The following is a 72,089-nucleotide window of genomic DNA, read 5'->3' on the forward strand; positions in this document are numbered from 1 at the left end:
CTACGCATTGAGGCAGAAGGGATTATTAGACTTAACCAAGTTTAAGGGAACACTGGTTTTGTTCCAAATCACTTAACAAGGAAAGGGTCATCTGCCTGTAATACATCCGTTCTGCTGTGTGTGTTTATCATCGGGTATTTCATGTAGCATTATCATTTGGATTCAGTTACCACAGCTGAATTTGCAATACGTTTCTACACCTTTATTTCACACTTGAAGTGAGCACTCCATTATTATTCTGGGATATAACATATACAGCATTTACCAGTTAGCACATTTCCTCGTGTTATAACAAGTTGTAGTTGTAAAACAGTAAGCGCTTGTGAGATTGCATCGATTGCAATAGTGGTCTGATACTTGATTACAGATGTATTTTTCTGCTTTTGCTAGGACCTGTGGCTACCGTACTTCAACATTACAACAGATATCACAGCTTCCTCCATGAGAGTTCACACTGACGGTCTGTGCAACTTTGGACTTTTTGATTTATTTCTTCTTCTTCTTTTTAAAAAACATCCAGCTACTTTTTTTTTATGATGGCAAAAAATGTAATACGTTTACATTTTTGGAATCCCCTCTGAAACCTTTATTTATGATAAAAAAAAACTTGTTACTGAAATAAATTAGTTAAATGTTTACCCGAGTGGTGGAGAATAATGGGCAGCAAAGCAAATGTACATGTAAAGTAAATTATCCAAAACTTGAACAAACACTCCTGTGGTCTCTCTATGACTTGTAAAGCATGTTCTAATAGTACTTCATGTCTTTACACCACTCAGTCTTTGCTCTCGTTTTGTAAACCTGTTAACCATCCACTTCTCTCTCCTTCTCTAGGTTCGTTGTGGCGGTACGTCCGAGCCAGTATGTCGCTGTCTGGTTACCTGCCGCCTCTTTGTGATCCCAAAGATGGACATTTACTCATGGACGGAGGGTACGTCAACAACCTGCCTGGTGAGAGACGATAACATGGACCTAACTGCAGGGAATTATATATTCCATAACCAAATATAGAAATAGCACCTTTTGTCTTTCAGCAATTTGTTTATTGGTTTTCACTTACTGACGACAAAAGTAAAATATATAAAGTAAAATAAATCAAAGTGTAAAGCAGAAAGAGGTAACATTGCTAAATGACTGCTTCTGATCTCTTGGTATTTAACAAAGGTTTTTGTTGGAATGTTGTTTCTTCTCAAATGACACAAGGGCTCGATCATTAAAGACATCTTGGAATTTTGTGAGACCTCGGTCTGCCCATAGTCGGAAGCCTCCGTCGGCTCTACCGGGCACAAAGTCCTCATTACCCCACATCGGACTAAAGCAAGAAGAAACTGACATTCACCCAGATCTTTTTTTCACAGCATGCCGGAAATCAATCATATTCAAATACCTGTAGAGCACATGTACAAGTGGAGGGTAGACTAAAGGACTCTGCATCTGTCTCAAGCCAAGATGGAGAATGTTTTAGATGAGAAATAAAACTGGTGCCCAGTAACACCACGGGACATTAGGGCAGCGTAGCCCCTCTCTATCGTACGGTAGGTACAAGAGAGAGAGACATCATGTGGGACATTCTTTATTCCATATCAAGGCCATGAATAACTTTTTCAGTTTTGGAAATAGATGCGGAGGTGGTGGTCGGGGAATATTCTGAAATAAATGTAAAAGTTTAGAAATAATATTCATTTTCAGCATGATAATCCTGCCAATAAGTGAGATTGGTAGAGAGCTCCATCGCTCTAATGAATTAGTGATCTAGTCTCCAGCAGAATCATAATTTGATTGAATTATGTCATCTATATTAGTTTGCCTAGATATGTGCAGCGGTCTGTGAAATAAAAATGTGTGCATGCCTCCTGACCAGGACTACTTCTCTCCTCTCCATTTATTAGCGTATTTGTAAGATTTCGAATTTTTGATTTCATAACCCGATGTTTTGCGTTGGGTTTAGCAATGCAGGGATAAAGTTTCCCAAGTGACTAAAAAAAATGATCACCTCATCGGCAGGCAGAATAATCTGGTGCTCAAAGTGCTCAACCAGTACAGCAGTAGTGCTGCTCTATATAATAGACTTACCCGGTACCCACAGAGTGTCAAAGGCGAAGACTCAACAATAACAGAGATGTAAGACAGAGGCTGCCATTCATGTCCTTTCTTCCTTGACCGATACCTTCATAACTCCTACATGTTAAAAACTAAATATGAATCTGTCTTGTGAAATTACCAAATCATTTTGTGATCATGCCAAACAGCATTGCTCACAATAAGAAGCTGATTGAGAGAATATGTTTTCTGGGCCTCTAAAACCTTGTTTCTCTCATTTTGGGGATCTAGCTGATGTGGCCCGTTCTATGGGGGCCAAGGTTGTGATCGCAATCGATGTTGGAAGTCGGGATGAAACCAACCTAACCAACTACGGTGACTCCCTGAACGGCTGGTGGCTGCTGTGGAAACGCTTCAACCCTCTGGCTGAGAAAGTTAAGGTACTCTTTCATGAAAGATGTCCTCTGTAGTTATTCTCATTTCCATTTTCCAAAAATAATTCAAACATGTCAAGTGGGAAAATGTCAAAGCTGAAGCTGCTGAACTTATTTTAGAAAAATGGTTGAGAGTCTATATGAGAATGGTGAAATCTAAGTACACTGAATATACCAGTGCCAGCCTTCACAGCCCTGTTAGACTCAGCTCATTTTACCTTCCAGGTCCTGAACATGGCAGAGATCCAAACCCGGCTTGCTTACGTGTGTTGTGTGCAGCAGCTGGAACTGGTAAAAGACAGTGAATACTGCGAGTACATTCGGCCGCCCATCGACCACTACGGCACACTAGAGTTCGGCAAGTTTGACGAGATCGCTGTGAGTTCCCCCTCTGTTTCTCACGTTATCTATGTCTCTTCCACCCGATGGCTAAGAATCTCCCACTAATCCTTTTTCACTGTGTCTGCAGGAGGTGGGATACCAGCACGGAAAGACATTATTTGATGTGTGGCAGCGCAGCGGCGTGGTGGACAGCATGCTTAAGGACAGACATCAGGAGGAGTTCCACAAGACCAAAACTGGCCATGTGAGTACAAACTACAGACACTAGTCCAGACGACTAGATTTTAAAGCCATGATCATGTTGTTTTGTTTCTTCATGTTTCAGACCAGTATGGACTCTGTGTTGATACAATTCAGAATATGTGGAAATGCCCTAAATCAATAATTCTGCCAGGAGGTCTGGGAAATATTTTCAGATGAATTCATTTAAAACTATTATTATATTACTATTATTATTATTATTTATAAAAGGCTTCATAATCCAATAAATAGTTTTTACATTCTGAAACCGAATACCTTCTAATTAACAAATCTATAACTCTTAGAATATGCAAATATGTTATACACATCTATAATATCTTTGAGATGCATTTCTCTTGTGTTCTTCTTTCACATAACTAATACTATAGAAGTGTAAAAAATATGCTAAACCAAATTATTCCAAGGAACATACATGAGGGGTTTCTCTGTACGTGATCTTATCTTGTAAGGGGTCCTTCCTTGGCTGAAAAAAAATGGGGATGCCCATTGTTTTGGTGAAGAAGTGTCTACTGTGCCTGAGGTTATTCCCTCAGAGACACCTGCAGGCCACTGTGCTGGTCACCAGGAGCTGTGTGGACCGCTCAAGGGGGTGGAAGTCCCCAGGCAATATTTTAAAGGGGAGTATGCTTGGTCCAGTGCTGCGTCGCCAGGTGGTCTCTGCAGTTGCATCCCTGGTGTTATGGGGCGCAATCCACAAGGGCAGGGGCACCAGTGGGGGCTTGATTGTCCCTTGGAAGGGCCAGCATATCAACGTCCTAGAGCTCAGGGCAATTTACCATTTTGCCAAGCTGAACACAGCAGACCACTGAACTGGCCTCACACAACATGGTTCTCAGGGGTGAATTGAACCGCCGTCCGATCAGGGGCCTCGTCCCTCTTGATGATGTGTGTCTTAAAGAAATATCCACATCAACTGCTCCACTGGGGTTAGTCCCTGCACATATGGAATATGTAACTATTTGGAGAGATAGTCTCTTCACTCAGAGAACCAAGGTTACAATGTAACCAAGTGTTCTAAATCATCAGTTTCTTCAAAAACAGTGGGATTAAACTGAATTGAAGCTGATTTAAAGTCATCTTTGTAATGATGCGGCTTGTTTCTTTCAGGTGGTTACCTGTCCGAATGCCTCCTTCACAGACCTGGCAGAGATAGTGTCGAGAATCGAACCTGTAAAGAATGCCTCAATCAATGGTTAGTCATCATTAAAATACTGAAATCCCAAACTAATGTATCAAAAATGTTATATATACATTGAAACAATCTTAATATCAAAGCCTACTTTGACTTTGGGTGTAGCTCTGAGTAGTATAAATAAAAATGGGTGCTCATGTTGTCTCATTCAGAGGAACTGTCTGATGAATACCAGACAGACTATGATGAGGAGGCGGTGGAAAGCGCCCTATCTGACTTTGAGGCGTTCACTGCTGGCAGTGAACACACAGAAGGAGAGGAGACGGCAGACACTGCTGAAACTGTATGTATAAAACCAACATCATGTATTCCTTGTAAATCAATGCCGAGCCATCACCCCTTATCTCATTGGCACAGATACAATCATCCTTAAGTAAATGGAAGACAGTGATGACTTTTCATCTGCTCCACAGGACGAGGAAATTCAAGTCCGAGTTCGACGCCGGCCGAATGCCCAGCAGAGTCCGGAGCCATGACACCCATCAAAGCCATGACTGCCTGTCAGAGTTGCTAAAAATGGTCCACGACAAGCACATTTCAATTCAGTATTTCTGGAAACCTTTGACAGATTCACTGAGTTTGCATTACAAACATGTGGCCTGTACTCTCATCCAATGAGCAGCCAGGTAGCATGCTAGCATCCAGGTAGCATGCTAGCATCCAGGAAACAAAACACTTGATGGACACAGTGACTTGTTGTTAGGCTCAAGGGAGATAGTTTTGACAAAAGAGCCTCAATGTTTCCTGTACCGTCTAGATTTCAGTGGTTTAAACCGTTAAGTGCATAGAAATAAAATAGGAATAGAATGGACATTCCCATTCAACTCAACATAGCTGGATGGTCGAATCTGCGGCCATTTTCATGTATACCTTTGTGATTGTGACTGCTGCAGCAGGCTAACATCCCTATAAACTAAACTGACTTATGGTAAGTCGCAGACTTGGTGAGGTGAGGTTTTGCATAAATGGCTAAAACAAGCGGTGACATAGTAACTGGCGAGCTGCTTGTTCTACTCCTATTCTATTTCTATGTGTTAGTGACAACCAGGGTGCTCCTAAAACATCACGGAGATTCCAAAAAGAGAAATATGTGACTTCTGTCTCTTCTCTTCTTCTTCTTCTTCTTTGGAGTCTGGAACATCAAAGAATTTTACAAATTGGTTAATTAATAATAATAACTTTATTAATATAGCACCTTTAAAACCAGAGTTTACAAAGTGCTTTGACAGACAAAGCAGCAAAAGCAAGACAATAATAACAACAAAAGAAAGTCCATATGATAAAAATAAACTAAGAAATAAAAAATGGTAAAACAATTTTGTAAAATCAACAATTACAAATAAAACTGAAAAACGATGACATCACATAAAAGGTAAGACTAAGTGCAGCGTCCTTGATGCTAATCCAGGTTTTCAGATTAAAATGTCATGGTCTATTGTGTCAAAGGCTGCACTTAGCTCTACAATAATTAAAATCGTGCTCTCCCCTCCGTCGGCTGCTAAAAGGAGATCATTAGATACCTTGAGGGCGGTTTCTGTGTAAAGCTCTAAAACCTGACGTTATTAAGACACTTAAAAGCTAAAAGCTGGGTTGAAACCACTTCCTCTAAATCTGAAGTTTAGAAATGGATCTAAAATGGCTAAGAACAGAGGGATCAAGGTGTTCTTTAAAAGATGTTGGAACACAGCATGTTTAAGAGTCGATGGAACAGTTCCTGTTGCTAATGAGCTATTAATAAAATACTGGGACCAACTGTATTAGAAAGAAATGTAGTTGGTATAAAATCAAGACTGCACAAGGTTGATTTCATACGGGAATTTGTTGCCTGATGTCCTCGATTCTATTTGTAAAAAAGTTTAAAAACTGCTCACACATCCCTTGTGAAGCATCAGTAAAATGGCAGGGGGAGGGGTTGACCACCAAGTCGATTATCTTAAATAGAATTCTCGGATTCGAGTGGTTTGCTAAAATTAAGCTGGAGAAGAAGGAAGTTCTTGTTTCTTTAACTGCCGTTTGATAAGTCTTCATTGCATCTTTCCAACTCTCAAAAGAAATACATGTGAACCTGTTTTTTTCCATTTACGTTCCTTTCTCCTACAGTCTCTCTTTAAATCCTGGGTGGATTCATTAAGCCAGGGCTGGGGTGTTATATTTGTCCTTTTGTCTTTAAGGGGGTCAACAGAGTCCAGGACAGTCTGACAGGTGTGATTAAAAAGAGAGACCAGCTCCTCGAAGTTAAAATGAGGATTAAAGGCAGTTAAAATGCTCAGAAAACATGCTCGCAGACATAGAGTTAAAAACCCGGCGGCGGTCAGGTGAAGTGTGAATAACTGGTAGAGGATGGAATAAAACCCCATTGAATAAAACCGCTTTGTGATCCCAGATATCCTTCATCTTAAAGTTCTCAGGGCTGAGACCACTAACTAGATCGAGGGTGTGACCCTTTGAGTGTGGGCTCCTGTATAGGCTGAGCGAGGTTAAAAGATTCCACGGTATCCATAAAATCAGTGACAAAAGTCTGTGAAGGGCAGCAGACGTATGTTAAAATCACCTAAAATAACAATTCTGTCATACTTTGAAGTAAAATGGGATAGTGCCTCTGCAAAGTCCTCGATAAAAACACTGTCTGGCGTGGGTGGTGTAAAAACTGGAGTACATAGCAGCATATATATATATATATATATATATATAAAAATGCTTTCTTTGGAGAGTACTTTAAAAGTACACTATTGTCCCACAATGCAATGCACAAAACAGGGAAATAAGGTAACCAGCAAAATGTGATGTTTATATACATATACACACACATACATATATATACATATACATACATACACTGTCGTTCAAAAGTTTGGGGTCACTTAGAAATTCCCTTGTTTTTGAAAGATAAACACGTTTTGTCCATTAAAATAACATCAAATTGATCATAAATATTGTGTAGACATTGTTAATGTTGTAAATGACGACTGTAGCTGTAAACAGCTGATTGCTAATGAAACATCTACAGAGGCCCACTCTCAGCAACCATTAGTCCCGTCTTCCAATAACAAGCTGTGTTTGCTGACGCAAGTTGATCATTTCAACAGAATAGCCGATCATCAGAAAACCCTTAAAACTGTTGTGCAGATTAAAGAAGCAATACATCTGGACTTCTTTGGACTAGTTGAGTATTTGGAGCAGCAGCAGTTGTGGGTTCCATTAAAGGCTCAAAATGGCCAGAAACAAAGAATGTTCTTCTGAAGCTCGTCAGTCTATTCTTGTTCTGCGAAATGAAGGATATTCCATGCGAGTAATTGACTGAAGATCTCGTACAATGCTGTGTACTACTCCCTTCACAGAGCAGCGCAAACTGTCTCTACCAGAATAGAAGGAGGAGTGGGAGGCCCCGGGGCACAACTACACAGGAGGACAAATACATTAGTGTGTAGTTTGAGAAACAGACGCCTCACAGGTCCTCAACTGGCAGCTTCATTGAATAGTACCAGCAAAACACAACACATTGACCGCTAGAATGCCACAGATCTGCAAGGCTGTAATTGCTGCAAATGGATTTTTTGATGAAAGCAAAGTTTGGGTATTATTTCAATTAAAAATCATTTCTAACTTTGTCAATGACATTTCTTCCTCTTTAAACTCATTTCATGTATGTTTTCAGGGAACACAACGACATTTCTAAGTGACCCCAAACTTTTGATTGACAGTGTGTATATATGTATGTGTATATGTATATATGTACACAGTATATGTACCAGATAACTGTTAAAGGCATGACTTACAGTAGGTGATACATGCACACCTCGTGCCTGGAGTTTTTTATGTCAAACTGTTTGATAGAATGAGATTCATAGAACGTGATTGCTACTGTAAATGTGATTCTGATGCAGAACCAGAACTATCTAACGTTGGTACTCCACAGTACCTGACTCAGTGAGTCATTGAGGTACGTTTTTATGACTGGAAGGCACGAAAGGAAAAGTGTTAAGAATATTGTCTTGGATCATGATCAAACACCATGTGTGCTTATGTTAATGATTTCATGTTGCCTTCTGAATTCCTTATATTCAACTTGTTATTATTTGTTAAATAGTTAGACAGAATAATGTAGAATCATTTAGAATACTTCATTATGTAGTGAATACACTGCTGGGTGATAGTAACGTATCCACTGATGTCCAGAATTATGGACAAACTGAACGGAAAAGTCTATAAATTAATGATTCTGTGTTTGTTCATTATCAAATAAAATATCAGACTATCAGATGTTGAATTTGATCTACTATACATATATGATCAGAGAACTATGTGACTTGACACGTTGATCAATGCTTTTTCAACTTTTACAGATGCATTATGATTATGTATGTATGGATGGATGGATGGTAGGTACACTGTAACTGTCTTCAGTTTCCCACATCCTGGTTATTAGGTTTAACTCCACAAAGGGTCAAGTGGAAGAATTAGAACAGATATATTCCTCTGAAATGCTGTTTGTTTATCTGACGGTTGGCCAACAACTTTCCAGACTGAAATATCAACAACGTTTAAGATGAAGTGTCGTGACGTCCTCCTCCTCTACCACCACGATGAGATTAACTGGTTTTGCATTTGGTAGACATTCATGATTAATTGTATGCACTGTGTGATTCCTTCACATTCCATCTGACCATTCTTTTTTTCAGTACTTTTGGATTATGACAAAATACCAAGGTCTATCTTCTGTGGACACGCAGTGGTTAACAGTTCGGAGTCATGTAGTGAAGTGGGTAGTACCTGCATACCTACAAACCGTTTTTTGGCATTTTGGCCTTCGCCATCCTGGTTTTAGGCCATCGTTTTTTTGCAACCTGGAGTGACATGAGAAGGTGGAGTGAAGTACAAACGAACACTGATTAAGACATTTGTAGGACATTTTGTAGGTGACACACGTAACACATGTTTTGTAAGACGAAAATGCGGGGACACCAAGAACAGTCAAGCTGTGGTGGAGACCTGTCAATCACCTTGTAGCCCCGCCCTAAAGCATCCCCTGCTTTATGGTCTGTTTGACTCTAAATGGACCTATGGCGCTGTCATCAGGGTGTGAATGGGTGAATGATGACATGTAGTCAGAGATGGGCAGTATTTCTATTACTTGTATTTGAAATACGTATTTCAATTACTTTTGAGTATTTTGTAATTTGTATTTGATAGGGCCGATTCAAAATCTAACGTAATTTGAAACAAAATACTTTAGAGTGGAGTAATTTTGTATTTAAAATACTCAAAATACTTTCTCCACGAATCAAAAAACAGTTCACGAGTTCAGTCTTCAGATCTTCAAGTTCAACGGATTATCTGTCAAGTTAAATATTGTATCTGAGTGTGACAGATGTCAACTAGCTTGATGTAAAACGTATGTCTGGGTCTGGCTACATAGCCTATTGTATAAACATGGTGATGGTTATAATATCAAGCTAGCGATCGATGCTAACATGCTAATGATGCTAGCATGCTGTCTAGGCTAGTGCATAGCCAGTGTTTAGCAAGTTAGCTTATCAGTCGAGTAGCTAGCTATAGGAAGAGGGAGATTGGGAGCTTGTATGTCATATGTGATGAATATTTTGTTGATACAAAGCCAAAGTTTATGGGCTGTTAAGTCCCATTAATAAAAATATATATATACATAATCAAGTTGTTGTCTTTCAATAGCTTTGCTTAGTTACACTGACATTCTGTGACTGTTCTTCCTTTTTGTAGGGTTCACCAGAGCTTTGTGTACATTATATAAACCTGAATGCTCTGCTATACCACATTGTGAGAAAACAGAAAATCTAGAAAAAAGTATTGCCTATATTTTAAATACAAAATACATGTATTTTGTTACATTTTCTGGCACCAGTATTTTGTATTTTGTTGGAATACATTTATTTGGGTCAATTGTTGTGACAGCAACTATAACTACAGGATTTTCCAACCAGCGGTTATAACATTAATGACATGGAGGCAGAAGTCCCGTCTGTCCTGACCTGTAGACTTGTAGGCCTACTATACTGAAGGCCTGTCCTTTACACTGGTGACTCTTTACAGCCATCTGCAGTTATGTTTGATCAAGTTTATGAGAATTGACATGTAAACGTAGTATTACATTAATTTTTTTTGACACTTCAATCCACATTCCATCTGCTGTGTCTAACTGGAGTGGTGTGGCTCACTGCCATACCACAATTACGCGAGGCAGATCGGCTGGTTAAAGTGTGTGCAACCAGCATCAGACTGTCCTAAACACTACAGAACCCCTCCGGGTTTATGTACACATCAGGATTAGGACGACCTCTGCAGGCATCTTGAATTGGCCGTCTGAGAAGCAGCCAAGCAGGAAAAGCACTACGCTCCCCTGCGGAAGAGGAAGGCCGATATCTGCTCGCTGAATAAGCACGGCCGACATTGAGTTTGTGTGAAGACCCCAATCCTGATCTCCACATTCAAGGACTCAGACTTTGAGGCGCGTTCCGGTAAAAGTCCGTGAGGGTTTAGGGCTGTCCCACTGTCAAATCATTGAGCGTTTGAGGGCTCTCTCGCAGACATTTTGAAACTTTTATGAAGACTTTCCTGAAGTACACATCCCAAGGGAATTACCCACAATTCATAGCAATGTGACATTAAACCCGGGGTTACAAGAAGGTGAACAGAGGATGGCACATTGGTGTTTGGCATACATTGAATCAGAAACATTAAGGATAAAGATGGTTGCTCGATTGCTCGTCCACTCTGGGCAGTTTGACATGGTGTCCAACCAGCCCCCACCTTCTAGTCTTTACCACAACAACTTTAAATCCCATCTGCATCTTTGTGACGTCAAACCTGTAACAACATCCCTGATTTAAATGAAGTGTAGTGGACTTCATAAATTGATATTAATCCAGAGCAGTCAGGCGGAATAATTGGAACAGAAAACTGTTGTATATTGTGACATTTATTATCAGCACGAAAATAAGTGTACGGTCCATGATTAACAAATGAGGAAAAAATAACAAAGTATGACTTCTTTAGTATTTAGAGAAGGAGGTAATATGGTAATCAGATGCCAAAAATGAAGAAAAAATGTTCAGCCTTATTGTTCATAAAAGGGAAATGATTTAGACATCGCTGAGAAGAGTGAATTTTTTTTTCTCAGCCAAAATATCTTTTCTGAACAGGTGGAGGATCTGTCCCCTTCAAGGGCCGCTTCAAGCGACCAAATGTCAACACACCGCGTGTTAAAAAGAGGAACGGTTAGTGTGTCTGTGTGAGCCAAAGAGACACAACAAATCGGCAAGGGAAAACTGTCTGGGAAACACAAAGAGAGAATTTTGTACCAAAAAGACTGTCATTTTGGAAGATACCCACCTGATTTGTTGAAATTTCATAATTGGCTATAGAAGTCATTTTTACAAGAGCAAAAACTGTGGATTTTGTCCACCGTCGCCAACATTGTAATTGCTCTAGTAACTGAAAACATTAGACGATCATTTATATCAGTATTTTAAGATTTATATATGTATATATATATATATATATATATATATACACATATATATACATATATATATATATGGTTACATATAGTTTAATTTCTTTGCCATATTTTAAGGATCATCAGAAATCATTACATTCATAAATTCAAAGATAAACATTCAATCTGGTATCCATAGTAACGATGCCATGAAGGACTCCATGGACAGAACGGTGTCATGATGACATCACGGATTCTCTGCCTTTAATGTTGTCTTTGTGACGTCATTAAGCCCCTCCCACTGGTATTCAGCCCCTACCCACTACTTCAAGTCTCACACATTTCACAGCAGGCAGTAGGTTGGTAAGTTGGTGCAGTAGGTTGGTAAGTTGGTTCTGAGACACATTTGACGATTCATATAGTTAGCATATAGACAGATATATATACATACACATATACACCATAGTTAGCTCACATAGATTATTTCATAGATACATATAGACAGATATATATACATACACATATACAAGCAAATTGGTTCAGAGACACATTTGGCAATCGCAATGGAAAGCTCACTGAACAAAAAAACACGACAGGTGCTGAAGGGTCAGCAAGAGGAGATGGAATTCAATTCCAAAGAGGTCGAACCTCCAATGAATTTTTATTTAAGTTCACTGGAGGAACAAGTGAGATGTGAACTGTTGGACAACGAGGCGAGGCTCACCCCTACAAGATCTGAGGGGAGAGTCCTCCTAGAAGTTGATGAAGACTGTCTGCAACATTTTCTAGATGTTCTCCACGAAAACAAAACCACGAAATCCACCGAGTGGGAGATGGAGATATCTAAGAACGTCTGTCAGGAGAAAGCCCCTTCTAAGGCTTTCTGTCAAGTCCAGATGGACGAACAGAAAGCGGAGACAAACAAGATTGCAGCAGCTCTGAAAGAAACACAGGAGCTGCTGGAGTCTGAGCGTATCAAGCTGAAAAATGGATATCAACAATGGCACGAGGAGAAGTCTTCCCTCGTAGACCAGAATAAAACAGCTCGTGAACTTTATCAAAAACAGGGGAAGATCATAGCTGATTTTGATAGAATACAGAAGGAGGCTAAGCAAACGCTGCAGAGATTCCAGGCCGCACATGAAGGCCAGTTGGAGGAGCAGAGGGCGGAGACCAACAAGATCGCAGCAGCTCTGAAAGAAACACAGGAGCTGCTGGAGCACGAGCGTCACGTTCAGCCTAAAACCACCACCAAGGCCGAGATGGAGTTATTTAAGAACCTCTGTCACGCTAGAATTGTTGAACTGGTAGATGTCAACAGTAAGCTCAAGGCAGCTCTTCTTAGAGCTGACCAGGAGCTGAAAAATGGACATCGACAATGGGAAGTTGAGAAGTCTTCCCTTGTAGACCAGAATAAAAAAGCTCGTGAACTTTATCATACACAGGTGAAGATCATAGCTGATTTTGGAAGAACACAGAGGGATGATAAGCAAACGCTGCAGAGATTCCTCGCAGCACATAAAGGCCAGCTGGAGGAGCAGAGAGCAGAGACCAGCAAGATCATGGCAGTTCTGAAAGATACTGAAGATCTGTTAGCAGCAGAGCGTCTCCGTTTCCAGGAACAGTCATCCATCACAGAACACCTGGAAAAAACCTGCACGGACCTCGAAAATGCCCAGCTGAAGAACGTAGCTACTCATCGAACATTGGAGGAGAAAGCTACGCAGATGATCATAAAAGACCAGAGGTCTCAAGCCAAGTTGGAGAAGCAGCGAGCAGAGATCGGCAACATCTTGGCAGTTCTGAAAAAGACTGAAGATCTGTTAGAAGCCGAACATCTCCGTTTCCAGGAACAGTCATCCCTCACGGAACACCTGGAAAGCACCTGCAGGGACCTCGAACATGCCCAGCTGAAGAACGTAGCTACTCATCAAACATTGGAGGAGAAAGCTACGCAGATGTTCAAAAGAGACCAGGAGTCCCAAGCCCAGCTGGAGGAGCAGAGACTGGAGACAAACAGGATCAAAGCAGCCCGGAAGAAGACCGAAGATCTGTTAGAAACCGAGCGTCTCCTTTGGCAGCAGGAGAAGTCTTCCCTCCTTCAGGCCATTGAAAAAGATCTTCAGAACCAGAACACCGACAAGGAGAAGAAGAAAAAACGGTTCAAACTCTTCAAAAAGAGTTAATTAATGAACACAAAACCCTAAGAAAAAACAAAGAAAAGACGAAGAAAAAACAGTTTAAACTCTTGAAAAAGAGTTAACTAATGAACACAAAACCCTAAGAAAAAACAAAGAAAAGATGAAGAAAAAACAGTTTAAACTCTTAAAAAAGAGTTAACTAATGAACACAAAACCCTAAGAAAAAACAAAGAAAAGACGAAGAAAAAACAGTTTAAAATCTTCAAAAAGAGTTAACTAATGAACACAAAACCCTAATATGAAGGCAAATCACTGTCAAAATCCATAAATGAGATCCGTGCGTGCGTGTGTTCCCAAACTCAAATAACTTACAAGTAATTAGTGGATGAAACATTTTTCAGATCCTTCACTACAGTAAAAGCAATTTTGCTTGTGTGAGCACAGATCTCGCGCACAGATCTCATTTGCGCTCTCGGATTTTGACAGTGATTTGCCCTCAATAATGCCCACTCAACACACCCATCAACTCTGTTCATTCTGTACACATGACATCTATTGCACTTCTGTCCATCCTGGGAGAGGGATCCCTCCTCTGTTGCTTTCCCACAGGTTTCTTCCTCGCTTCTCCCTGTTAAAGGGGTTTTTGGGGGAGTTTTTCCTGTTTCGATGCGAGGGTTCTGGGACAGAGGATGTCGTATGTGTACAGATTGTAAAGCCCTCTGAGGCAAATTTTAATTTGTGATTTAAATTAAAAAAAAAAAAAAAATGTAATTGAATGTGTTTGTTTGAATTATTTCATGCTTGTAAATCGTTGTTGAAAATTCTAAGTTGTACTGCTGTCATGTTTAATATTTGAATGTGTAAAAATACATTTTGATGTATAAATTCAGGGACAATCACTGATGACTTCTCATTTGCACCCAACAGCCTGGAAATATACAGTAGGTTAGCTCAACTGATTTGACATGTTGGTCCAAATATAGTGTCTTTAGTCTGTTGGTCATCTAAAAAGAATAATTCAATTAAAAACACCTCAACATTACTTTCTGCAACATTTAGATGGATTAGTACGAGTCTAGTAGCTTGAGAACTTAAGGCAATAAGGTTCATTTAATGTCACAGCGCCTTTCAAACACAGCTGCAATTCAAGGTTTTATGGCAAGGAAATGCATTAGAAAGGTTAATATATCCAGCATCCAGCAGCAGACGTGAGCAGAGGGCTGTAAAGACCCGCTGACGACATCATCAACTGTCTGCAGAGACCTGAGGCCCCGCCCACGCTAATGCGCAGAGCGCCAAGGTTTGTATAGTAGTAATTATCGTTAATATTTATTCATTCAGATGGAGCGATACCGAAACATATTTCTGATATCAGTCCAAAACTGACTCAAATAGCTGAATCAGCTATCGGTGACGACATGCAGATCCGGTATTGGATACCAATATTTAAATAAATAACAATTCAGTACATTTTTATCTATGTATTTATTTGTCTAATTTTGTTTTTCAAAGTTAGAAAAGCAATGTTTAAGTCAAGCCTGATTTTGCCTAAGACATAAAATAGTGATCATAGGAACTTCCACACAGTGAGGCATACAGCGTATTAATCTAACACTGGTATCAGATTTCATGTATTTATTTATTACTGTGTTTATTTATACATTCATGTGTTTACATACATACATTTAAAAACGTAGGTATCATATACTGTAAATATATATACATAAAAGTGTGTATCAATTAGTATAGTGGTTGATCTGCTGTTCAGAGGCAGTTTATAGAATAAGAGCGGCAGTGAATTACAATCACCAGCAGTCAGAAGTGAGATTTGAACCCATGCCTCCATACAAACAAACGCATACTAACTTTACACAGGTTCAGGTGGTTATATGTGCATGACTACTAATCCTCAGATGAGGTGAGTGAAGGTAGGTGACTTTGGGCCTACCTGACTTCACAAAGCTGGTCATCTCGTGGTCTTCAAACTGTGCTCCCTTTTAAAACCAGGTCCCACCATCATTTGTCTTCGGATCGCTGGATCCACGATATAGGTAATGCCAATTTACGTCAACGTTCTGAAAGAGTTTTTACAAACAGTTTATCTTGCATTGGTTTTGTGCAAATGTTACACACTGAATGATGATGATGATGTTGATTCAGTTTTCCAGGTGAATTTATTGCGCTGTGAATACAACAAGACAGTCTCAGATGAATATCTGCTCCTGCGATCTCGACTGTCCTTTCTGGTCCAGCGCGCTTATCTTAGCCTCTTTACCCCTAGCCCTAATTTTAGGCCTCTGCTCAAAAATTGCATACCCATACTCAAAAGAGTGTATCTCTCTAACTACAAGGTCTATTTGAATAATGTTGATGTTATAATAACAGAAACACTTGTGAGATTTGATCAGATGTGGAAATATCAGTGTATATGTTCCTGGTTAATACTAAATGAAGATGGCACACAGCTCAAATTGAAAAAAAGCACTTTAATTGTGTGTGTGTGTGTGTGGGGGGGGGGCTCTCGGGGTAAAGAGGCTGTTAGACAAGAATTACATAAATTGTGAACACACAACCTGAAATATACAGCCTAACAAACTACTGCTTATATCTGTCACAGGACACACCATGTATCTGTATATAACCTTACATGGGAACAATACAACTATCAGGCCAGGTTACTGATGTTACAATGGCGCTGAACCGCTAGCGCGCGAATGGCCTCGTTTAGCTAATTATGCTAGCCTCAGTTAGCCGCCCTACGTTTCAGTATTAAACACTTTATAAACGTCATAACATGGCACTACAAAAGCGAGCAAATTTAATATAAATGTATATGTCGCTTGTGGACTTCTCTCACCTGTGAATACAACAACAAGACAGTCTCAGATGAATATCTGCTTCTGTGATCTCGACTGTCCATTCTTAAGGCTGGTCTAGCTCGCTGATCTTAGACAAGAATTACTGCGCCAGTCATACCAAAACCCGCTACTGCCACCTATTGGCGAAGATGAGTATCGCCCTGCAGCTACTTTAGGTGAAAGTAGTTGAGTTTAAAAGTCACACAAAGCGTTTTAAATTATAATAACCAGAAAATAATAGTGAGGGGGGGGGAAGGTAATGACACAAACTAATACAATAACAATTTTGCAAATAATTGTAGCCATTAAAATGTCCAGGGTGCTACACAAACACATTATGCACACTGGTTGTGACTGACTACTCGTCACAGTTTCGTCATGACCACATTAGTTAAAAACATCGACTTCAAACCTACGGCTCCAGAGGAGCATGAACCTTGAACTCAGCACCCTGGGCCGCTCAGCCATCCTGACCATCAGTGAACCAATATATTTATCATTCTGAGACAGAAGCCTGTCAGCTTCGACCCTGCTTTAAATCAGGTTCTATTGAGATTTTAACTGAGTTTTTGGAATTTTGGTAAGAACAACTATTCAGAACTCTTGTTTATTAACAGGAGAACTCCACACTGTAATTTGAGTACTTCTTACTGGACAGTATCAGGACCAATTGACCACAGGCTGTAATGCTAATGTTAATGCTAATGCTAATGCTGTATTTGTAGCCAGACTGGTCATAAAAGAGTCCACGCTTGTTACTGATGTTCAGTACAGCTTCATGTACAAACAACAAAGAAACAAATACTCTGTCTCTCATCACCTACAACAAGCATAACAGTACTTTAATAGACCAGCAGTAGAATAACAGACGAGAAAGAAAAGTTTCGCTGTTTTCACCCGCCATGTCTCGTCTTTCTGAGCTCCGCTTAACTTCCGGGTTAAAGGTCATGTTACAACAACAAAAGAAAAGCTCGTCTATCATGTGTAAGACAAATGCAAAATGGTTACGAGCACGAACACAAGGTACCCAAAATTACAGTAAACGTAATGTATTATAATTGCAGAAATAAACTAATAATAATACAAATCGCGTAAATCAACTTCCGGTGTTGTCATGGCACGTTTATCATTGAGTGTGCTCTTATGAAAAGTGATGGAGGGAAGGTGTTGATGTGGGAAAGCAGGGTCAGGAAATAGTACAGACGACGAGGATGAAAATAGTCCCATTTTTAAGTTAGGCATCACAAAATGTTAATTCAGCTCATGCAGAAAGATGTTATAGTACCAAAAGATAGACAATTTAGAAAGCGTGTTGTTTTTTGTGTGTGTGCTTAAATGCTTAGATTAAAATGATATATTTAGACTTAATCCTACTCTACTGTATGCACTCAATTTAGAGCAAGGTCTTGCTTTTAATTTGTACAGTATATCGCATAACTCCGAGCTAAATTCAATATTCAAACGATGGATTTCTCCGGGCTGATTCTTTCAGCTGAGATCAGATCTGTATAAACCAAACAGACTGACGCACTTTAAATGTCACAACACTAGGTGGTTTATTCAGTTTAGGTCACAATCGCACTTTCATAATGAATGCCTCACAACCATTTACATCCTCTCTCCCACATCTTGCCGCTCTGTGTTCTCAGAGAGATCCCTTTCACATGATATTGATCTTTAAGCATCATCTTCGTACCCTTTTTCTGCTGAACCTGCTGATGGATCAAAGTTGAGAGTTACTATGGCCGAGTAGTGAACTTCAATACTTTTTGGTGCCAAATGTAAATAGTAGTAGAGTATTGAATTACAGAAAGCTGGCCTTAAGTGTCTGCTAATCATGTGTATCCATTCTTTGGTCCAACTAGTTCCTGATTTAAATCAAAATACTTTGCATTTATTTTATTTTATTTATTCCAAAAAATGTTTGTCAGGTTAATGTATGGCTTTTTAACATACTAAACTGCAATTTTTGTACATACTATACTCTCATTTTATTTGTCAAAATACTGAACTGACTTTTTTTTTACCTCTTTTCGACATACAAACTGACTTTATTTCAGTCAGTAACAGGAAGCTGTGATTATAGTCAGAAATTAGATTGGTTTGACAGGCTTCCCTCCCTCCACACGACATCAGTGCCTGTTTATAGAAAACATTGCTGGTGAAGATTTAACAAGACCTATAAACAAAGTAAACCAATATTAATACAAGTCAACATCTGTTTGTTTTTCTATGTTTGTCATACAGGTCGCCATGTTCTCAATTTAGTTTGAAGTGATATCTGTGAAGTAAGTGCATTTTATTAGTAGGACTTCTGTGACATTACCCTCAACCCCCCCAGGAGTTTTTATTTTAAAGTTGAGCAGCCAAATTCATGTAAATGATGTTGATTAATCACACTTAGTTCACTTCAAAAGTGTGGAAACATGCTTGAAAAGTAGCATCTGCTCTGGATAAAATTGTCAATCAGCAAGTTCCCTTTTTTCCATCAAAAGTGTCCCTGAAAGTGATTCCTAAGATGGCACATGCTCAGAGATGGGCAGTATTTCTATTACTTGTATTTGATATATGTATTTCAATAAATAAATGTAAATTGTATTTGATAGGGCCGATTCAAAATCTAACGTAATTTGTAACAAAATACTTTAGAGTGGAGTAATTTTGAATTTAAAATACTCAAAATACTTTCTCCACGAATCAAAAAACAGTTCACGAGTTCAGTCTTCAGATCTTCAAGTTCAACGGATTATCTGTCAAGTTAAATATTTTATCTGAGTGTGACAGATGTCAACTAGCTTGATGTATAACTTATGCTGGGTCTGGCTACATAGCCTATTGTATATACATGGTGATGGTTATAATATCAAGCTAGCGATCGATGCTAACATGCTAATAACGCTAGCATGCTGTCTAGGCTAGTGCATAGCCAGTGTTTAGCAAGTTAACTTATCAGTCGAGTAGCTAGTGTAAACACATTAAGAATAAGCTTAAACAAATATGCTATATATTTGTAAACACTGCTATATATTTGTAAACACTGCTATGTATTCGTAAACACATTTAATGAAGCTTAAACCATATGCTATGTGCAGTAATCATAATATGTCTTTAAGTGTAAGTCACAGAGTGAGGCTGCAGTGATTCTCACCCACGCAGAGGCCCATCATTAACTGACCAATAGCAGAAACCAGGTACTCCTGGTCTTGCCACTGCTTGGTACAAAACAACAGTTTCAACAAAGAAGCAGTTAAGCGACCTTGGCCTCAGAACGCACTCTCAAACACACACACACACACTGATCCAACTCATCGCTGGAGCGGCTATCCGGGTGCCGGTAGGGACGGACGTCCTGTGCACCAATTTTGAGGCTCTCAGAAAGTTTAAACCAAGAGCCGCCTCCAACAATAGTCAACCAATCACAAAAATGCCCTTAAGGACTATATAGTTTTGCGTTCTCCCTTGGGGAGCGCCTTTTTCTTTGCTGTCACAGATAGTTTTGATTTAGGTCCGAGCTCGTATCGATCTGCTGCGTCAGAATACTCCTGTTAAGAATAAATACTTTGTTTGATTTTAAGTCTATTGAGTTCAGTCTAGTCGGTGTCCTCTTTCACTAACACTAGCTATAGGAGGAGGGAGATTGGGAGATTGTATGTCATATGTGATGAATATTTTCTTGTTGATACAAAGCCAAAGTTTATGGGCTGTTAAGTCCTATTAATAAAAATATATATATACATAATCAAGTTGTTGTCTTTCAATAGCTTTGCTTAGTTACACTGACATTCTGTGACTGTTCTTCCTTTTTGTGGGGTTCACCAGAGCTTTGTGTACATTATATAAACCTGAATGCTCTGCTATACCACATTGTGATAAAAAAGAAAATCTAGAAAAAAGTATTTCCTATATTTTAAATACAAAATACATGTATTTTGTTACATTTTCTGGCACCAGTATTTTGTATTTTGTATTTTGTTGTAATACATTTATTTGGAGGTATTTTGTATTTTGTATCAAAATACATTTTGATGTATTTTTGCCCATCTCTGCATGTAGTGTTACAGCTCTTTGAGTGGTCGGAAGACTAGAACAGAGAAATACAAGTACAGTCCATTTACGATCAAAGTACATTTAGAATTCATTAAAATGTGCTAAATCAATACATCTATTATTTACAAAATTGGAAATGGTTGGAGAAGGACTAATTAGTTTGATCAATAGTTAATAATAGAATAGGAATTTGGGGACATTTTGTACGATTTGTTTAGATTTAGGAAGTAGGATTTTCTAGCTAGTTTCATACTTCTCTATGCTGTCAAATAGATTTGTTTGTCAGGCTGCTGACCTGAAGCGGAACTTCTCAGCCTGCTCTGTGGGCCGCCTGCAGGGCGTGGCTCACATTTCCAACTGAAACCTGATGTTCAGTCAGCGCCTCAGCCCCTCAGGGGTTTCCACCAGACTTCAATCTGGTGATGGAAGAAAGTCTCTTTTATGTTAAACAGATACTCATACACGCCTACTGTAAGTGTATTTAAATGCATACCTTTACAGTTCATTTATATATTCGTGCATAAATTACACAAACTCTCATGGGCTTTACTCGATTAGAATAGAATAGGATTAACATTGCTATATGTATAAAAACTTAATGATAAATAATTAAATAAAATAGTCTCCCACTGTTCTAAAGACTTGAGTCAAGCTCACCACATCTGTAAAGCCATGTGTGCAGTGAGTTTGGTGACCTATTGTGAAAATATTTAGCTTTTGAATAAATCTGATACTATTTTTCTCTGACATAATTGTCACCTCATTCAGCATGTTTTCGACCCCAAAGCTCTTGACCACAGTTTGTCTGTTTATTTCTGAACATGTATATGTAGTCTAAATAACAGAAGTGTGTCACAGACACTTTGCTGCTGTTATTTTGGTTCTGCCACGCTTTCTGTCATAGATGTTCCATGTTGCTTATACTGAGAAAGAGGAAGTGAGAAGGAGGTGCTGAAAGCCCCACAAAGAGCTGCACGGTCCACACACCATGAGAAGGGAAGTGTCAGCAACAGCAGTGTGAAAACAGAGACGAGCACATTATTCTCCTAAGCTGGTAAGACCTTTATTTCTGCTCTGTATTTGTGTCTTCTGAGTGTCAGGCTCAGATATTCTGTTAGAGCGTTTTCTGTGTTGACGTCGTATCTCTAGAGAATACTAGAAAAAAAGGAAATCCAATAAAGAATTAAAAGAACGTAATAATTACTTAAAATACCAACATGGTCAGTCATCTCAGTCGAAGTATGTAAAGGTTTAGTAGACCTAGAAATAGATCAAATGTGAGCAAAATGATGCTATTCCGGCATCCATCTTTATTAATCATTCTTACAAGAATCGGTTATAAATAGATTAACTATTTGAGTTTTCTGATATTTCAATATTTTAATATATACATTGTGGTGATAGTTATCATTTGTACCCAGAAGTATTCATTTCAACAGTAGACCTAACCCTAGTGATGTCATCAGCAACACCAACTATAATACACGTCCTGTTTAATGAAGGTGAAATGTATTTCTGTAACTCTGCATCTAAACTGGGAGGAAACAGGAAGTGAGATGGGGTCATGGCGCTTTGTCAGCCACACACACATACACACACAAAAGACTGAAATTAGTTCAGAACAGATTAATTTTGTCTTTCTCTGTTCATATTGGATGAAATATGTTAATCTGAATGTTTCTTGTTGCAGGTCTGATCAGAGGTGTTACAGAATGGCTCAAGGCTGCCTCAAGTGTTTAAAGTACACCATGTGTTTCGCCAACTTCCTTTGTTTTGTACGTATTGTCTTAATCATCCAGCATCACATTAGGTCACTATGGTACATGTTGTGGTGTAGCGCAGCTAATAACATGAAAAGTATTCTGATCCTTTGCTAGCTAGCTTTGGTATTTCTCAACCTGGACTCTATATGTTCCATGTGTTTGTGTCTAAGTGACTAATGTGGACGGCAAGTTTTGAAACTGGTTCAGTATTGAGGGCGAGCGCTGGAGACCAGGCTGTGTTGAAATGGCTCCGGTCCACTGACAGGCTCGGGTAGTGATTAGAAGTGTCTGACTACATTATGGAGAGAACCCTACGGAGGAATCACTTGATCCGGTCTCACTCTGGGAAGTCTCGCGTTGAAATCTTGCCTCACATCCACATTGTGGAAGTATTCAGACATTGAAAATATTTTAGAAAACATGAAGCTAAGCTTTCTGTGCTCCCAAACTCTGACAACCCCCGGCACTCCTCTCCAACTCTCACTCACGTTTCCACCGTCTTCTGGCAACAAGTCACATGACACAATAACAAAACGGAAAGCAAAAGGTTTCTCTCTCTGTCGGGTTCTTTCCATCGTGTTGTCAGACACAAACACTTTTAGTGGGCGTACATTGATGGGGAGGAGTTGCCCCGAGCGGTTTCATTACAGCCTGCTGCAGCGCTCCAAATACTTCAACTGGACCAATTTCAAAGAATGTCCCCATTAGTCACATAGAACAAAGCTGGCCTTTCAGTAAAAGTATCAACAGTAAAATGTAACTAAAGAATTGAAAGTAGAAGTACTCATTATGAAGAAAAGAACGCTCCTCTGTGTCACAGTATAATGACATAGGATATATCTGGATTATCGTTCTGAAGCATCCATGTGTCATCGTTCTAATAATCCCGTCAGATCTGTGGCGTGGCGGTGCTGAGCTTCGGCGTCTACATGATGGTCAACTTCAGGATGGCTGCTCTCACCCCGACCTTGGCCAGCTTCAACTCAGCCAACATGCTGCTGATCAGCGGCATCATCATCACCTGCGTGTCCTTCCTGGGCTTCCTGGGCGCTCTGAAGGAGAACCGCTGTCTCCTGCTGACGGTACGACACACACACACGGCACCCACGGGTGCTCACACTGGTCGTTGTTGTTGTTCTAGTCCATCTGCTCACTCCTCATGACCACTCTCTCTGTTTTAAGCAACGTTCTTTGTACGCTGTCACCCTAACGAGACCCTGGGGGTTGTTGGGCCCCCCAACGTGTCGCAAGATGATGACGCAGAACAAAACCTGCTGACTTTTCCAAAATGTCCACATAAATGAGTCGGTTATTCACACCGACTCTCATCAAGTATCTATCTTTGATCGTTTCACAGACATTCCTTAATACACAGGTAGTAGTGATGAGTCCGTTCACCACAAGCCTTAGTTCCATTCTCAGCTGTGGGCAGTGTGCTCTGTACATTTGCCAGTGTAAGTGAGACGATGTGTATTTTTTAATGCTGTAAACGCCACGACTTCAATTCCATTCATCTCATTCGTACAAGGAGACCCAAAAACCTGGACCAATGAAAGCAAAGCATAACTGCAGGGCTTGATAGCACTAGAAGAAAACGAGTTACTTTCAGCTATTTTGCAGGCTTGATTGTTCTCAGGCATCGGTTGTCGTCACAAATCATTTCTAGCAACGCTACGACAAGAGACGTGGTGGAAATCTTTGTGAAAGAAGTATAGACGATACTTCTGTTTGAGATCGACTTTACTCTTCTTTACATGCGTTCTATCCCCAGTATTACATCATTAATAAATGAAAGGATCCTTTAGAACGTGGTGTTTTATCTTCATAGTTTCGAACCTGTTTTTTATCAGTTAGAATCACGTTGTACTCTGGGAACATGGCAACATTGCACAGGTGTCTAACCCAGAAGACCAGACAGGTTGGAAACAAGCCAACACTTTATCCAGATGATCTAAACCACTGTATTTGAAGGTAAAAACCAAAAATGAGCCCACCCAAAATCCCATTAATAATCCCTCAGTGCACAGGAGGAAGCGACCTCGTTTGTGCCCTCGTACTATGTGGTCGCCCTTAAAGTTGATCCAGACATTCATGGTCCCCTGAGATGGAATCCGACCACTTTCAGGTTTTGAGGGAAATGTCTCGACAGCTGTAGCATGAATTGCCATAAAATGTGGTTCCAACAGATTCATGTTCCTCAGATGACGGATGCTGATGATCACTCACATTTCTAAACACGACCAAATCCCTGCAAAAGTAAAGCTCATCCCCACCGACCTCAGCTGTACGTCGGTGCATGTTGGGATGCTAACACCTTAAACTAAGACAGTGAACATTAATCACACCTGATGTTAACGTTATGATTTGACTGCCGACAATATATTTGAACAATCTTGTTGTGTTGAGGAATCTCCCCTTAATTCTGTGGCTGGTGTGTGGTGGTATTTGAATGTGTTTCAAAGATGAAACGTACAACCCGACTGACGTGGATGATTCTGTTGACAGTTTTTCCTGCTGCTGTTCTTCCTGATGCTGGTGGAGCTGACTGCAGCGTGCCTGCTGCTCATGTACGAGAGCGAGGTAGGGTCACGTCCATCAGTGCTCACACCATGTTGTACTAATGGAGGAAACACATATCAACTATGTATAATCTGAACATCTCTCCTCACTATTTAGATAGGTAGAATTGTGAAAGAGGATCTCAACAAGGGTTTGGAAAAGGCCAAAGGAAAGACTGCAAACGCCACGGATGTGATGAGTGAGTGGGACCTGATTCAGGTGCAGGTGAGTGGATCAGAGCACAGACACACTGAGCAGCTCACATGAAAGAATGAAATACAGAGAGCGAAGACATCTCAGTCGGTTATCGTAAAACCTCTTTAAAAATCTGTTTCAGTTTGATTGCTGTGGAGTCAATAATCGGACGGACTGGGGAGACAAAGTGCCCGATTCTTGCTGCCTGAGCAACTGTAACAGCCCACAGGCCCAGTACAGAGAAAAGGTAGACACACTGCAGACCGATGCCTCAGCGTTGCATTAGACTGTTGGTAACGGTTCTAACTGGAGGCTCTTTGTTTGCAGGGTTGTCTGATAACCTTGCAGAACTGGTTTGAGGAGAATTTCCTGACCACTGGGATTTCTGTCATTGTCCTCTGCATTATCGAGGTAAACTGATGCATATTTACCATCTCAAAATACTTCATACTTAGTACCAAACTGCAAGGAACACCGTCTTTGTTAACGTTCTCCGTACACAATCGGAGCACATTTTCAGCTTGTTGGAAGCTTGAAGTGAGCACAGTTAGAATTGAATGCAGCTTTCAAATTCGATGTTTCGTCTGGTTTGTCGACAGGTGTTGGGGATGTGTTTCGCCATGACGCTCTTCTGCCACATCAGTAGATCCGGACTAGGCTACAAGTTATAGACAGTATTCTCTCAAACATGTTCTTTATCTGCATATCTTAAAAGTTAATATTGTTGTACAGCTCTTGTCCTTTGATCAAATCATGTTTGAGGCTAGAAAAGCTTATTTAACATCATAAAAAATGACGAGGACAACATTGTGATTTTTAATAATCTTTGTTTTGCCATGATCCCAAAATATGTTTCTACAGAATAAACTTTTGAATTCTCAAGAAAATTTAAGTCGTTTCATGAAAACTGTCCTCCTGTAACTGATCGAGGAAGCGTGACGTGCTGCGTCACTCTGAGCCGGTTGAAATGGAAGCTGCTTGTTCTCTCCTTCTTTCTACATTATCCGTCTTTTTGAAGAGAATAATGAAAAGTAGCCGTTTCTGTAACATTAAATACATGATATAACTTTCTTACACATCTTTTCAAACTTGATAACTTTTGGAAATCCTATAATGTACCAATAAAGCCTTATTAAATACAGCGCTGTGTCCTCCATTTTGACTTCACTTCATGTTGTCTGATGATCAGCATTTCCTGTTTCTAGCTCCTCCGAGCTGTTCACTGATCTGTGGTGGAGCCATATTTGTTCACCGCTTCCTCTTTTGACTCTGTTCAACCGTCGGTTCCTCAAAATACATCAGACACTCGTTTCTCACAATCTCATGTTTGAGGCAGAGGACAAACCCCTCAATGTAAATGTTTAAAGACTTCCAATGTTTAAAGGAGCGTTGGAATTTTTCGTCTTTTATTTTAAGGAAACATGCGCTTCAAATGATGTCACAGAAAGTTGAAAACAAGCAGGTAACAGATGAATGTATTTATTTAGAGAATAAATCCTGCATCAATATTTTAAGACAAAAATACTAAGATTTCCTTTACACTTTAAAATTATTTTGTTCTTTTTAAAACCATCACACAAAAAATAGACAAGTACAATTTATGTAATTAAAAAAAAAAAATGTAACTGTACACAGAAGAATATACCATTTATTGCAAACTGGACACCTCAGAAACTATAAACAAGTATTTCAATTCACCTAGAGATATGAACACACAAACACTACTGTGATGAAACCGCTCTCTCTTCCTCTTCTCTGAAACAAACCCTCTCTGGTTTCCCCTCCAGTATCATGGATGTGTCACAAAGCTGTTCAGGTCCATTTGAATGGGTTAACTCCCAGCAACGGTTCCTCTTTTAGATACCAGATGAACACAAAATGATCCGATATCCTGTCTAACCAGAATAATGAATCCTCCACCACAACACGTCCCTCTGAGAGGTGATGCACTTCTGATATTGATTCACAGGAAACCTGGTCCAACAGAGCATTATGTCATTTTAAAATAAGACATTCTGTCCTCGCTGTTGCTGAACGCTAATAAAAAGCATCTCATTTAGAAAAGGTGGGTTTCTTTCATTCAGCAGCCATAAGGCCATTCAAACACTTACAAGCTACACTGAAATATCACAGGCTCCAGTTGAACTTGTGGCAGCAAAGTATCACAAGGTCCTTTCACAGGATGCTGTCGTAGTGAAAGCCTCCGAACAAACTAAAAGGTTTGATACCTAGTTTGTGCTTAAGATGTCTAAAAGACGAGCCACTACTAATGCACCTGCAGGAGACGTGAGAAGAGATTTGGGGGAGCAGACAGTACCGTTCCTAAAAGAACAGAGCCCGGACACACACACACACACACACACACACACACACACACACACACACACACACACACACACACACACACACACACACACACACACACACACACACACACACACACACACACACACACACACACACACACACACACACACACACACACACACACACACACACACACACACACACACACACACACACACACACACAGAGAGAGAGAGCCCGGACACGACGTGAATGTTGCAGAGAGTGATGTCTCTCTGTTAACATTTATTCGAGAACATCTGCAAAGACATCAATAAATAAGAGAAAGACAGAATCAAAGTCTTTCCCAACCCTGGTTCACTAAACCCTGACCCCCCGCCGGTAAAACCACGACCCCCGATAGAACTGGAATGAGTAAGAGCAGTAAGGGTACCCAGCCCCTATTTTCACAACATTGAAATATAAAGGTTTAAATGTCTGATCTGCTGTCAGTTCATTGATAACTGACACGTACGATATTCAGAGAAGTGAGGCCAGTTCACAGAACACCAAACACCACCCAAACACCACCCTCACAGCTGCTGCTAGTCCATGTACACTCAAGTGTGACACTAAAAACCATATGACTCAGTAGTACACTCAGCAAACACTTCCATGATTACCAATTACACCAGGAAGCAGTGACCTCTATTGATCACATCCTAGAAAAAGTAACAACCACTGTTGAATTAAATAGCAGTTAACCTACATTCATGAAGACAAAAAAAAGCTTGTTAGTCCTAAATCCAGGAAAAAGAGCAGTCACACACACACGAGCTCTGGAAACGTTAACGATGGAGAATAAAATGTGCACGAGCTGTAACGAGCCGATGAAAACCTGAAAGAGTGGAGACGCTCTGAAGAGAGGCTGCTCTGCCTTCACTCTGTAGCCGTTCACACCAAACCAATCAGGCCAACAAGAGGTTTGGATGGGAACAGAGGAACACAGAGTACCATCTAGCTGCTGCTGTGGACCAAGTGGACTGTAATCCTGGACACCAGCACAGGAGAAGGAGCTGCCCATCAGATATGGATTTGTGGCAGGAACCTGTTCTCAACCGGAAAGCAATACAAATCTGACTTCAGTTATGTCAATATTAGAAGAAACCAAAAAACGTAGGCGAGAGAAAAGCGGTCAGGAAGCATAGAACCTTCCACTAGTGTCACAGATCACAGAGGAAGATGAACAGCAGCTGGTCGCTCTGCCAAGTCCACTTGGGATTAGTTTTGTAATCCATGAAAGAAAATAAATTAAAATAAAACTACTCTTTACTCGCTGCGATGAATTGAATCCCATGGTTGGTTTTGTTCTTAACGGGAGCAGTGTTTCATAAAGGACTACATCCTGTTCAACAACCTGAGGGGCACAGCGGTGCCGGCTCCTGACCCCTTCATGACCTGTGCTCATAAAGCAGAGAGCTTCCTGCAGCTGGCCCTTTTTAAACCACACTTAATTGTTACACAAGGCAGCTTGTTATATGCCTTTAATCTGAAGTTACTCTACATCCACTGAAGCAGTATTCACCTGAGCATTGGACGTCGCCTCACATGGAATGAATGGAAGCGTCTGCCTCACTGAGTCCATTCACCATGTACGTCATGAGGGCAACAGCAGCTAGTTACAGGCCCGAGCCAGAGAACACACCGTGAGCAATACGATCGCCAAGTCACGCTTTGTCCTTCCATGCTTCTGCAGAGGTGAAGCAGGGAAAGGAGAGCGGTATACAAACTGACAAGCTCGGACAAGAACACAGTCCGCACGGGGGTTTGGTTGTTCCCTCGCTATCCCAAAGCACCGGCGGCAGGGGAACAGGGAGTTGCCACTCCGTTACAGTGATACAACAGGTTTATCAACGGCCTCCACACATTGACTCAAGTCAATGTTATTTACACAGCGCCTCATCACAACAGAGGTTATCTTATGACACTCCATACAGAGCACGTCTAGACCGTACTCTTCATTACCTAATTATATGAGCGTCCCAAAAACACGCAGCAGGAGGTGAACGTAGAATGTGATTCAGAATCTTAAAACTAAAGCCGTATGCCGTCCATGTACCATCGTTTACACATCTGATGAAGCCTCCTGAACAGCTCTGCCTGCCAAAGAAGACATTTTGAAGTTACCAATGACAGCCAGTCCTCTACAACGGTTGTTTCCAAGAAAAAGACAATTAGACAAGTCTCGCATTACTCATTAGAGTTGATGCTAAACAGACTCAGTCATGCTACTCAACCTGCCAGCTCGCTACATGGACACATGACTGGCAGAACCAAGTGAATGATTTCATTATTCAAATAGTAAGGCTTCATTATGTTTCAAACCAAAAGCCTGCCCACTCATCTAGAGCGTCTGAAACTCTGACACCGGATTCTGGGGAAGTCAGACAATTTATTATAATTTCCTGAAAACAGAAAATCCACCATCATGCCCACCTCCACATACAGTCTAGTTCATTTGAAGCATACTGAAGGACTCACTTCTCACAGTGCCTCCGGACTGGAGTAACTCATTTGACCAAGTTACTCTCCGTGTTCCTGCATCCACAGCTGCTACAGTACTAGATGAATGTGTACGTGTGAGCATGGAACTGTGAACTATCACTCAGTGGCTAATCCACAGTGTAGAGTTTGACAGCAGGAAGAATACACTTCAAAGACCAGACTGCTGCTGAGCTGTGTGCCGAGGGAACAGTCCCCGTCTGTCTCGTCTCTGAGCTGTAGAAATGAAGTGAACAGAAAACACACTATGTAGCAGCAACACAACTAACCATTTACATTAAGACTACAACTCACTATGGGCTGTCAATTCCATGTGTGTGTGTGTGTGTGTGTGTGTGTGTGTGTGTGTGTGTGTGTGTGTGTGTGTGTGTGTGTGTGTGTGTGTGTGTAGGGGTGTGTGTGTGTGTGTGTGTGTGTGTGTGTAAAAGCCATCTCATCCGCAACCCTGTGATCTGGAGCCTGATGACGTTCTGGTAAAAGTCTAGAAAGGAATGAGTGGAACACAAAGCTCTGGGAGTACCTTGCCGTTGACCAACACAGTGAGAGGGTTTTACACCAGATTGAAATGTTTGAATGCAGTTAAAGTAGTTGCTGTAGATTGAGCAGTACTCTGCTACCGGTCTATTGAGAGCCCTTAACCTGAAGCATCTTAATACAGTATATACATGTTTCTTATCTGCATCAGAATGGATTGTTAATCTTCTGCTGGATGTTAGTGGCCTGTGATGTACTACGGGGGTTTTCTCTGAACTGGCAAAAATAAAATACTTGGGGAAAAATCTTGAAATCTTGTATTTTGGAATCACAATGACAAGTTAAATTATCAGACAAACCCTTGTGTGTACATTGCCAAAACATTTGTCCCGACAATGCAATCCTGTATTCAGTGTGAACGTATTACAACAAGCTGAAAGACACCCGGTGGGGTAAGGGAAATAACATTACAAGGAGCTTTTAGATACTTTCAAACAATGAGTGAACCGGATCAATGTGGCCCGTTGTTCTGCTTCCAATCTATCAGGTTGAAGACTGAGGGGGACAGATATGCTTTGTGATTCACTTCACCTCTGATAGAATAGAACAAAAAACATTTGATTTTGAACGACAGCTACTTCTGCCGGGCCCTGCTGGGTTATTAACTGTTCAACTTCTACATGTCAAGTGCTCTTTTGGAGTCTAACTCTCTTTAGTCCATTGCAACGTCAATGGGAACTCTGGTCGTACGTCTATCCAAATTAGAAGTTATTCTGAGGCTTTAACCGCTTCGTGGAAGAAACTGTCATTTCATTTGCAGCAATGTGCTACTTGTATTTTTCCAGCGCGTCACTGCCACACAGCATGTGCAGAGGGCTGTACCCAATGGCTTTTTAAAAGAAATCACATTCAATGATTACAACTCGTCAGTGGCTGCCTCCCTTTTCTGTGCAAACAGTTTAGAATTTCCTAAATATTTTTCAATAATTTTGGACTTTTGGAAACAATCCGACGAAGACATTACTGGAATCAGATTGTAACGAGCAACGTCAACGTTATGACTGCAGCCTCCAACTACTCGATGCAGAGCAGCTTTCACTAAGGTAACACGGGAACTCTAATGTTGATGTGTGGTACTTCAAATAAAACTAATTAGAGCTGTGAAATAGTTGCAGATGCAGAGAAGAGTGGAGGTTCCCATCCAGACTAAATGTCCCATCTTCTACTAAACACTCGCAGACAGCTTTCAAATCACGAGCTTCACATCTGAGCTCTCCCGTCACACCGACTGGAAGGGGCTCATGACGAGCGAGCGTTTGAAATATGTAAGCTGATCAGGTGACCTGAACCAGCAGCTCCAGCATTATGGCTGTTGAATAGATTTAAATATTTTGGCTATGATTACAGTGCTCCTCAAAAGGACTGAGACTATTTTACTACTGAAAATGAGCGACACAGTTTTGCAGGGTATGTGCAAAACATCCGTTTTAACCTTTTCCTCAAAACAACTGAAAATACCTCCTAGCAGGTCAGAGTACGTAATGATCAAAGGCATTTTAACATCCTTCTAGAAACAGTAGACAATTATTTCACCTACTGAGCAGATCTTTGTCTCTATGATTCACTATCAGACTAAATGTGGTACAGTTATTTCTACAGTTACTGAGTGCTGCAGGGAGTGAGTGGGGTCGTGGTCTGCCAGGACAGTGGGCCTGTGGCCCCTCTGTGGCACGGGAATGCTGCGGGCTTCTTTTCAGGGAGACGACCTCTCTGCCCCTGCTGAGGGGAGCCTAGAGGGGCATCAGCCTGGTGGTGTGGAACAGAAGGGGGTTCAGGTCCTCAGCGTGGACGGCCCGATGGAGCGACGGCTCCGAGCGACTCCGCTCGATTTTTGGCAGCAGGTCTTGAACCTGCTCAATGGACACAAGGATCTGATGAAGGAAAACCAAATGTAAGGCAGGATTAGTTAGGAGGAGAACAATGACATTTAGGAATATTTGAAAGAAAACGTGGTTCCACTGCTACTTCAGTTTATAATAGATGAGAATACGGGTGCTAATTTCATGAGATAGCTTCTAGAACATAAACTGTGAACTGATAATGTAATAATCTAAATGTAATAATAGCTCAATCAGAATCACAATCAGCTTTATTGGCCATGTGTGTGTGTGTGCGCGTACATGGAATTTGACTCCGGTTACACATTACTCTCATCGTACATACACACACATGAAATATATACAATAAACAAGAGAAATATAAAAACAAGGACATTAAAGACAACAAGTAGAACAGAGAAACTAAGCATAAACATTTAACATTTAAGTACTATGTACAGTATAAATATATATCTAAGAATATATGAGTATAAAGAACAACAGAATGGACAATGGATTTGGGATATTAGTGCAGAAGGTGATAATAGTAGTACAAATGAAGATGCAATATGTCTGTTTTACTTGTTCATCAGTGACGGCCAGTGGAGAGAAGCTGTTCCTGAGTCTGGTGGTTTTGGCGTACAGAGCTCTGTAGCTCCTCCCAGAGGGGAGGAGTTGAACAGCTTGTGTCCAGGGTGTGAAGGGTCTGCAGTGATCTTTCAGCCCGTTTCCTGACTCTGGAGGTGAACAAGTCCAGGATGGAGGGCAGGCTGAAACCGATGATCCTCTCTGCAGACCTGACAATCCGGTGTAGTCTGTTTCTGTCCTGTTTGGTGGCCGATCCAAACCGCACAGTGATGGAGGAGCAGAGAACAGGCTGGATGATGGTGGAGTAAAACAGGATCAGCAGCTCCTGAGGCAGGTTGAACTTCCTGAGCTGGTGCAGGAAGTTCAACCTCTGCTGGGCCTTTTTCCTGATGGTGTCGATGTTGGGGGCCCACTTCAGGTCCTGGGAGATTGTGGATCCCAGAAACCTGGAGGTCTCCACAGCAGACACAGTGTTGAGTATAGTGAGGGGGGGGGCAGTGTTGGGGGGCTCCTCCTGAGGTCCACTGTCATCTCCACAGTTTTGAGCTTGTTCAGCTCCAGGTTGTTCTGACCACATCAGAGGACCAGCTGTTCAACCTCCCGTCTGTACCCAGACTCATCACCGTCTCTGATGAGGCCGATGACCGCTGTGTCATCTGTGAACTTCAGGAGTCTAACAGACGGATCCTCTGAGGTGCAGTCGTTGGTGTAGAGGGAGAAGAGCAGTGGGGAGAGCACACAACCCTGAGGGGTCCAGTGCTGATAGTCCGGGTGCTGGATGTGAACTTTCCCAGCCTCACCTGCTGCGTGGAGGTGGAGGCCAGCACAGTGAGCTGGGAGAGTTTGGGTTGGAGTATTTCCGGGATGATGGTGTTGAACGCTGAGCTGAAGTCCACAAACAGAACCCTTGCATATGTCGCTGGGGAGTCGAGGTGTCGCAGCAAGTGGCGCAGGCCCATGTTGACTGCATCATCCACCGACCGGTTTGCAGGTAGGCAAACTACAGGGGGTCCAGCAGGGGCCCTGTGATGTCCTTCAGATGGGTCAACACCAGTTTCTCAAAGGATTTCATGACCACAGACGTCAGGGCGACGGGCCTGTAGTCATTTAATCCTGTGATGGAGGATTTCTTGGGGACAGGGATGATCGTGGAGCGTTTGAAGCATGAGGGGACTTCACACAGCTCCAGTGATCGGTTGAAGATCTGCGTGAAGATGGAGGCCAGCTGGTCAACACAGACTTTCAGGCAGGAGGGTGACACACCGTCTGGGCCCGGAGCCTTCCTGATCTTCTGTCTGTGAAAGAGCCGACCCACATCCTCCTCACAGATCCTCAATGCCGGTTGGGAGAGGTGAGGAGGAGGCAGGGGGTGTAGATGGTTGTTTGATGATGATGGGGCAGGTGGGGGGTGTGAGGGTGGGCTTATCAAACCTGCAGTTCACATTCAGGTGATTCGGGTGGTCTCCTGTAGTTGGTGAGTATACTTCCAGGCCTCTCCACACTGACGAGGGGCCGTTGACTGAAATTATTTTTTTTAAAGCTTTTCAGTGTAGCTCCTCTTTGCTCTCTTGATCTCCCTCATCAGTGTGTTCCTGTTCTGGTTGTACAGGATCCTGTCCCCACTTCTGTAGGCCTGCTCCTTAGCCCGACGAAGCTGCCTGAGTTTTTCAGTGAACCAGGTTTATTGTTGTATGTGCAGAAGGTTTTAGTCGGCACACACATGTTCACAAAAACTGAAGTATGATGTCACAGTGTCAATGAGCTCATCAGGTCTGTAGCAGCAGCCTCAAAACCACTCCAATCAGTGCAGACAAAGCAGGACTGTAGCTCCAGCTTTGCCTTGTTGGTCCATCTCCACAGTCTTCACCACAGGCTTTGCAGATTTTAGCTTCTGCCTGTAGGTCAGGAGAAGATGAACCAGACAATGATCAGAGAGTCCCAAAGCTGCACGGGGGACTGAGCAAAATGCGTCCTTTATTACAGTGTAGCAGTGGTCCAGTGTGTTTTTGTCACACTTAATAGCAGTCTGTATTTAGGCAGTTCTTTGCTGAGGTTTGCTGTTAAAGTCCCCAAGAACAATGAGCAGGGAGTCAGAGTGTTTGTGCTCCATGTTGGTGATCTGCTCTGCAGGTGTTGGAGCACCTCACTCACACAGGCCTGAGGATGTAGACACCGACCAGAATGAATGAGGGAAACTCTATGAAAAGTGTTTCCAAGTGAGGGCGGCATGATTCATTCAACACTGTGACATCTGTACACCAACCTTCGTTAATTTAGAAGCAGATTCCGCCTCCCCTCGTTTTCCCTGTCAGTACCGTCATGCGGTCCGCTCGGAGGATTTGGAAGTCCGGCAGATATAGTGCACTCGCGCTGTCTGGGATGTGCTCACCGAGCCAGGTTTCAGTGAAGCACAGGGCGGCGGATCTGCTGAAGTCAGTGTTTGCTCTGTTGAGGAGCAGCAGCTCATCCATCTTGTTTGCCAGAGAGCGGACGTTCGCCAGGTGGATTGACGGGAGCGCAGTTCGGAATCCCCGCTGATGCAGTTTAACGAGCGCTCCCGCTCGCTTCCCCCATCGGCGTCTCCGGTAAATTCCGAGCAGAGCCGCTGCTCCTCTAACTAAAAGCTCTGTAAAGCTTTCCGGTTCGATGAAAAACGGTGAAAAAGTTTGACCAGTAAATTGACGGATGTTTAACAGTTCCTCTCTGCTGAATGTGATCAGAGAGGAGAGCTGGAAACGAGACAAACAAACAAAAACAGAGAGAGCAGTACCGAGGCTGCCATCTGCCGCGCCAGCTTGTTTAATGTTAGATAGATAATTATTACATTATAAAGTTGAATAATGTAACAAATTTAGCAAATAGTGTAATGCTAATAATAGTAATTTAAGAAAAGAGTACTCTCCTTGTCATTTTAAAGCAGAATAATCGTTCTATTTTTACATGGCACAAGTGGAGTCCTTAGTATAAAACAACTCAAGTCTCCTGAATGTGTGTCACAGTTCATGATATCCAATGACCTGGACAAAAGAGAACTCAGCAAGAAGTCAACTAGACAAGTGAGCCCTGTTGAGCAGTTGCGAGCACGTAGGGAGCGTGAGGCAAGTGCTAGTCAGATACTGTTCTGTGTGCCTGCATCACACGCGCACACAGGGCATTTATGTGCGTGCGTGTTTAATTAAACCCTGTGTTAAAGTAACTGGAAGAATTATGTAAGGAGCAATTATTTCACATGCGAAGAATCACCCAGCATTGTAAACTCAGCATCATCTCTGCAAAGGTCCTCTTTCGTCAGGTCACTATATATATATCTTGTAGTCATGAATTTTGTCACACATTGAAGATTTGATCAATTTGGAACTGAGTGATGAAAATGTCCCCTAGAGCATGAAGGACTCCACTTTCATTTGAACTAGAAGAGTTCCGATACGTAAAGAAGACGAGGAGAGAACTGCATCTAAATGTTATTCCACTATGTGCTACATTCAGGGCATTGTTGCACTTTTTTTGGTTTAGATTATAACGTAATCATTTTCTCAAAATATAATAACTTATTATACTCTGTACAGAACTGTTATTACATTATGCTCTCGTGGTTTCTTAACTGATGGGAAGCCATTACACGACTCACCTGTGGAAACAGAGGCCTCTCGTCTCGTTTGAACTTCAGACAGTCAATGATGAGCCTTTTCATTGACTTGGGTGAGGTACTATACATCTTACTGAGGTCTGGAGACAAGTAACCGCGTCCGACCATGAAGATTATCTGAGAAAAACATCAAAGAGGAAACTGTTAGTTCAATCTGAGAGTGCTATTCATGCTCGTGACATAAACCTAAGCTACATACATACATGACTATTATTATATCTGATCAGCATGCATGGGAATAAATTACAATACAATAGGACTAACGCCAAATGTTGCTATGCTGTTAGCTCTGTTATTTAGCCAAGCAGGACTGCTAGCAGCTAACGCTAACCAGCGTTAACTCTCCTCTAGCTGATTTCTACGGATTTGTGGTTCACAGTGTTGCATTTTTAGGGATTGGCGAGCGGGCGAGCATTACTGTCAAGTCCTGCTCCATCTGTTGGTCACTTAGTGAACACTTTGGTCTACACTGCACGAGCAATTTGGAGTGTCTTACCGAAGAACACATGGACTAGATGGGATGGAATTGCCGATCCTCTGACTGAAGGACGACCGTGCTCTACCACTGAGCCACAGTCGCCCTTAAAGACCAGTTAAAGACGAGATGCCTCAAAAACTACACATGACCAAATTACCATGGCATTTGCTGTAGATAGTGATGAAGCATGGAAGATGAAAATAAAGATGAAACAAAGAGTAAATCAACAGAAAAAGAATGGATAATGAATCGTTTCAGCATTTCTTTAAAGTAAAAATGCCAAATATTCACTTGTTCTCCCTCTTCCATTGGGATGATTTGCTGCTTTTCTGTTTTTTGCAGTTGAAAGATGATACCTTGGGCTTTGTGTCAACTTTTGGACCTTTTGTATATTAAACAATTAGATTAACCGAGAATATAATCTTCAGGTGGTGGGTGAGATTTTTGCTTCTGTGCCACCTTCGTGCCCACCTCTCCTTTTTTCATCCTTTAAACAAATTGCTTTCCGGTGTGCAATAGAAATGACAACCGCGTGGCAAACTGCATCACATGCTAAGTCTATAGCAACTCATGGCTATAGACATTTAGTGTCTGGTTGTTTGTTAGCAGTAGGCATGTAACCCACACACACACTACAGCTTACAACCGTACCTCAGTAGACTATGGTAATATTTCACCGCCAGCTGCTCCACATGATTGGAAAGTTAAGTGTATTCTCATCATCGCTACATCCTGTGCTTGGCCCAATACAATTGTGATTGGTTTAAAAAAAAAAAAAATACAAAGACGCCAGAGCGACCTTTCCTGAAAGCAGAATGATAATGTGGGGATCCAGACCTCTCCCTGTGAGCTCTTTTGCTCTGCCAGACTAGTGCTGTGTAAACCCAAAGAGGAGTAGAGTCATGTAACCTGGTCTCTGTTGTTGATATTGGAGTAAGGCAGAGTCCCTGACATCAGCTCAAACAGCACTACTCCGTAGCCGTACACATCGGACTGGAACGTGTATGGGTTGCTGTCCTGCATTCGGATCACTTCAGGAGCCTCAGGGAAAACGAGCAAAAGACCAAAGGTAAGCCTTTCATTTGTGTCATGACATGATGAATTAAACATTCATTTAGCTGTTATGTCTTAAATAAATATATTGTATCTCTGCAAACATAAAGTACTCCTTTTCACATAAGATGACAATATAACGATAATCACCCAAATACACGTAAAAAAACTGGTTTAAGTTTCAATCATATCATGATTGAGAATTTTTTGTTTGTTATTACGTCATCACCCAACGACATAATGTACGGTACATTGTGGAGGGACATAAAGAAGAGATAAAAAGCCCAAAACAAATACAAATTGTTGATATAAATGGACTTTTGTTATTGTCAGTTATTTAATGTCATAACTCAAGTGAGCCAATGAAATCATGTGCCACAGCCAAGCAAAGAATGTTACTCTAATGTGTACCTTTAAAGAGGTAAAAGATTGAGCGCGGACCAAACGGTCGAACACAAATATGCCACCATTGTAGAATAATACAAAAAGCAGACTTACTAATGCTGAAGTTGCTAAATCCAAATAAAAGACAAGTTTTATATTTATCAACACTAAGGTGGCCAAGTATGGCCGATTGATGAAAGAATGAATTATGTTTACAAGAAAGAAAGAAAGAAAAGGGGAAATGACCAGGCTGGTCTGGCAAAAGCTTTTCATTAATATTGAAGTTGAGTTCAACACTCTGTGCTTCAAATGTTTGGTTGTCTAATGGCTCCAAATAGATTTGTTAATATCATAGTTTTGTAGTTATCACAGTCATTTTAGTGGACGTCCCTCCGTCAAATCAAAAGAATGAAAAAGGTTGGAGGCTTACCATCCACAGAATGGATCCACTGGGCTGTTCTACCTGCTGAGAGCCGCTCCACCGAGACTTCACCGTGGCCAAGCCAAAGTCTCCGATCTTCACAGTCCAGCCCTCATGGAGAAATATATCTAGCAACAAAGCTCAGGAAACATTACTACAAAAATCTGATGTACATATTGTGAGGAATTTAAGTTTAAAAGCATTGCTAGTATGTTTAATAGCACCCCTAGTGGTGAATAGTATATGTTACAGTACATTTACTTATAGAAGTTTTAAACCAAAAAGCAGAGTCATTAAATGTATTGAACACTAAGTACAGTCATTGGATGTATTGAACGATGAAGGAGATTAGATGAAGTGAGAGGAGAGTGAGGGTTTTGCAGGGGAGACGATGATATATGGTAATAGAAGAGCCAGCAGAGACGCCGCCTTCAGGAAGGAAACAGGAAATGGTCAAGCAAAGAAATGCTGGCTTCAGAGGAGGCTGGACCATCGGGTCAAAGGCCAGGAGGAGCTGATTGGATTTCAGCCAATCACTGAGCTGATACAGGACATGACAGAGACACTCAGAACTCAAAAGACTGGATCTCCGGACATCTTCAGACTCTCTGCGGGCCATCGGCCAGACACACCAGTGTGCCGGGTGGCCCGGATTGGACCTCTGCTCCATGGAATATTATGTTCTTAATAGTGTGATTCGGTGTGTAAATGTTTTCGCTTTTGTTAGTATATTAAATACCTTTTGATTTAAACTTCAACCAGCTGATTTCGGCCCTGCTTGCTAACAGACGAAGGAGACCAGAGGAGGAGGGTCTTTCCCTTTGTCTGAGAAGTTTGAGATGTTACCACAAACCAGCAAAGAAAGTGAGAGCTGTTGAAACTACCGATTGAAAACAATCCATTTTAGTTCTTGGGGTTTAGCGCTTTTAAAACCAGGTTGATATTTGGGAACGTTCAGCACTGCAGCGATGAGATGGTTTCACCGCTGCGTCACCACGCTCAGCCATCAGCGACGGTCTCTTGGTACAGATGGCTCAACTATGTGAAGCAGATCAGTACACCTGCCAGTATGACTTGGCATACAAAAGCAGACTTGACAGCGTTTTGAAATTATTTAGAGAACAATTACAAAAACACCGTTGACATGTGCTTTTTGTACACCAGCAGCTCCTCACAGCTCCAAACATTTGGGGTAAATTTCCTAAATATTATTTGGATAAATTGATCACATATTGGGAATCTAAATGCTTTCTTTCTCACCTGAAGAATCATTTAAACTTAAAAACAAAGCGGGCGATGCTCAGCAAAGTAATCACACTTCTAAAACGGAAGTAAGATTACAAAATGACGGAATGTGAAAGTGCCCGAGTTAGAATAGTCACCAAGGAGAAGGTGAAGGTGAATACATCTAGAATTACATTAGCCTGAAACTCAAATTGCAGAGTCATAGGTCAGGGTTTTCAAACTGAAAATGTCTTCAAAGTGATGAAAAACACAATCCATTAGAGGGAAAGCTTCGGCTCAGATAACAGCAGACTAATAGTACACGACTCCTTCAACAGGTCAGAAAGAGAAAATTATAAGTACGAGAAGAAATGGATGAATGCAGCAAGTTCTCATAAATCACTTGTTCAAGCCACTTATGAACAAACCTGTTCCTGCATGAGGCCCATTGTTTTACACTGTTCACCCACACAGGTGCTAACACCCTTTCACATCCAAGTCATTGCTTCATTTCAAAGCCAACGTACCACAGAGTACAGAAGAAATAAACATAATGAATATATTACCGCCCCAATACTTTGACACGTCTGCCTCTTTAACATTATGATTTTGAAAAGTTTGCTAGCTTACAGAACATGTTGTTCAAATGTGCCATTGTGATTGGTTGAGTTCTAGGTGATCTAAGCACAAACAGCTACATTGTTAAATACCACTTGACAAGAAAAGGATACTGTTTGATTTCAGGTCTCGATGAATTATGTTCTTCGCATGAAGATAACTGAAAAGGAAAAGAACACCACTGATTTCATCTGTATGAGGTTATTAATACGTTTTGACAAGACTCCATGTATTGCATCCTGCACAATATTAAGCCATTAGCTTTCTCAGAGGTTCTCATACAGTATTAACAGCCTTCCCTTTTACCAGTCCTGCACTATGACTGACACTATCAAATCAGACCAGAGCTGAAACATACTAAACAACATTTAAACAAATTCAATCCCATTAGGAAGGTTTATGAAAAGTGAAAATGATGCATCTCATGGAATCATTTCTCTCTACCAAACTAACTTCCATTAAACACAAAGTACACAACGTTGTGTACCGGAAAGAAAACACAGCATCTAATTGACACTTGATGTGTAGTGATGAAGTGGTAAAATGGAATCTAGCAGCAGGTCTTACTCCATGCCCTGTGCTGTTTGTCTGGCCACGTCAATGCGCCGCATCGTGTCAAACTTGGTTTCTGTGACGTGCAGATGGCGGTACAAGCTGCTGCCTTCACACCACTGTGTGATGATGGCAAAGTTGGGCTTCGTCATATAGCCCATGAACAGCAGGATGTTGACGTGGCGGGTCTTCCTGCAGGGAACAGAAACCACAATAATGTTAGACATTGCACCGTCTCATCCATGATCAGATGAACTCATTTCATTAAGATACAGTTATTGAATTCATATATTTGAGAGTTAGATATAACAACCAAATAAACCGGCTTATTTGGTTGTTATTATAATGTCCCTCAAAATAGGTTAAAAGCCTATTTCTTTTGCTGGGCTACAGTAAATGGGGCCATAAACACACAATGAAGTCGGTCCCTGGCCAGTTTATTGATGAGGTCACACCATTGGTCGGTGGCCATGCTCTCTCAAAAGGAATATTTTGGAAACAGTCATGTACAACCACGAAAACGTATGAAGAGAAAGTGGAACGAACACACTGATCATTTCCCCCCAAATTAACAGTTTGAAGTAACCAGATCCTGTAAAAAGCATTACATTCTGCGCTCCTCAGCGCAACTAGAAAGTCATGATTGACTCGCCTGAGACCAACAGTCACCTGACAAAAACGTGTGTAACTTCGACTGAACAGAGCAGAGAGGAGAGGTTGTAAAAATAAAAAAGAATTCAATGAATATAGCACGTAGAACAAATATTGCAGACCCCTAAAGAAAATTGCAGAAGAAAATTTAAAGGATAAATTTGGTATTTTTCAACCTGGACACTATTTTTGTCTAAGTGACTAATGGGGACAACAATTTGTGAAAGCGGTCCAGTATTGAGCGAGAATCCGTTGTAATGCTATCGGGGCGAGCAGCAACCTTCTTTACGGCCACTCAAAGGGCTGCTGCTGCTGCTGCTGCTGCTGCTGCTGCTGCTGCTGCTAATGCTGCTGCTGCTGCTGCTGCTGCTAATGCTGCTGCTGCTGCTGCTGCTGCTAATGCTGCTGCTAATGCTGCTGCTGCTGCTGCTGCTGCTAATGCTGCTGCTGCTGCTGCTGCTAATGCTGCTGCTAATGCTGCTGCTGCTGCTGCTGCTGCTGCTGCTGCTGCTGCTGCTGCTGCTGCTGCTAATGCTGCTGCTGCTGCTGCTGCTGCTGCTGCTAATGCTGCTGCTAATGCTGCTGCTGCTGCTGCTGCTGCTGCTGCTGACTGTCAGATTGTTCTTAGAAGTGGAAATGTGATGCGAGTGCACTGGACTTGTTGTTGCCAGTTATTCAGATTTCACAAAAAGATTTGACCTTTTTCGGGACGTGGACACAAATACAACTAGACAGGATAAAGTGAAACGTTAAAGAAAAGGTTTCATTTAGAGTTATTTAATAAAATAATGAATATATTACTTTTCCAATATTTTGACTGTTACATGTCTGTAACTTCCGGTTACCCATTGACGCCGATTGCCCTCACAGCTACAACATCCTCCATCAATACTGGACCATTTAGTCACAAAAGCATAGGAAATAGGGTCCAGGTGGAAAAACACCAAAGTGAGCCTTCAATATCCAGGAGTACACCATATAGACACTACCACTCACTATCTGTGGCCACAATTTAACACACTGACCAGACAAGGTCAAACCATATACTAGTCTTAATTAAACAGATTTGTACTAATCACAAAGCTTTCATAAGTGAAAGCCCATTGATGAATATATATTTATCTAAAGAAAATGTTTTAATGTTGTCGTCAGTGCCCTTTGTCAAATAAGTAAGACTTCAGGTTATGTAGAAAACAGACAGCACTTCTCACCGTAAGACCTGCATTTCGTTTTTGAAGGCCTGCAGCTGTTCAGGGGTTGGCTCGGTGACTTTAAGGATCTTGATCGCCACGTCTCCGTGCCACTTGCCCTTGAAGACCGTTCCAAAGGAGCCAGCACCTATTCTCTTCTGAATGGTGACTTCTCGAGAGTGGACCTCCCAGTAGTAACTCGAGTCTCTGTAGCCCCCTCGGTGCTGAAACATCCCGTAGAGTGAATGTTTTGAACTACTACCTCACAGCATAAGTAAATGCCTTTGAGATTTTTGCACAACCATTTTGTGAATAGCACTTCAATTGTTTTGCAGTTACTACTAACTCTCCATACCCCGTCTGAAGGATGCGGTCAAAGACTACGTACCACTTTCTTTTTGTCGTCGGACGAGGAAGGCTTGCGCTCCTTGTGCTCTGAGGGAGACTTTGGCGGTCTCCTGCCCGGAGAGCCGAGGGAAGACGGTGGGCTGGTGGAGGGTTTTGGTGAGGGTTCAGGACCTGCAGGGACGAGAGAGTACTTTTAAAAAAAAGGACAATAACACCACATGTAAAATCACAAATGAATACAAATTTAAATATATAAATAAATACAAAAGTCACATACCCATTGTGTTGTTGAATTTTAGTGCTTCCTAAAAAGGAGGAGATACCCTGGATTTTAAATTCACGTATGATTTTTAACACACAGGTAAGTAAAAGGTGTTGAGGTCAGCGGTTTGAGGACTTTATATGGACCAACATTTTTAAGCACTGGAGCTTGATAATATCATATAAAATGATATCAAAAAGCAGGCAATCGTTGTTATACATTGAACAAGTAGATGCAATCGGATCCTCTCAACAAGAGCAAGAAATCAAAACACGGGCCAAGCAGCCAGCACTGACCTCTATAATGCTGGCACCAGCTGCGCCCACTGTGCTGACCATATGAACGTTGGGAGTGGAGGTGGAGCGATGCCGCTGTAGAGACTGGCCATCTCCACTCGGCATGGGGAAGCGAAAAGCTGAGGTCGGGGACAGGAGGTCCATCCTGAGTGATCAAGTAAAATAGACACAATATATATATATATATATATATATATGAATATCAGCTTCACAGACTAGGACTATAGTGTCCCCTAAAGCTTAGTTTGTACTCGCCGTAGTGAAGCCAGCACCAGAAAATGACACAATCATGAGTGGTTGCGGCGCTTGGTCGTGCATCTCTGAATTTGTGTGTCTTGGCGTGCGATCATGTGACACAAATAGTTCCCTGATAAAAGCACTATCTACATGTCTTGGGATTATACAAAGAAGGCCGATTCGCTTTTAAATGCTTTATAATTAGGTCTTAAAAATCTACATTTGAGTAAATATTTTAGATATTCAAGCTTTAAAATGCCTGGAACACTTGACTTCTTTCTTTACAGGGCTCTACAGTAGTCCATGAATAGGAGATACGAGTTTACAGAGAACTACAACCCCTCCTCGGCATTGTGGAGGTTGCTTTATGGCGTTTTTGACAGTCTATGGGTCACACTTGTTGTCTTTTGGCTTTTTCATTTTGTTTGTACGCCCTCTGGTGTTTGGGAGAATAATGCAGCGCACAGCACAGAGTAGAAACGCCTCCGTACACACTCGCCCGTCTGCGGAGGCTCGTGCTACGGCGCCAAGCGAGAGTATAAACTAAGCTTAAATCTACTTTGTTTAGTATAGGCGCTTACCCAGCAGGCTCTGGGGTTAAGGCTAGGTTGCTCTGCGATGGGGAATTTTCTGGCAATAGTATCCGTGGGTACTCATCTGTGCAGGAATGAGTATCAACCCTGGACAAAACATAGGAGAAAAGGGATAGCACAAGAGACATAATGAAACAATGTGTCAGACAAAGGAACACTCATTTACATTAAGGACCTAAAGTTGTTCTTGTAATTACATATCTATATGCAACCCACATAGACTGATCTCTGCCGTTAACCTGTTTATATTTTTATGATCCATACTGTTGACTTGATTTTGGCATTGTACGTAAGTGTTATTGTTATTTTAGACTTTTAAATTTGCACTCTACCCACTTTATTACCACTGCTGCACAGCAACTTCCCTTGAGATGAATAAAGTGTTATCTTATCTGTAATTTATGCTTTTTTAACTGGGCTCCCTGACTCAAAGAGGACACTCAGCCGATAAAAACAGGAACCATCATCTGATGAGCACACCAACTTAGCAATGTGTTGGTTAGGGTTCATTTCTTTCAGAAAAACTTTGACAAAATACATTTATCAACAACATTGGCAAACAGAAACACTGATTATATCTCATAATCTCAGCCCAAAAAAACAAGGACACAAAAATCTATGAGACCAGCTGATATGATAACGATCAACTAGTAATACATGTTGCACTATCATGTTCATCTGTGGATCCTAGTCCTTGGATATGGACGCATGTTCCAGGTCATTCTTGCCTTTAGCCTTTATGTCTGGTCCTAAATACGTTTTTGAGTTTGAGTGTCGACTCTTGACCTCAGAAACTGTTTTGTTAACAGCACGCTGGGGAAGACAGTGACATGAGGTTTAAAGCTCTGGTAAAAGTAAGAATGTGGACTTTGAGTTGAGATTTTTTTCCATATTTTAAAACAGCTTTTTATCAGTTATATGTAAAAAATAAAATTGGGCTTCCCCCTTCCATCCCACCCATGCTATAGAAAGAAACTAGTTAGAAAATAACTCATTCCCTGGTTCGCATCATAAAGACACTGTATAGATTTACACCCACTGATGAACTGAACAGAATCACTGATGAACTGAACAGAATGAACTGAGCTGAATCACTGATGAACTGAACAGAATGAACTGAGCTGAATCACTGATGAACTGAATCACTGATGAACTGAATCACTGCATGATACTGAAGCTCTCCCCCAACTCACCGTTTGGTCACTGTATCCATGTCCACGCACACAGTAGGGACCTTGCTACTGCAGTGCTGGTGGAATTTGTAGCCGCACGTCTGACATCTGAAGCCGTTAAAAAGAAACTTGTGGCAAAAATCACAGTAGGCCAGTTTGAAGAAGGTTTTCCGTACCTGCACGATAAAGAGGCCACAAAAGTTACTTTTACACCAGCAATGTCATTACGAACCCAAATATCAGGTGGAACGCCAACCAGGCCAGTTCCTGATAGGTTGGCATTATGTAAATAAAAAGGTATTTCGCCATAAACATGGAAATGTATTTGCCAGCTACTTACAAAGTTGTGCATGGTGAGGGGAATATCATCCAGGACCTCGACTAAAAGCTCCTCTCCAACCAGAGGAGTGATGTCTGTGTCCCAATCAGTCAGCCTCTTACGACTGGAGAGGCAAAGGCAAAAACACATTCATATACATCATCAGTTTGAAATACCTCAAATTCATTCATTCATTCAAAACCTGAGGCGTCTATTTACACCATTTGTGTTTCTCACAATGAAATGGTGTTTAACTTTAGATTTCTTATGATGTTAGAAAAGAGGGTCTTCATCTATGGTCAGTATCAGACAATACTGCTTGTTCTCGTTTCTCTTGCAATGTGAGATCATGACCATGTTTAATTCTTTTTTGTTATTCTATGACGAAATATAGTTTAACATATGATGTGCAGTGCATTAGACAGACGGAAGCAGTCAGATGATCTAAACCACTTTATTTACAGGTAAGATTGAATGTTAGTGCACCTGAAATGTCACGAATAATCCGCACAGGAACACAGTGTGCACACACCTATGCTGACCTGTGTGGTTATCTGACTGCTGGTGTTTCTTGCCCCGTCTGACTTCTTCATGGATCTGTCACTGCGTTTACAGATGGCCACAATTATCTTGGTAAGTGCAAAGTTACTATTTTGATGAAACTATAAAAAAGTAGATCGAAGAATTTCCCTTTAAAATCACACACACACACACACACACACACACACACACACACACACACACACACACACACACACACACACACACACACACACACACACACACACACACACACACACACACACGGCAGGTAGTAGGTGCTGTATCTTTGAGGATGTATAAATAACTTAAACACACTAAATTAGTTTGCGTCACACCTCATACTATCAACAAACCTTACTGAACAACACACAGATGTTAGAATTCAGCCAATTGTTTGCTGTTGCCTCTTGATCTGTTATGTTGGCGATGAGGAATGCAACCCATTATCCCTACATGGTGTGGGAGGACATTCAGAGGACAATAATGCAATCTTACCCTTCTAGCAGGCGAAATACAGCACAGCAGTCTTGGCTCAGGCCTCTCACTTTGAGCGCTTTATCTAGACTCTCGTACACAGTCTGTCCTTGGCGAACATTCACCTGAGAACAGGAAACAGTATTTGAACAAATGTGACTTTGAAATGACATTCATTGGCCAGGTACACACACAGGTAACAAGGAGGACTATTAGGAGAAGCAGAAATGACAGCTGTAAATTGAGTTCATGTTGACATATAGATTACTCATGTTGTGACAGAACTTTCAGCAGACTAGAACTTCAGTCCAGTGTACACCCGTCACTTTTCCCCCAAAATGTGACGTTCTATTCTGACCACAACAGAGCTCTTATTGACAACATAGTGGGATGACAGTCAACCACAGCTGCTGGCTCCATGGTGATATTACCGCACAATATGTCACAATTATATGTGCATTTCTAACATAGTAATACAAAACAGATTTGGTACATACTGTTGTTGTCTGTTAATTTGATATAAAAAGCACAGCAGGAACACAAAGAGCTCAGCCAGATTCCATAGGCAACCTTTTTTAAACTAGTCGTCTGTGACGTGACAGCAAATGTTGCAAAGCAATCGACTCAAGTTTCACTGAAAGGCGTGAAAGGACATCCAGCAGGCCGAGCTGAGCTCGACACATGGCCTGCTATTTTACAGTAGAGAGATATGGATAGCATGAGGAGCCTATTGTTTCATCCATTATTATAATAATGCACAACCATTTTCACTAAGGTTAATATTTTGCACGTAACAGGATCATTTTGCAATTATTAGTCTGAATATGAACACAAGATATCTACATCTGATAGGGATGATAAGCCGAATAAACGGTGGTGGCAGGCACCATCTGTGAAATCTGACCCCATCTGTGTCCAGCTTACTCATTAACAACCTGGTAAAGATGTCGAATTTTGTGTGATTAATTACACTTACAACCAACAGTGCTGGCGTCATTTTTTTCCCCCAAAGGTGGTAATAGTCAGCCATCACTTATTAATCTTGTTACAGCATACTCGCATTGATGTATTCAGTATGTCAAAATGTGTTTTTTAAATGTTCTGCTGCTTCATTGTTTAAGAGCGGTATAGAGCCAATCATCTCACCACTGTCCTCTGTTTGTTGGGGAGGTAGACTCGGATGGTGCCCCCACCTCGGGGTACATCCTCCGGACTAGTCTCCCCTGAGGAGGAGTAGGAGGAGGAGGTGGAGGACATGATGGGAGGCAGGAGGAGCTGGGACACGGAGCACTGAGACGCCACAACCTCAGGAGAGCTTCATGCACAGTGGAATCCAGAAGAGTTAGCCCTTTCCTAGTTTCCTGCAACAACATGGACATATTTCAGTTTGGACAGAATATCTCCATACATCTATACCTCCAGTGTAAATAAAGTGGATCAGATTGTTGGGGGGGAAAGGGAATTTTGTGGATTGTGGATGTAGATGCCTCTCCTTAGTAATCAACCCTACGAATCCACCATCCACCAAACACTCTTGACACTGTACATGGTTGCAAAAATGAAAACAAACAAGCAAAAGACATACAGCTAAAAAGCACATCCAAACAAGCAACGCTGTAGTCATCCATATAAAAACTGGCATGAAACACGACAAAGAGTTTCAGTAGTTTGTAGTCAACAATACAAATGTAAATTCTATAAATAATATGCAAATGCCAGTGTACACGTAAACACAAGTTATGATGAATAAAGTTGAGCACACTGATTTCTGGCAGATTTTAGTTTGAGACTTTTGAATCATAATGCAAAATCCCGTACATTGAATGAGAATGCATCTCTGCTCTCTCAACAATGCCCTTATTTGCATGGACGGTGGACACATTACGACAGGTACACTAAATGTATCCTGATGAGTTGTGAAAGGTTCACAGTTATCATCCTGTCGATACAAACAGTTGATTGCCTAAATTCTGAATGATCCAGGAGAGGATGCCACCCGGTCTCAACGTCAACGCAGTGCCTGTGGAACTTCGCAGCACAGACGACCGGTGATCACGTTTAACAAAACTAATATGAACTGACCCTACGTAACGTGACACAGTACGTGTCAGGCCGATCTTTAAAAGCAATGCTGAATTGGAGCGCTGAAAGTCAAAGTTGCAAACCAGCGAACTGCTAACGCTAACTACTCGCATGCTAATCCTACCTACCGTTAGCCATTTAGCTTAGCGTGGGATTTGCCTGCGATGCAAAATGACATTTCGAGTTTTGGAAGGCCATGTTTCTCTCGGGCGATAGTTAAACGATTAAAGCAGACTAACAAACAACTTGTAACGGTAGACTGGTAGGAAGTGGGTAAAATGTTACATGATAGCAATATTGCGTTAAGTTAACGCTAACCAAAGTTATCAAATCGTTTGTAAATTCCTTTCATAACGACTTGTACTGTGCGAGCTAACGTTAGCTGGCTAAATGCTGACTGGAGCAGGAGATTATCTGGCTAGCGTGAAGGCAGAGGCTAATTTATCTTACTTTAGTGTGTAGGGCTCTTATGCTACTCCCTGCCAGCTAACGTTAGCCAATTTAGGGGGTTTTACCACCGCGTCAGCTTGTTGGTTACTTCTGATGTCTTCCTAAAGTACACAGCAGGGACTTATTTCATTGACACAAGTAAAACAGCACTTAACAGTTGTTGATATAACGCTAGCTACATCTGTCAGGATAACAGCGAAACCTTCTTCCGTTAGTGTCTTTCGTGCAGTTTGGATAGAAGTTAAACGCTTACCTGTAGCAGCCATCTTGAATTATTTCAAGCTGAAGTCGGATCTGTCAAGAACTTCGGTGAAAGCGGAAAACCTCCGAAATGCTCCTTCTTCATTGGTTGATTCTTAGCTGCGTGAGGAAAAGCACAGCACACAGAGTAACGTCCATGATGCGCAGTGGGTGGCGGCAGTTCACCGTCATGTATCTTCTGCCTAGGACGCACATAGTGCTGTAATTCTGATTACTCTAGTGAGTGAGGTAAATAATAATGGTTGTATTAAATGTGGATTATTAGCCTACAGGGTGAAGTATAGCTACGTGACACGTTTGCTAGATAAGCACAGTTATCTTTCAGAAGAGTTCAGGGAAGGAGAGAACATACAGAGAAACACGTCGGCCAACAGTCACAAAGATTATGGATCATCTTGGTGGAGCTGTAGAGATTTAAAGAACTCAACATGGCTGCAAGCTGGACACCACTGAGACAGTGAATTCGGGACTTGCACTGATGCTTTTAGTGTAGAATTTTGAATGCATGACTTGAAGGGTTTGTGAGTGGTGGGGCATTTGACGTTGGTCTTGTTACTTTTACTCAATGAAAGAAGCTACTTTTCCCACAGTTGTTAGTTCGTTCGTTCCTTTCCCTGTAAATGTGTCCGCATCACGTGACCCCACGCACACTCCACCCAGCAGGTGGCGCAATACACAGGGCTCCGTTTAAAACTGAAGAAGAAGACAGCTATCCCAGGGTGCACTGCTGCTGCCGTGTCCGACATTACCAAACTAAACAGACGAGATGCGGCAAGTGATTTGTGTCTGCGGCCACTAAGACTCAGATATCAGGCACATACTGTGTTTCCATCACTCGCTCCAGGATGAGCGCCATGCGAACCATCCTGAGCTCCGGTGCACTGGTGGCTCTGCTGGGGCTTGGCTATGGGATGTGGGCTATCATATCTCCAGGAGAAGAAAGGCGGAGAGAGCTCCTCAAGGTGATTCATCGGGATAACACTCAGTGTGTGAACAAACAAAAGTCTTTTAAATACCTTGTGTACTCTGTACTTTTAGTGTAGTCCCAGTCAAGCACGATATCGTTTTTATTTGTTAAAAGCTTGCATTCATTCAATTTACATTTTATTTTAAACTCTTAAGAGGTTCCATGTCAAAAGAAAGAAAATAAGACCTACAAGATAAAACTAAAACAATTCATCACTCATTCAAAAGAAAATGTATTTGTAATCATTATGCAACACAGGGTTGCACAACGAAATGCAGTTGGAGCCCATTTGCTGCACAAAAAACCAGTAGTGCATTCCTGTGCATTGTTTTATTTGCATCAGGTGGAATGCAACAGCAGCAACAAAACAATCTCTGGGCAATATGGTCAACATACTAACATTACAAATCAGGGAAACACTGTCCGTCTGAAAAGATAGGTGTGCAGAAAGCTCAAATATTTGACATTGACAGAACACATACTAAACTATATAATATGTGAAGTCTGGTGGTTCAGCAGCTGATTCTTCTGTATCTCTTTCCAGACAGCAGCAGGTGAACAGGTTGTGTCTGGGTGGGTTTTGGGTGCACATCCCACAACAGTTTGTGATGTTTCCAGTCAGGATGATTGTTATTGCTCCTCCTGTAAAAATTGGTAATTTTGCTTTCTTAATCTTACTTAAGAAATACAGTTGTTTATGCGCTTTCCTCACCAGGATGTCTGTGATGCTGATTACCAGGAACTAAAATCTGATAACTTGCTCCACCTCAGCTCCATTGATGCAGACAGGGGTGTGTGTCTTCACTCCTAAAATCAACAGTCAGTTCCTTGCTTTTACTGACATTGAGCAGCAGGCTGTTGAGCTGGCGCAGGAAGTACAACCTCTGCTGGGTATTTTTCCTGATGGTGTCGATGTTGGGGGCCCACTTCAGGTCCTGGGAGATTGTGGATCCCAGAAACCTGGAGGTCTCCACAGCAGACACAGTGTTGTTGAGTATGGTGAGGGGGGGCAGTGCTGGGGGGCTCCTCCTGAAGTCCACTGTCATCTCCACAGTTTTGAGCTTGTTCAGCTCCAGGTTGTTCTGACCACACCAGAGGACCAGCTGTTCAACCTCCCGTCTGTACGCAGACTCATCACCGTCTCTGATGAGGCCGATGACCGCTGTGTCATCTGCGAACTTCAGTTTAACAGACGGGTCCTCTGAGGTGCAGTCGTTGGTGTAGAGGGAGAAGAGCAGTGGGGAGAGCACACAACCCTATATAGTCCGGGTGCTGGATATGAACTTTCCCAGCCTCACCTGCTGCGTCCTGTCAGTCAGGAAGTTTGTGATCCACTGACAGGTGGAGGCCAGCACAGTGAGCTGGGAGAGTTTGGGTTTGAGTATTTGGCGCGTGAGAATTACTCCTGATATTTGATTAGACTCCTGATATTGTCTGTTAAATGAAGCTTTTTTTTCTTTCTTGGAAGTTGTAGGCTCTTCTTCTGTCTCCTTAGTGGCCTTTCCCCCTTGCAAAGAAGCTCTCAACGTTTTTACTCATTTTCGCTAGTTTGTGGGCTTAATTTTTGAGGTAACGTATCACGCGTCTTGACATGTGTCAAGAGGCACAGGCGGATGAAATTGCGAGAGAATCCGGTCATTTTTCAAAATAAAACTTCTTTCAGACTCTGATAATCAATAAAAACGGAAATGATATAATATGTATTCTTTCTGTGCGGTCCGGTACCAAATGACCCACGGCCCGGTACCGGTCTGCAGCCCGGTGGTTGGGGACGCTGCTTTAGACTGCAGACTTCTTAGGTACAGGAACGATGAAGTAGATGGGAACACTCTCCTGTGACAGAGATATGATGAAAATATCAGTGATGACATCAGTTTGCTGGTTGACACATGTTCTTAGTACAGGACCAGGGATGTTATCAGGCCCAGCAGCTTTACTGGGCATATTCACTCATCAGGGTTTTCCTCACATCCACTGGGGACACTAAAAATAGCCGGTCCTCTGGGGACACTGACAGTGGCTGGTCCTCTGGGGACACTGACAGTGGGCAGTGTTCTCCTTTTTCTATTTATATCTCTGTCATCGTTCAAATCATCAGTGAGAAAATGGCCAAGATATTCTATGTATTACATAAAAGCCATTCGTTTTGTATATATAGATAATTATATATCTAATTCTTGATGATTGCAGTTATTTCTAGTTTTACTTTCTCTTACTATGTTAATGTTGTTCACAAAAATGCCAAGGCAAATTGCTTGTACGTAAAATCCTACTTTGCAATGAACCCAAGTCTAAATGAATGAGCTGACAGTAAACCGTCTGCTAAAGGGATCAGTACGCTCTCATGTTGACTTGTTTAATTTTTCACAATAAATAAAAAAGATGGACAGAAGCTTAAATTACATGAAAGCAGCTTTAAGCTGCTTGTTTAATGTTAAGACCTGCAAAAGCTTTAGTTGCTAGTCTTTGTTGCCGATACTACGGACTGAATATAAGAAGTGGGCGTAGTCGTGGTGATGCCACCCACTGGTGTGTGGCAGCTTTGTATAAAAGCTATTTTTACATCTGAAATGGACAAGTGAAATATGTTTGCTAATAGGTTCTATAATTTGTCTCACAAAATGTTGACCTAATTTCTTTGCATGTGTTGTCAACATTTTATTTCATGTGGTCCAATGTAGTAATTGATTACATTTCTCTGCCTCTTGCTTACCGCCCATCAGAATCTGCCTGAATCGAATCCAATGAGGATGGAAGAGACGAGGAAGAGGAACGCTCTGGTGATGCAGGCACTGAAGGAGGCTGCTGAAACCAACGACAACATTGCAAGAGGAGTCGGAGGACGTGCAAAATAGACAGTGACCCGTTTGGAAAAGCTCCGTGTATTGAATGCTGCTGGCTGTTCAAGTAAAGATGGACATTATGTGAGACAAAGAGATTGTTTCCTGATTGTGTAAACAATTTACCATCAGATGTTGAAATTGTTTATTAAAACTCTCCAAACTCAACCACATGTTTTCAGTCCCAGATAAGATCAGGTTCTAGCATCTAACACTTGATCCAGGTGTCTGATCCCTGCTTAGTTCAACTGAGTAGAGGTAAACTATTTGGTTGAAGTGACAAACTGATGGTTACCACGAAGAATGTGTTGATCTCACTCATCTGGTGCGTTGATGACTAATCCACTGTGAGCAGCACGGTAACGTCAAGGTGGGAATGTCACAATTTCAATTTTCATATTGAAAAAATATTTGATTTATTCCAGACTGACTTTTGTCACTCAGTTTACCAAAGCTGGGCAGTCCCGTTTTGCAATCATGTAATCATTTTCCTCCGTCACTAGAGGTGACCGGGCCTTTTCTGTTCAGGCTCCTCAGCTGTGGAACTCCCTGCTTGGTGAGTGTGAGAAATCTGTTTAAAAGCGCTCCTAGCGATGGATATTCTGTGATACAATATGTTTACTTGTGGAAGGTTTAAACTAAAAGGACAGGAAGTGAATGCATTGTGCACTGTGAGAGAAACCACTTCTCATAGAAGGTAATACATGTTGCTGGGACAGGCTTCCAGCTGGGGGAGAACAGGCTGAATGGAGTGTCTGACCACAGACAACAGGTCACAGGGCAGGAAGAGCAAATCAAGTTTCAGCCAATCACTGAAGCTGATCGATGTGGTGATCGATTTTATTTGTTTGTACAATTTCTTCCATCTTTTTGTACCTCTTGGGTTCTGCGTCTTATTTGCATAAATGTTTTTATTGTTAAGCACTTTGCAACTGTTTTTTGAGAGCTGCTATATAAATAAAGTTATTGCAATCACAGTTCAGCACAAGCCCGTTCTGTCCTTTCGGTGTAAATCAAGCCATTAGCCTGTTACGAAATCTAGTGAATCAGTGTTAATGACCTATTCTCTGGTCATAGCAATGTGCTTTCTAACGCTGTGACAAGAGTGTGTAGATTAAGCATTTTGTTTAACAAGGTGCAACATGGCGGCACGGCTCATAGCCAAAGATGCTACAGTGCGAATGTGGCAGGGGCCTTAATGGGAGAATGGGAGAAAACTGACAACACTCCCCGGGGAATTACACCTCAGGAAATACTGACTCAAGACCGGAGGTATTGCTTTGATAATATATGAGGCCAACATATTTGTTCCTGATACAAGACAGACGCCTTTTCAAAATGAACCAACGGTTTTATTAAAGTAATCAAAAATGCAGGAACTGGAGCTGTGGAGGAAATGAATGAAAATGACTGAAACCAATAACGTGAATAAAAGTAATTATTTATTACAATCTTAAAAAAAAGACCATATTAAAACAAACGTCACAAACTTTAATCTTCTAAAATGTCCGGTTTAATATAAAGTAAGCACAACTGGGGTTATCTAATCTGAGGCCATTGGGGGGGGGGTGTATCCCTGTACTTGTACATGCATGCATCAGGTGTAGGAACCTCACCACGGTGCCTTCCAACTATGGCCCTCTTCTCTGAAAGAAAAGGGAACTAGTACAAAAAAAGAACAAGACAAAACCAGCTGGTATAACTCGAACAAAACACCGAGCAGGTGAACCTACAGAGGGAGAACAGGGCTCAACATTCTGCAAAAGAACTGAATTTGATGTTGTGACTCTACTCACCACCTCTGCTATGGGATGTTAAACACATGGAATCACTCCAGGTAGGCAGGCCGACAATGGGGTTCCAAAACATCTCCAGCCAACATGTCAAACCAGAGCTAGAATAGAAGGCAGTCAACTCAGTATGCACTTCAAAAAGGTTGGCATGTTAAACGATCATTTCAACTACATACCTGTAATACCAAATAGGTGTTTTTGTCTTTTGTGAAATGTTTTGTTTTCCATATTTTGTTGTGATTTCTGAAATGCTTTTGTGTTTTGTGAAACGTTGCTGTGCTTTGACCCTCAGAGTCGCTGTACATGACACATAGATTCACAACTGACATTTAAAACACAAGTTTTAAAGGTTGTGATCAGAAACTTCAGACACATCATGAACAATTGAACTGCCGAAGCCTCAAAGTTGTACATCAATGTCATGATTCTCTTGCACATAAGCCACTGTCTCACCAGTTAGTAGCACAAAGACAGGTTAGGACGACGTTGGAACCAGTAGAAACTCTTTATAAATAAACACGCTCTGAACAAATTGGATCAAAAGTCCAATAACAAATTGAACTAAAGATGACTTCTTAAAATGGGAAAACGTGATGACATTTGCAGATATTTTACTTGTGTTACCCCTCTGCTCAATGAATACATTTAATATACTCTAAACTCGTCAACCAGAGCTGGATTGTAAAGTACCACATAGAAATAGCTTTCTCCTGGCGGGCAGCACATGAACACTAATGGAACATTACTTCTCTCTAATCTTTCTCCAAATCTATAAAAGAGCTGTTACTGGACAATCAAACATGTTTTCAGAATCTAAAATTGTGGGAATGTCATTGTTTGGCTGTCCGTGTCTATGTGCCATTGTATGACTGTGAATGATTTGGTGATTTATAAGCACAGATATCAGCGGTGTGCTCTTGAAATCTGGTCAAAATGCACTTTGCATCAAATTATTTGTTCGGTGACTTGGTCTGTAAAGTAAAGTAATGCTCAAAACGCTTCGCCTCATTAGTGATTTATAACCACAGGTATCCAGTGTGACAGCATGTATTGTGTTCATGGCTTCTCAGAATGCTCTGTGAGGGACAGCTGTTTGACGTACCCACACCCCTACCAGAGAGGGTCCTACTCATTCTAGGACTATTACATCATTTTACATGAGGAAAATGGCAAACAATAATACAACTTGGAACATAGGTTTTATATCTCACTTCCATGTGAACAATGGAGATATGACAGTAGTGTAGCAATATGAAATGCCTCATTTCCATTTGTAGTTATGACGTTATATGGAGCGACACGATGGAACCACCAGCTGATGAGTCTAACACACTGAACACCGAAAACGGCATCATCTGTTCTAAACCATCAATTCAAGAACAGAGAACTTGTGATGTGAAGAAGCAAAGTACGAGGGACTGAGAGAAGTTATAGATTGTGCCGCGTTCAGATGCATCATGTTTTTCTGCGCACAAAGAAGATATATTGGGTTTCAAATTCCAGGTGTCATATCATGACGTTATACAGCCTTATTCAACCGATTGATGGAAAATGGCAAATGGACTCGTACTTTCATGACGCCTTTCTAGTCCTACGACCACTCAAAGCGCTTTTACACTACGTGTCATTCACCCATTCACATGCATGCACTGATGGTCTATCTATGGCCGATCCAAAGCCAGATTGTTCTCCTGATTTTGGGGAACCCGATGAGAATAATCTGAAAATTCTTTAATGGGACAAAATCTATACAATCATTTTGACCTATAGGTTAGCAAAAACAAAGGGATTACAAAATCTAGATAAGTCTGATCTAGACCAAAGGTTTTTAAATACTGGGCCCTGGAGAATCCGCCTCTCTCCTCTGGTCTCTCTCTGTGTGGACAGTTTTGAACCCAGTATAGCTAGATTTGTGTAACCAATTGAAAAATACGGGTTGGTTTTACGGTTAAATTCAATTCTGTAATAACCTCTATGGTATATGTGATATAAAAAGTAAGGACGTGTTCCCTTGGCAAAGACGAAGCGTTGGTATGAATACTGAAGGCCAGAGGGCCGGTAGGTGCAATGCAAATATCAGTATATTTTTGACGCATTGTGTGCACCTGCATAGTTATTGTCCACAAATAAAATTGAATGTTACAATTTAAAATGTACAACATGCACAGAGTACTGGCGGATATTAGGGCTCAATATGTAAATGTGACTAATTTCAGTCAAATAAATAAATAATTAGAGGATTTTAATTTCTCCAACAGGTAGATTCTGGCAGTATGGTTATGGCAGCATTAACACCTTCATCTATGTAAAAATTAAATTTGACAGAAATTATAACTTAACATTATTTCCTTATAATTGCTTCCAGACACTTCTCTGTACTTTCTCTGTTCTCTCTAATGACATGCAGCTCAGCACAACAGTTAGTCTCACATCCAAAATGCACTAATGCAACCAAAACACTTGATACGCATCTCAATATCAACTCTTATAACTGAACACTAACAACATCTGTCTCCCAACACGTTGTCACTCATCACACAACGACCTATACATTCTGGTAGCAACAACAGCTTACAATATATATAGTCTTTAAAGTATCTTTTATTTATTAACAATGTATTTGGCATAAACCAAGACTCCCTTACAACAAAAAGAGGGGCTCTTCTTTATTGCATGTGCTACCTCACAGTATGTCACAGAAATGGATTAGAAATGCTGAAGTGCCTCAATAGGCTTTTTTGTTTGCCATTTTGTATTGAGTCATTCCAAGTGTACAGAATGAAACGAAAGTGATTTCAAGAGAGTAGTCACTATACATACTTTTACGAGTTAGCTACAGATATAGAAATTCAACAGTCAACCCTGTCTTCTGCATTTGGCCACAAGTTCTCATCGACATCACACCTCCTGTCCTCTATCGACAAAGTACAGTTTGACAAATATAGATTGTTATATACACTACCGTTCAAAAGTTTGGGGTCACTTAGAAATGTCCTTATTTCTCAAAGAAAAGCACTGTTTCTTTCAATGAAGATAACATTAAATTAATCAGAAATACACTCTATACATTGTTAATGTGGTTAATGACTATTCTAGGTGGAAACGTCTGGTTTTTAATGAAATATCTACATAGGTGTATCTGGAGCATCACATTTGTGGGTTCGATTATACTCTCAACATGGCCAGAAAAAGAGAACTTTCATGTGAAACACGCCAGTCTTCTTGTTCTTAGAAATGAAGCTATGCGAGAAATTGCGAAGAAACTGAAGAAATTGACACGAAATAGTCTGGGTGACCCCAAACTTTTGAACGGTAGTGTATATGTCTTCAGGTTAGTATGAATGATGTCATACCTTATCCTATCTTACAATCATGTGATTACAACATTAGACATTTATTTGCATCTCATGGATATATTAGACTAAAACGTGAGTGGCTGAGTATATCTGTGTAGGCCTTTTCAAAATTGAGGCGATGAACATAGACTGGGATTATAGTTTCTTCACAAACAACAACCTGATGACATTTTCTGCGACGCTAAAGGCTGCATTAGGAACTACTTTGACTGTACTTTACAGAACCTGGTCTGATCCATGCTCTGATCTCTGACACAACCGCTTCCTGGAAATGAGGAGGGCTTTTGTTTTGAAAGGACCGGCCGGAAGTGTACGTTCCCATTACTGTGGTTAGCTTAACAGCAGGCTGTCTGGATGTCCCCTCTGGTTCCCTCATCCAACCCGGACCACTGCACAACTAAACTGAGCAGATAACCGGCGCTCACCGACACACAGAGGATGACAGGCGGAACACCATCAGTCCCGTTACGACTTTTACCGCCAGCCACCGTTAATAAGTGTTCTTCAACAAACTGAGGAACGGTCGCTCAATAATATTCATTAAGCAAGAGCGACACATTTCAGCACCATAACAACAGGCTCGGACGGGATGCCCGGGAACGGGATAGAAGACCCCGGTTATTTAAATCCAGTCATCGGCCACCGCCGGTACCGTTATGCTCATCTGGTGAATTGAACGACATACTGAAGCAGAATGGGATTCCTGCACCAGCTCCAGCTCCTGCTGTGGAAGAACATCTCTCTGAAGAGGAGGGGGCCGGTAAGACGACACCCCTGTTCACACATGACAGTCTATGAAATTGTATCTGTAAAAAGGACAGACGTGTCTTTGGAAGAGCAGATGGGCGTCGGTTGAGCCTGCACCGCGGCTGCATTTCCTGCAGCCATTATTTGGGCTAACCTGCTGTCTCTATCTGCAAATGTTACCACCAGGGTTATAATCACCGCGCAGTGAGCTTGATATGGAGCATGATGCTGATGCTGATGATGCACACGCAGGTCTACTGACGGACTGTTATGAAGCAGGAGCCTGTTCCCTCCAGGGCCCATCATGTCAAACAGGTTGTTGTTTGTGGATACACACTACAGTTGTGTAATACCAGAAAAGGCCTACACAGATAAGCTCAGGGTGTGCTGTCATGAGGTAATCACGTTTTTAGTTTATCATGTGCATAAGATGCAAAAAATGGGCTGACGAATGTTGTAACCACAGGATTGCAAAATAGGATGATGTATGAAATCATTCATAAGGACACGAGGACACGTATAACAAGTTCTCACTGTCAAACTCCACTTCAAGCATCACCTGATGAAACATGTTCTGGAGACTGCATTTGAATATCACGTAGCTTCATATTTATGGGAATAGGAACATCATAGAACTTTTTGTTGATGCCACTTTAGTTACGACTGTAGGATTGAGGTTGTTATCAGTAACCATTACAATGTATTGGTTTGAGAACGAATGCTCATATGACAGCATCTTCAAATGCTCATAGTTCAAAAGTATGGCGCTTCCATAAAGTTAGAGGTCTTGTAAGATACAGTTCCACTACAACAGAAATGGTCATAGTTGAAGCAGTGGATTCCGTCAGGCCGGTCCTGTTCAGTATACACGCCAATAACGTTTGAACGTTGACTAAAAAAATCCGGACTCAAGGTCCAATGTGGAAGTTTTCAAATATAATTATAACAGGTGGTTAGTGGTGAAAAGGACTGCACGTTGTACTTGAAAGCTCTTTGAAATACTCGTAGTGACCCTGTGAGTTACTTTTTTCCAAGGTCAAGAATTAACATTCAAGACCAGCCATGCCTCTGGTCTGGAGGCATGGTTTAGAAGGACTTACAGGAAATGATGCTCTACAGGGTTGAGACGGTTCTCATCAGAACATCTGAGCATTGGTCGTTTGTTGAAATATTGAAAACTATAGGTTTATGTTTCCCTCAAAGACGATGTCTTGTGATCAGGCAAGTAATGACGGTCAGAGGCTCCACAAACCCTAGGAACCAGGGTAAAGGGTTGGGTGTGCATAGCGTCTGACTGACATTCATATTTCATCTCATACAATTTGTTAATGGAGGTTTCTTTTAACGATGACCACATTTAGCTAACCTTAACAGAGTGGTTCTAGTTGGCTAAACCTGTGTTTAAAATCACTGCAGTGAACACGACGTGCATCACTGTTTCTCTCACTGCGACCACACATTGCACTGCTCTGATACCAACAACGTACATGATCCGGCACATCGATGGCGATACCCGACTCTAGTTTATAGAAATCAGAACAGAAAATCAGAAAACCCATATACATGGTTTGTGAACCTTCAGCTACATCACTTTCATGCAACATCACTTTTAAATTGACTGTGTCATTTGGTTATTCAGGAATAAACAGATGAGAGACATTCAAATGGCATTCTCCAGATGTTTGGTATAATCCAATGTGATGACATCACCCCCATGCTATCTGAGTATGCATATGGTGATGCCTTTAATCCTTACAGGGTCTATTATTAGCAATCAGAAATCCTAATGGCTGACAGGTTCATTTTAGTGACGTCTGTGCTGTTTTTTAAAGCTGAATCTGTCCTCAGGCAGCCTGCTTTTTATCACCTACCGATGCCTTTGCTGGTGTCCTGATAGAGGGGTTGGTGTGCGTGTGGGGTGGGGGTGGGGTGCAGCTATTTTTAGCTCAACTACCTTCAGACATCAAACTCTGAGGAGGCAAGAAAGATGCATCGGGGAGCCTCTCTCATAATAATAGTAACTGCTGCGTCATTTCTGTCTATAGATTGAAAATCACTCACTAAAGTTGTCCATAGGATTGATGATTAGAGCAGAAAAGTCTAGTCAGCACTTAGCTGAGATAGCATTAATCCCATATGTTGGTTCCTACTGACAGAGGCAAAGTCATGCATAAATGAGAGGGGCATCCTTGCCCAGTTAGTATATGGATTTTCCTGTAAAAGGTTAACATGTACTGTACATAAGTGCACATTTTGGACTTGCAGTTGTGACAAATTGGTAGCTGTACGTCTTCTTCAGTCACGCTGAAGAACCTCCACACCAACAACATGGTTTGTGTGTGTGTGGCTGTGACATTAGTCTCTGTGCCGCTGTATGCCGATATAAAAAGCAGCACGTGTGTGAATGTGGCCGACGGGAAAAATTGGGAAAATGAGGCTGATGGGCAGCTCACCAGTCATGGCCGGAGAGCCGAAAACCATCCAGTTTAGATCAGCAGCCGATTGGTTGGTGCATCTCTGACCTTAATGTCTGCTTAAAATACATTTTTCAGCTGTTTTTCAAATAATTTCGTTGTACGCTGCATCTAAAATATAGGCTATATATTTCTTTCTTTCAATAATTTCACCTGAAACTATTATGCTCATTTTGCACTGAAGTTCTTAAAATCAGAAAAATACTGAATTTGTCAAATATTGTACTCACACAGCAGTACACAACATAAGCGTTACCATGTATACATGTTAAACGGACTGCACATGTCATCATCATTCACACACATTCACACACTGATGACAGGACTACCATGCATGCTGCCACCTGCCCATCAGGACTAACTAACATTCACACAACATTCACATTCAGCCACAGCTACGGGAGCAATTTGAGGTCAAGAGTCCTACCCGAGGACACATGGACGTGGACTAGTGGAGCCGGGGATCGAACCGCCGATCCTCTGATTGAAGGACGACTATGTGTTTATTTCATATGACTATTTATTTATTGATTTACCAGAACATGCTTACTCAGAGATAAATATTATTTTCAAGATATGAAATAAACTACATCAGGATAGAAGATGTTGGTCATATTGCCCATCCCTAGCCCAGCATGAAACTCATGCTCACGCAACATCTCTAGTGTGTTTTGGTTTTGCTCCCCGGGTGGTGCATTAAGTCAGTAAATAATTAGGCTAGATGCAACCTTGTTTTTACCAACAATTACCATCAGCCGTAGTCCTTACAACCTTTAAAAGATTATCCAAATGAGAAAACTAACTAGCTTCAATCACTGTGGAGCTACGTTAGCGTTAGTGATGGTTGCCTCCAGTTAGCTATCGTTATAGTTCCCTCAAACAATGTATAACGAAGATGCGCATTACAGGGGATTTAGAAGTGAGTGGGCGACACACACTGTATGTATGCTTATTCCACACCATGAAGGATTTATCCCTGAACAGGACCGTCTCTCAGCGTCTTACTCCTCTCCACCATAAAACAAGTTGTACAGTGAACGTGCAACCATGTACTTGCAAACATTGAGAACCATTTTCTCAATGTTGTCAAAAGCACCTTTAATCGTAAGCAAAGTTTGTTTTGCCTTTTTTTAACTACTGTTTTTGTCAACTATATTGTGGATATAGGCTAGTCATATTCCGCCATCGTTTTTGTTTGCAAAATGAATACTACTATACAGTAACTGTATTATCCTGTAATATTACGGTGCAGTTGGAACATCACTTTTTTAGGTTCTGATTTATGACATATGGGGTCTGGTTACAGTCTAGACTGATAATGCTCATAATCAGCTATTTCTTCATGTAGTCTTTGTGACAAATCAACAGAATCAGTGCTCACTAAAGTGGAGCATGACTTTCTGTCAGAGACATACTGTCATTTCCTCCATGGGTACATGTACACTGTAACAAATGTCCCCGTTAAATTACAGTAAAGAGCTGGCAGCTACAGGTTCCAGCTCTTTACTGTAATTCTACAACGTACCTACTGTAATTTGCAACAACGGTACTCTATTCAACTGTATTTACGAAGAACAGTACATTGCTGTTCAGATTTTCTTGTATTTTTACAGCAATTTGTTACAGTGTGGGGATGAAGATTGACATCATCAGAACTGTCCAATGAATGAGATACTTTCCATTGCGAATGACTTGTTAATATGATATTGTATTACATATGCTTACAGCGTGAACATGAACTAGACCAGAGCTAAAAGGCAACAATGGAGCGTTTAGAGATGGAGGAGATGAAGGATGAAGCTGCTGACGGATAAGAGAGAGTGCAAATCTATAGCAGAAGGTTAACTGACAGTTAAATGAATTATAAATACGATCTGTAAAGAGAGTAGACTAACAGCTGGTTCACTGAGACAGGACAGGTTCTCTATAAATCCTGTGAGGTAACTGTGCTGCAGCTCTTCCTCTGGAGGGCCCTTAGCAGCCCCGTGTAACCTTCATGCTTTTCCTTTTCTCTGAAAAGTAAATCTAGAAAAATTGGTTTCCTTTACCGAAACAAGCCAACATGTGTATTGTTTAAACACTTCACATATGATTTTCAGTTTACAGCCAATCTTTCTTTGATCATGAAGCCCAATGTTTCTGAGCTACACTGTGGACTGGATTCTCTAATAACAGCGGCAAACAGAGGCCAACGCAGGTTTAATGTGCATCGCTCGGTCGGGGTTGTATACGTATGAAATGTCTGTAGCCTCACTAGGACTGGGTATCGGTACTAATCACCCAGTACCAAGCAGTACACAACACAACAGAGTCATGAGGGACAACAGACAGAGAGGCGGCTGTATCAGTGCCAATGTAGCATTTTCTCATTTATTGATTTTATTGGCAATCGGATAACATTTTCATGTTATTAACATAATTGTAATAATATTGCATCTGGTAATAAGCATGGCCGATAATCTGTCGACTCCTAATATCACATAATATAATGTGAAATACCAATAAATATATGCATACATGCCAAAAATGAAATGACTATAGTAATAAAAGCTGTATTGTTTAATATTTTGGCCACTTGGACGCAGTGCAATATGTGTAAACACAACATTGACATAAGATCACCTTATGAAGATGATATGTGGACCGTAACCCCTCAAACATCGAGGGTAAGTCTCAGACATAGTATTCAGACACTGTGGTTTAATGATTCACCTCTTCCTGAGCAAAGAACTAAACAACAGGGGAGCAGCAGCACTAAAGAGATGACACAAGCTGCAATTATTGATTTTTTTTAGCCTCTTGAGGGGAACGAAACTAGCAGAAAACTTCAATTATGACAAGTGTTTTGTGATATTTACACATCCAGCAGGCACAGAGCAACAGTTGGAGTAATGAGAGTCTAATGTTCACTCTCCTTTCAGTGCTTTCATGAGAAACATATCTCATGTGTATCAAAATATCTGTCTCTTTAGCTGCTAAATGCTCCACCATGCTCACTAGCTGGTGTGTAACTGGGTCGGTCTGCTGTTTGGTGCTGAGCAGCTCTCAGTGGGTTCATCGGAGCGTTTTCTCTGCTGCTGCTGGAACATTGTGGAGAGTTTGTGGGCTGTAAAATCAAACCAATAAGCTGAGAGTGTGCAGCTGAGGGGATTTCCAGATTGGTGATAATTCGAATGATTAAGTGTGAGTTCATCACTATGTCGGACCCCTTTCACGTTATCCATTATTTATATCAAAATATTAGTAAGTGCAGCTATAAATATATAAAATAAAGCAAGATAATCACATTTTTCTTTAGTGTAACAACATTTGGTATGATTCTAATAAGCATAAGCATAAAAAAGGGGGAGCAGACCCCCTCAGAGAGTCCAAGGTCCCCCCCAACATCCTGTATGACTAATGCGACATCATATTTGTATCAAGAAATACAAAGCTGAAGCAAGAGTACTGTTCGAGATCTGCGGGGATATGACCTGCACGCTCACATTTTGAATCCAAAGTTATGATAAACACTACACACACACAGCAATATAAGGAAACGCTTGACAGGAAAAGCAGAGCTAGGCAGGCAAACTCTGTCACGGACAGAGTGCAGTAACGCTTTATCAAGCCAGTCATTTATGTTAGATGCATGCTCACAGCCCAGCTGGAGCAGACCAGGGCTGTATGAAGAGAACAGAGCTGCTTAGAGCTAGAGATAGGAGTTAGTAGAAGGATCCACGTGACTACGTCCATTTTTCTAAATAAAGTGCTGTCCCTTATACATTTAAAAGTCTTTATTCTTAGATTTTTGGGTTGAAGGGGAAAAAATCCTAAAGATATTCCAAAGTATTTGTACCTTGAAATCGCTATAATCAGAATACTTGAGGTACAATAAAACACACTGATCCATAATTCCTGACAACGACTGTTATATTTGACTTCAGGACATCTCTGGCTGTTTTTAATTCATTTTCATGGTTTTTGAAGCAGTTTTAGTAATATTGGTAATAAAACAAAAAAGTTTGTTACTGATATAAGCAGTTAGCAGAAACGAAAATGAACAGAACAGTTGTGTATATGTGTACTGTTTGGATGCGAGATTCACGGCCTGAATTATGATCTCAATCCAGCCCTGATCCTGTTGGAAACATAAGTACAGTACAACGCACAGCAGAGTATCCAACTCAAGCCTTGATAATAAGATGTCCTTCTACCCAATGTGATAAATCCTTAAAAACTCCAAATTCATTACGCGTATTTTCCTAGCTTGGCAATAAGGGATCATGGGTTATCCACTTCTAGTGTCACAGTTCAGCTCCACACCCTCCTCACTCTACTTGTCAGTCACTCCCTCCTCATCAGTCTAAACTCCCTTCACCTGTTCACTCACCTGCCTCTGATCATTAATCAAGCCACTATTTAGACTCCTTCCTCCCAGACACACATTGCCAGATTGTTCTTCGGTTTTCCATGCCAGACTCTCCAGCACTCTCTCCCGGACTGATCTCCTGTTACCGACCCTGCCTGTCCCTGTTCTACCCGCCTTGCCTGACTCCCGGTAAACCCACCAGCCTTCTGATCCTGACACTGTTTAACTCCGCCTGCTGTTTCTGGAAGTTTGAAATAAAGAGCCAAAGTTCCCTGGAATCTTGTGTGTTGCATTTGGGTCCATCTAGAGGTATTGCGTGACAGTGAATATAATGAATTGGTCATGTCCCTTTGTGCTCTTAGTTCTGTATGTGTTGTTCATTTATGTCGTCTGCGTTGACATATTGTTGGCTTCCTCTTTGTGTTCTTTACTGCCTGTGTCACCTTCGTCTTGTGTATTTAAATATGAATACAAAAATGTATCACAAAAACGATAAGAGGAAAAGATTAGTAAAGGTCGTATAAAAAGATTACTGTGAACAGAAACCCAAATGTCAATACAAATCCTAAGAAGACTCTCTGTTTGGTTTGCAGTAAGAAACAACAGACAGTTAGCAGTACGTACAGTATCTTCAACTCAAAATCAAAAAACTGGAAAATCTGTTTCGCTCAAATAAGCACAGAATATTTGTATGAAAGTCAAGTCAGGAATTTGATTGGACTTCAAATAACTGCATTAGATTGGACCTTGATTTTAAAGCAGAAGTTTTTTTCCTCCATCAAATCGTGTGTAAAAACTGAGAAATTCTGCTCTAAACCACCATGTAGGCCGTCCACACAGCAACAAGCGCTATTGATTAGAGCCCATTGTGGCAGAGCACTGCGGGCAGAAAGGTCTTCTGTACCCTCGGCTGCCAGTTTGTGAAAGTAAGCTCCAGCTATGGCAGACAGGCAGCAGCAGCGATTGGTGCTGGAAAAAGAGACTCAGACAGCCTATGAATTATTGAGAGTTCCTTCCTTCCTCCTGGGAAATGCACCACGGAAAGAGAGTCTTAGATTAATCTACAGATGAGATAGAGAAAAGGAAATCAGTGGAGAGGGCGAGGCCTCACTCAGCAACAGCTTGTGTTGGGTGAAGTAGATATGGCATTTATTCAGACACTTAGAGAAGCCTGAAGGGAAATGAAGAGGAAGCATGGATGTCTCCTCTAAATGAGACCTACAGTGTCAAGAACCTTGATTAGAAAAATACATCTCAAATGACAAGATATACATCCATCATTAACTGATTTTAGTTTATCACACATATGGAAAATATCTCCTTATTGTTTCTAGAGCAGCAACAGTAAACCTTACAACAGCAAAGCCACTATATGAAGTCATTCATTATCTCACTGGAAACAAATCTAAAATGTCATAAATATTATCCCAAGTGAAGTCTATAAAGATGAAGAATTCAAACCTCACTCATCTGTCCTCCCTCTGATGTGATTCTACTGCTGGTAGAGGGATGAGCTGCTTTGTCAGCCAGCAAAGAAGTTTTTTTTTAGATACGTGGCAAACTAAGCTTAATAGTTTGACTACATACAGACAGCTTGATGATTTTCATGATTGTTATAGATTCACCAACCCTAAGAGTGCCCCGTTTGTTTAAATGTCAAGGTTTTAACATCATTGACTTGAGTGATTGCTCAGTAGTGAAATGTATTGGATATCGGCAGTTGAGGTCTTAAACTCAGAGCTGCTCGTGAACAGCCTTGGACCACTTTGATTGTAACAGGAAAGAGAGTGTGATGTTCCTGTGCTGCTGCTAAACATGTGTTTAGAGCAATGGAGACGTTTGTTACAGGATGGACAGTGCTGTGGTCTCGTTTGTTCGTTTCTCTCTGTTTGCTGAGGAGTGTGAGTGTAAACCTGACAGCGAGAGGAGGAGCAGGAGGGTGGACTGAGAATGACACCAACCACAATGTATCAAATGACAATGTTATGACAATGTGAAAGGGGTCGTTCATTCGGATGGACCTACAGAGAATTATCACCTGAATCAGCGTCTCGTTGCTGACCTAGACGGCCATGAGGGGATATCAAATTCTGTCATTTAGCATACATACTGAACCCGATGCGTTTATTTATCTTCTCTGGTGTCACAAAGAGCTTATAACTGGAATAACAATATAGATGTGATTATGGTCAGTAATAGTTGAGACTGCCACTGGCCTTTATGTATCAGTAGACGGGGAAATGTCCCTGGGTTATTTAATGTAAGCGCTATGTTTTATACGTTTAGGCTATCCATCACTTACACCAACTGTGAGATTGCTTTCTTAATAGCTCACAGTGAGCAGATGGATTTAATAGTTTAGCTTTTGAATTCATGCTAAAATCACACATCAGATACCCTTTTTCCTACAAAACAAAACAAAAGAAAACTATATTATAGGATGGAGGATGAATCAACACGTCTCAGTCTGAGCAAAGTAGCTGCTCTGAAGTCCGGTGGTACTACAGCTGATACTGATCAGGCTGTGGCTGGGTCGTATGGTCTTTTAACATAGACCGGACTGGTCCAGTTTAGTCCGCACTAGAGATTGATTGACAGCTTTCACACCAGTCCAAATATACCAAACTAAACGAGAAAATGCAACAGAGTTAGTTTGAACTGCACCAAACAGGTTAGGTGTGAAGCAGAGTGCTCATAAACCATTTGATTAGAAGGAATGATTAAAGCAAGCAAAACATGTTTCAGTCTTCATATGGGCACCTGGCTATTGTCTTTAGACAGACTTCAACTTCTGTTAAGATGGAGCATAGCACAAAGAATCCGGGGAAGAAGCAAAGTAATGTGCATTAATGGGACATGAATTCATACAGGAGAGAGAGAGAGAAGAGAGGAGCTCAGTGCATCCGAGTAAGTCCCCCGACAGTCTAGGCCTATAGCATCTTACCTAGGGACTGTTCCAAGGCAAACCTGAGCCGGCCCTAACTATAAACCTGATCCGGCCCTAACTATAAACCTGAGCCAGCCCTAACTATAAGCCTGAGCCGGCCCTAACTATAAACCTGAGCCAGCCCTAACTATAAACCTGAGCCAGCCCTAACTATAAGCCTGAGCCGGCCCTAACTATAAACCTGAGCCAGCCCTAACTATAAACCTGAACCGGCCCTAACTATAAACCTGAACCGGCCCTAACTATAAACCTGAGCCGGCCCTAACTATAAGCCTGAGCCGGCCCTAACTATAAACCTGAGCCAGCCCTAACTATAAACCTGAGCCAGCCCTAACTATAAACCTGAGCCAGCCCTAACTATAAACCTGAGCCAGCCCTAACTATAAACCTGATCCAGCCCTAACTATAAACCTGAGCCAGCCCTAACTATAAACCTGATCCAGCACTAACTATAAGCGTTATCAAAGAGGAAAGTCTTCAGCTGTGGTGAGTGTGTCTGCCCCCCAGACTGAAACTGGGAGCTGGTTCCACAAAACAAGAGCTTGATAACTGAAGGCTCTGGCTCCCATCCTACTTTTTGAGACTAGTTTAGGAACCTCATGTATTCTTTATTATGACCAACACAGCACTGGATACAGTCAACACATAAACGGCTCTTTCATGGAAACCAGACCTAGTTGTTATGAGGAAATGAGATGAGTTGATATGAACAACATATCTTTGTATAGCTATTGATTTGTGAAAACCTCCCAATCACAGTAGATTGTTATAACTTATAACTTTAAGCCTTGTAAAAATGTAATATAATCATTGTGACTTAACGTAAATAAAATGTGAAAAAAGAACAACAAAGCAACAGCTGTACCTGTTTTGTAGATCTTTGTCTAGTTCGTTATGACTTAAATCAGATCATCCCCATATATTCCACTACATTAAACTATCCTGGATACTTGAATACTTAAACACGCAACATAACTTCCTGACTGCTCTTTGATTTTTACATAGTTTTATTGGACTCCTGTTAATCCATCCAACAGACTGATGTCCTTCAGTTCCATTACTGGAGGACACCTTCATACTCATCTGCTTTAAACCCTTAAGCCAAATGAAATTGTGCAGTGGTGGTTATAGTTTGGGGATTCGCGAGGAATCAGCCCTGTTGTTTTGGGCAAAATGCCCATTTAAAAGACTGTGAAGTGTGATCAGAGGGGAGGCTGCAGTGTGTGGCAGCCAGACTGGAGATGATGCATCCATTTAGAAGGAAGGACTGATTCCTCCCACGAAGGGGAGAGCAGGTGGAGAAGTGAAAGGTACTTTAATGCAACTTGGATCATCAGGTTGTTGTGACGACTGAACTAAAGTGTGAAAGGGTAATGGCTCTTGGGCGGTGTTCATTGTGTCAGCTATCTTTAGATTTAACCTTCTGATCAAAAGTCCTTCATTCAACCTCTTCCTTTATATTTAGTTGAGTTTTAGTAGATAGACATTCTAGACATCAAAAGATTAGTCAGCAAAAATGTTATGAATATTTTAGTCTAGTTTTAGTCAATACCAAGAATAAGCATTTTAATCAAACTGCTTTCAAAAAAGATTTCATAAAATTGATCTTAGATACTTAGATATAAAGAACTGGGGTCTCATTTATAAAAGGATCCTTACTAAAAGTGTACAAATGCCGAAAATGCCAACAAAAAATAGTCAGATTTATAAAACCTTGCGTACACCTGCCTCTGTGCAATTTCCTTTTATAAATCACAAATCAACCTGTAAATGTGTTCAGCTGGTACAGCCTCACACCCCACCCTCTACACCAGGGTATTCAATTACATTTCCAAAAGGTCCAGATTGAGAAGATCTCCTCATGATCTCCACATGTAGTGCCATATATATATATATATATATATATATATTTAAAGCTGCAGGACAAATCAATGTGACTACACAATGTGACTACACAGAGACGTGGTTACCACGTCTCTGTGTAGTCAACAACTGTCAAATCGAATAAAGAAAATACACATCAATTATATTTTAACAATTATTATTCTCAGTTTTCAAATTGAACTGGATGGATTATAAATAATACATAGAAATACATAAATAAATGTTCTTCTCATTTCAAGTAAAATGAGGCTGCATTAAAGAATAACTTACATAACAGAAAGCTTTTGAAAGACGTGCATCTTAAAATAAAGTAATTCATTTTAGAAAAAACTATTTCACTGATTTGTCCTGCAGCTTTAAATTCAGTTCATTCAGGTGTGAAGTGG

At 41.2% G+C, this 72,089-nt stretch overlaps 5 protein-coding genes across 9 annotated transcripts in view; 4 read left to right on the top strand and 1 right to left on the bottom strand.

The window, feature by feature from the left end:
* pnpla7b (patatin-like phospholipase domain containing 7b) overlaps window positions 1-8,468 on the top strand; it is a 29,080-nt gene extending 20,612 nt beyond the window's left edge. For 4 of the 5 annotated variants that reach the window (XM_079161410.1, XM_079161412.1, XM_079161411.1 and 1 more), the window contains 8 exons: window positions 391-460; window positions 835-951; window positions 2,332-2,480; window positions 2,700-2,852; window positions 2,944-3,060; window positions 4,185-4,269; window positions 4,422-4,552; window positions 4,683-8,468. In XM_079161410.1, the coding sequence (XP_079017536.1) occupies window positions 391-460; window positions 835-951; window positions 2,332-2,480; window positions 2,700-2,852; window positions 2,944-3,060; window positions 4,185-4,269; window positions 4,422-4,552; window positions 4,683-4,745 (885 nt within the window). In that variant the 3' untranslated portion in view covers window positions 4,746-8,468. Of the gene's footprint in view, window positions 1-390; window positions 461-834; window positions 952-2,331; window positions 2,481-2,699; window positions 2,853-2,943; window positions 3,061-4,184; window positions 4,270-4,421; window positions 4,553-4,682 lie in introns of those variants that run through there. The other variant, XM_079161413.1, reaches the window with a different exon arrangement.
* Window positions 8,469-21,724: 13,256 nt separating this feature from the next.
* LOC306697141 (leukocyte surface antigen CD53-like) lies at window positions 21,725-26,444 on the top strand. The gene is made up of 8 exons (XM_079160899.1): window positions 21,725-21,840; window positions 22,477-22,561; window positions 23,443-23,631; window positions 25,055-25,129; window positions 25,226-25,333; window positions 25,446-25,550; window positions 25,631-25,714; window positions 25,903-26,444. The coding sequence occupies exons 2-8, from the start codon at window positions 22,499-22,501 to the stop codon at window positions 25,972-25,974; spliced, it is 696 nt and encodes a 231-aa protein (XP_079017025.1). The 5' UTR covers window positions 21,725-21,840; window positions 22,477-22,498; the 3' UTR covers window positions 25,975-26,444.
* Window positions 26,445-26,933: 489 nt separating this feature from the next.
* araf (A-Raf proto-oncogene, serine/threonine kinase) lies at window positions 26,934-50,356 on the bottom strand. Its single transcript, XM_079162073.1, has 16 exons — window positions 50,337-50,356; window positions 48,698-48,912; window positions 47,573-47,676; window positions 46,556-46,658; window positions 46,237-46,391; window positions 45,032-45,130; window positions 44,214-44,358; window positions 43,933-43,960; window positions 43,696-43,826; window positions 43,329-43,531; window positions 41,482-41,658; window positions 41,028-41,074; window positions 39,082-39,200; window positions 38,124-38,255; window positions 36,719-36,853; window positions 26,934-32,556 (listed from the first exon to the last, which is right to left on the bottom strand). The coding sequence occupies exons 2-16, from the start codon at window positions 48,806-48,808 to the stop codon at window positions 32,416-32,418; spliced, it is 1,830 nt and encodes a 609-aa protein (XP_079018199.1). The 5' UTR covers window positions 48,809-48,912; window positions 50,337-50,356; the 3' UTR covers window positions 26,934-32,415.
* Window positions 50,357-50,539: 183 nt separating this feature from the next.
* uqcc3 (ubiquinol-cytochrome c reductase complex assembly factor 3) lies at window positions 50,540-55,128 on the top strand. Its single transcript, XM_079161854.1, has 2 exons — window positions 50,540-51,306; window positions 54,035-55,128. The coding sequence occupies exons 1-2, from the start codon at window positions 51,190-51,192 to the stop codon at window positions 54,164-54,166; spliced, it is 249 nt and encodes an 82-aa protein (XP_079017980.1). The 5' UTR covers window positions 50,540-51,189; the 3' UTR covers window positions 54,167-55,128.
* Window positions 55,129-59,994: 4,866 nt separating this feature from the next.
* Window positions 59,995-72,089, top strand: part of abca2 (ATP-binding cassette, sub-family A (ABC1), member 2) — a gene marked incomplete at both ends in the record, with an annotated part of 84,083 nt that continues 71,988 nt past the window's right edge. Inside the window, one exon of the mRNA XM_079160512.1 lies at window positions 59,995-60,060. Coding sequence (XP_079016638.1) covers window positions 59,995-60,060 — 66 coding nt within the window. The remainder of the gene's footprint in view (window positions 60,061-72,089) is intronic.

The sequence above is a fragment of the Pholis gunnellus genome (genome assembly GCF_910591455.1).
Source record: "Pholis gunnellus genome assembly, chromosome: 6".
Lineage (NCBI taxonomy): Eukaryota > Metazoa > Chordata > Actinopteri > Perciformes > Pholidae > Pholis > Pholis gunnellus.

Coding starts and splice junctions, on each gene's coding strand:
- LOC306697141 (XM_079160899.1), top strand. CDS start 22,499: ATGGCTCAAGGCTGCCTCAAGTGTTTAAAGTACACCATGTGTTTCGCC. Junction 22,562..23,442: donor TCGCCAACTTCCTTTGTTTT/GTACGTATTGTC, acceptor TAATCCCGTCAG/ATCTGTGGCGTGGCGGTGCT. Junction 23,632..25,054: donor ACCGCTGTCTCCTGCTGACG/GTACGACACACA, acceptor TTCTGTTGACAG/TTTTTCCTGCTGCTGTTCTT.
- araf (XM_079162073.1), bottom strand. CDS start 48,808: ATGTCCTCCACCTCCTCCTCCTACTCCTCCTCAGGGGAGACTAGTCCG. Junction 45,131..46,236: donor ATGGATACAGTGACCAAACG/GTGAGTTGGGGG, acceptor TGTTTTGTCCAG/GGTTGATACTCATTCCTGCA. Junction 43,961..44,213: donor CTGGTGCCAGCATTATAGAG/GTCAGTGCTGGC, acceptor CCTCCTTTTTAG/GAAGCACTAAAATTCAACAA.
- uqcc3 (XM_079161854.1), top strand. CDS start 51,190: ATGAGCGCCATGCGAACCATCCTGAGCTCCGGTGCACTGGTGGCTCTG. Junction 51,307..54,034: donor GGCGGAGAGAGCTCCTCAAG/GTGATTCATCGG, acceptor ACCGCCCATCAG/AATCTGCCTGAATCGAATCC.